The sequence below is a fragment of the Capsicum annuum genome, chromosome 2, assembly GCF_002878395.1.
Source record: "Capsicum annuum cultivar UCD-10X-F1 chromosome 2, UCD10Xv1.1, whole genome shotgun sequence".
In the NCBI taxonomy this organism is placed as follows: domain Eukaryota; kingdom Viridiplantae; phylum Streptophyta; class Magnoliopsida; order Solanales; family Solanaceae; genus Capsicum; species Capsicum annuum.
Window position 1 is genome coordinate 118,077,174 of NC_061112.1, and position 65,465 is coordinate 118,142,638.

General features: G+C 33.0%; 5 protein-coding genes across 5 annotated transcripts; 3 read left to right on the plus strand and 2 right to left on the minus strand.

The window, feature by feature from the left end:
- The first annotated feature begins 3,636 nt into the window (after nt 1-3,636).
- LOC107859086 (cullin-4) lies at nt 3,637-24,987 on the plus strand. The gene is made up of 17 exons (XM_016703980.2): nt 3,637-4,019; nt 7,694-7,809; nt 7,889-8,235; nt 15,137-15,317; nt 15,663-15,785; nt 17,055-17,342; nt 19,501-19,626; nt 19,790-19,891; nt 19,970-20,023; nt 20,555-20,661; nt 20,778-20,838; nt 20,936-21,067; nt 21,189-21,326; nt 21,969-22,049; nt 22,781-22,861; nt 23,288-23,368; nt 24,714-24,987. Exons 1-17 carry the CDS (start codon nt 3,752-3,754, stop codon nt 24,825-24,827), a joined length of 2,400 nt encoding a protein of 799 aa, XP_016559466.1. The 5' UTR covers nt 3,637-3,751; the 3' UTR covers nt 24,828-24,987.
- An 834-nt stretch (nt 24,988-25,821) lies between these two features.
- Nucleotides 25,822-26,541, minus strand: LOC107861125. The gene has a single exon (XM_016706505.2). The coding sequence runs from the start codon at nt 26,338-26,340 to the stop codon at nt 26,119-26,121; it is 222 nt and encodes a 73-aa protein (XP_016561991.1). The 5' UTR covers nt 26,341-26,541; the 3' UTR covers nt 25,822-26,118.
- An 18,276-nt stretch (nt 26,542-44,817) lies between these two features.
- Nucleotides 44,818-46,025, plus strand: LOC107861124. The gene has a single exon (XM_016706504.2). The coding sequence runs from the start codon at nt 44,858-44,860 to the stop codon at nt 45,737-45,739; it is 882 nt and encodes a 293-aa protein (XP_016561990.2). The 5' UTR covers nt 44,818-44,857; the 3' UTR covers nt 45,740-46,025.
- An 8,537-nt stretch (nt 46,026-54,562) lies between these two features.
- Nucleotides 54,563-57,630, plus strand: LOC107859085 (F-box protein At5g46170). The gene is made up of 2 exons (XM_016703979.2): nt 54,563-56,129; nt 57,163-57,630. Exon 1 carries the CDS (start codon nt 54,940-54,942, stop codon nt 56,080-56,082), a length of 1,143 nt encoding a protein of 380 aa, XP_016559465.1. The 5' UTR covers nt 54,563-54,939; the 3' UTR covers nt 56,083-56,129; nt 57,163-57,630.
- Nucleotides 57,631-58,273: 643 nt separating this feature from the next.
- On the minus strand, nt 58,274-59,562 carry LOC107859084 (pheophytinase, chloroplastic; the record flags this gene model as incomplete). Its single annotated transcript, XM_047406708.1, is given in 1 exon segment — nt 58,274-59,562. A coding segment is annotated over 1 exon segment (1,187 nt), but the record flags the coding sequence as incomplete, so codon positions are not given.
- Between the last annotated feature and the right edge of the window lie 5,903 nt (nt 59,563-65,465).

A 65,465-nucleotide genomic window follows, 5' to 3' on the forward strand; every position in this document is an offset into this window, starting at 1 on the left:
ATGGAGTGAATTACAATGAAACAAAACCTCTTTATTTATAGGGGAAAACTAACCTTGAGGTTTGTAACTTTTTATAAATAGACATACACAATATATATGGTAAAGTAGGTATTCACTACATATGGTAAAGTAGACATTCACTATATATGGTATATTTATAACACTCCCCCTTGAATGTCTAATTGATAGACAATGTGCCTTATTAAAACCTTACTAGAAAAAACCAGTGGAAAAGAAAATCTAGTGAAGGAAAAAGAGTACACATCTCTAACAATACGCATATAGGCTTCCTCATTAAAAACCTTATAAGGAAAACCTAGTGGGATAAAACCTCGTAAGAAAAAAAGAGTACAACTCGTATTAACTCCCCCTAATGAGATCATCCTTGAACCTTTGCATCTCGACCTTGTACACCATCTTCTTGAAAGTTGCAATTGAAGGAGACTTGATGAATAAAACAACCACATTATCACTTGAACGAATCCGTTGCATGTTAATATCACCATTATTTTGGAGCTCATGTATGTAGAAAAGTTTTGATGAAGTGTGCTTCATTCTATCTCCTTTTATGAACCCTCTATCAAGATGTGTTAAGCATGTTGCATTATTTTCGCATAAAATTGTGGGTACGGTGTCACATTTCACGCCACATTTTTCTCGAATGAGATGTCTCATGGATCTCAACCATACTCATTCTCGGCTTACTTCATGAATAGCTATTATCTCATCATGGTTCGATAAAGTGTCTATATAGACTGCTTTGTATATCTCTAAGATATGACAGTATCCCCACATGTGAACACATTGTATGTCTGAGACCGAGATTTATGCGGGTTAAATAAATACCCAGCATCAGCATAACCATTAAGATCGAGACTGCAATCTTTAGAATAAAACAAGTTCATGTGTTTGATCTCATTTCGATGTCTCCTAGTAGGAGTAGAAATATACCTTGCTAACATATTAACCGAAAAGGTTATAGGCCTTTTAGTATTTGCAAGGTACATGAGTGCACCAATTGCACTAAGATATGATACTTCATAACCAATCTAAATTGGTATATTTCTCATTTCAGCAAATAATCTTTTAGCTTTTGGAAACTCTCCAAGAATTTCAATAATTTTCAAGTTATAAGCTTATACAATATAAGAATTCTAAATAAGTTTCCCAGAAACTTTTATATGCTTCAAGCATTTTGAATCCTTAAAAGTTTTTCACATAAGTTTTGTCAAGTGACAATGTCCAATATTTCATGAGTGACATTTTCAAGTGTCTGGACTGCAAATCAAATAAGTTTTATGCTTACCAAAATGCATCCTTTCATGTCACTTGATAAATGTTTCTACATCAGCATGCTTAAATAAACGTAGAATTTAGATCCTCGTAATCTTTCACAATATTGTGCCAATATTGTGTCAAATATATTGATGATATATCATTTCGTATCGGTTCACAATAAGACATAATATTTTGAGATCTCATCACTTCATTATTTTCAGGCACATGAACCTTACATAAGGTTTCATGAAGTGTTATGTCGTGGGCTCTTCAAGAGTTCATTGCTTTCTTATTATGATTATTTACTCCTTATTTTTCAAGGACTATTTCATTTGAAACCGATTAGTCTACCACGCTTCACGCATGCATAGACTTTGTCCTTTAGGAACACAAAATAAGAGCACTTGCGCTTAATATGAGATGTTTTCGGCATTTGACTTGAATTATCTTTTGGTTGAGGATCTGGTGATAATTCCTAACATATTTCATAGCGCTTATAATCTCCCCCTTATGTTAGGAAAACTAACATAGATCCTCTACTTCTTTGAAGAATTCATCTTTGTGCATTATGGTATATTCATTAATCATATACCGCACATCAAAATTATTAAATGGAATAATTGGTTCCCGACCTTGAACCAATTCAGAGGAAAGAAATAATCATAATTTATTGGTCTAATGCATACAAGTGTTATTGTATGCAATATATCATATTTCAGACCAACACATGAAGCTTTGTTCTCATTAACGATGGTTTAACTATTTATCAAAGACATTCAATGCCAAACCATCATCATTAAGATAACTTTCTTGATTGCATAATTTAAAAATTATGCTCAATTTATATTGAACAAGTAACTTTATGAATGTCAAACGTAGGTTGACCATGAATATACATGTGATCATCTTATTGATGCATCTTTTCAACATATCACATTATAGGTGAATGGACCCTTATTCACCTTTTTTTGTTTTTTTTTTTTTCCAGATTTTGAAGGATCCAATCCCAAAATTAGTTGGTCCAACCAACTTATCATGAGAACAAGCAACATTAAAGTTCATGAAGAATTTTCTAATTCTTCAATATATGTTCAATACTCAGTATGCACATCTTCGGGATATCACAATCGTTCATGTCAACTTATGAACTTTTAATCTAGTAAACTCCAAATTTACCATGATATGTATTTTTGCTTTAGTAAATTTCAGATTTACTATTATGTGAATAAATTTTAGATTTACTACTTCAGAAGTAGATTTCAAAATTATTTAACCTCTTTCGGAGGTGAGTTGTGATACAATCACAATCAAGTGCACGTTTTCATTAATAAGTTTCTCATTCCCCAGGAATTGAATATAATCGTGCATTAAGCCTATCAATTATGATAACTTATAACCTTTTTTAAAATTTTGCTACTTCAGAAGCAAATCGAGACATACATATGATGTAGAGAATTCTTTTCTAATATATCCTATAATAATATAAGCGTGTGAAAATATCGTCACTTTTGATGATCATTATCATATTGTCCCCCCACGCGTATATTCATGCATTTAATCACTTGTCTTCTTTCAGACATATTATGCCCTGCTACCAAATACACCTCAAGAATGAAGTAAGTTGTCATATTTCAAACTTATCATATATTGCTACCACATTCACTTTATGGAATAGAGCATATTCAATGGGTCGAATTTCATGACTTTTCATTAAAAACACATTATTTTTCCTTAATAATCATAATTTCATCAATATGGTGCATTGAGATTCAAACTCAGCGTCTTACCCATATAAAGGCGTCTTAGACATAAATCGATGGGACTTAAACCCAACATATTATCATCCCTTTTGATATTATTATTCTTGAGGAATAAATTTAAAACATAAATGGTTCCAAACCAATTATTTTTCCTCAAATACAATAATAATTATATTATTAATAACAAAAGACAGATAACATAAGGAATGACTAAACTTAAAATTACCTTTAGATTTATAATCTCACCTATTTGGCAGAGACTCGTGCTGATAACGTATTATAAAATAAGAAAGAATAAAGAAGAGTAAGATAATAGAGAGAGTAATTCCTATTTCTCTTGAGGGATCTCTTGATGGGGTGAATTACAATGAAGCAAAACCCTTTTATTTATAGGGAAAAACTAACCTTGAGGTTTGTAATTTTTTCATAAATAGACATACACAATATATGATAAAGTAGATATTCACTATATATGATATATTTATAACATCAATAATATTTTTATCTATTCGATTCGATTTAATTTTTGCACACCCCTACCTCGTATCGAAGGAGCCCTGAATGTTAAATGGGCTAACGGGTTGCAAATCCAAGTCTAATGTCCCATTGAGAAGAAGAATAAGAGAAGAGAGGAAGAGGCCGACTAATATACTTTAGATAAATAATACAAGGCAAGTCGGCTTTCTTCTTCCACATTTCACTTTCTCTTCTTTATGTCTCAACAACCCAACAAGCGATCTTCTTCTTCTTCTTCTTCGCTCAGTACAACGACACCAACATCTCCACTTTCCCGTTCAATGAAGAAGGCCAAGTCTCATCCCCCCCCACCTTCTACTGATGACAACAACAACAACAGCAAATTCGAAGATTCAATGATCCAAGATTCCGGTGGTGGTGGTGGGGTTACTTCTAATTTGACTCGCAAGAAAGCTACACTTCCTCAGCCTAATAAGAAGCCGCTCGTCATTAAACTCGTGAAAGGTTTTTGCTCACTCTTTGTCTTACTTTTTTTTGGAAAAGATTTGAATTTGCATCACCCCAAAGGTTGAGATGTTAATATGGGTGCTAAATTGGGGGGATTTGAACCGGAATTTGAAAATTTGCCTCACTGTATTGCAGAATTTGAGTTGTTATGTGTGGGGTTTGTGTGGCTTGTCTTCATTTTCAAAATGTAGCATTTTAGGAGTTAGACATTTGAGCTGAAATTATGATCTTTAATCTGACTGCTCCATTGCTTAGCTGTATTTGTAATAGAGTTCGGATTCCTATTGGTTAGGGTGGAGTGGAATTTGTGGGTTAGAAGTGGAAATTTTGATCCTAATGGACTAAATATCATGGACAAGAAAGGTGAAAGGGCTTTGTGCCCGAGGATGAGGGTGATCACTATTTGTGCAAGGGGGGCACAAGGAATGTGAGAGTACTTAAATGTTGGGAGATTGACTTCGTGCTTTAAGGGAGCATGGATGATCAATGAGAAAAAAGGATTGTGAACGACTATAGTTTGTTAGGTTTTGGAGGTTTTATGTGTACTTATAACAAGGCTTGTTATGGAAAATTACATGGTCTTGCTGTAGTATTACAAACCCTTTGGATTTTTTTTTTTTTAAAAAAGATAACAAACGACTAGTAAATGCAATAAAAGGGTTTGAGGGAGAAACTCATACCTTGCAATGCAAGTTGTGGTTGAGGTGTGTTGCTCAAGGCTCAGTGGAGGCGAAGGTTGTGTGCTTTGTGTTGCTTATACGTCACTTTGGTGTAGGCACCAAAGTGGTGTAAAATGCATCCCTTCTTGTCCATGGGATCTTATATGAAAAGGACACATAAACAATAGCCATATCGGCAAATGATATACTTTTTTAATCAAATAAATTCCAAAATGATGTACTCCCTTCATGTAAAAAAGATTGAAAGCGTTCGGAGCATGAGAGTCTCCTTGATATGCTTGGCACATATATCTTGGGTGGAATTTTCTTGAAGAGGGAACACTAGGTCAAAGGAAATTTAAAATTAAAGATGAATTAACACAGAAATGTTAAAATGTTACACGGCTTTGTCTAAAATTTTAAATTGGTTGAGAAGAGACACGTTCATTTGATTGTTAGGTCAGCAACATGCCAACTCACGTGAATTCCTGATTTTTTCAGACGAAGTATGTGGACGCATTTGGTAAATGGTGGTGTTTAAATTCAAATCTAAGACATAAACTTTATGCGATATCAAACCATCTGAAATGTTTTGTCTAAAAGTTTGCTCTATTAGAGATGCAATACTTTTATTTATTTATTTTATTTCTGGAACAAGAAGAAAAGTAAAAAATGGCTACAGAGATCAACTATTTGATATTCAAATGAATGTAATAATATCCTAATTATTTCATCATTGTTCGATAATGAAGCATTCAATTTACTTGTCTATTTGGAATTTGTGTGAAAATGTAATTTAATTTACAAAGCAGGGTGAAAAAGATTCACATGATTTACGGGATTTCTACTGCTTCTAAATTTCCCTTGTGATTATCCTTTTATTTCATTTTTTTTTGTGAACTTGGTAACTTTGTATTATATCACAAACAGTACATGGGTTGTACTGAAACCTTTTTTTTTTTTTTTTGAAACTGGTAAGGTAGGGTTGTACTGAAACCTTTTGTACAATTGTACTACTAATTTTCTGCTACATGTCTAAATTGAGTCTAAAAATCAATTCTGGAGATAGTGTCATTAAAGTATAATTGTTTACACCAAAAACATAAGAGCAAAATGCCGTTCAGTTTAACCTTCTGTACCTAATTATTCTTTATGCTCTCAAAACACCTAGAGTTCCTCTCTTTCCACATTGCCCACCAAATAGCACCAGGGATAATTCTCCATCTACCTCTGCCCCTAGCATGTACACCTGCTTCCTCCCAGATCTTTAAAGCCTCTGAAACCTTCCTAGGGATGTCCAGGAGATGCCTTTGAGGCTTAGGAAGATTCTCCATAGCTGTTGACTGTATTTACAATGTAGAAATAGATGGTTAACAGATCCCAAAGTTTCTCCACATAGAAAACATCTAGAGCATAATGTTATACCCCTCTTCATGACATTGTCCTGTGTTAGAACTGCTTCCTTTGTCATCAACCAGCAAGGAAGACACTTCGTGGGGTATTCTGCTTTTCCGGACTTGCTTCCATGGCCAACTTGGGGACTGCTGGTTGGTTTGGTTATCTTTTTTTTGATGTCTGGACAACTCAAAACTAATTTCAACAGGTTCTAGCAATTATAGTATTTAGGATATGGTGACTTTATCTAAAAACTACTATAGAAACTTCTCCACCCCTGTCCGTAAGCCTCTGTACGTTAGTCACTTTATCAGATCTGTGATTTAATGATAATTGAGAAATTCTCGAGGGTCAGTAACTTATGTTTGATATCTTGAAGAAACCGGATTTTTGTGCGCCTGAAGTCTCTTTCTGTCTTTTCATTTATTTTTTTGAAAACCATTCTTTTATCAATTTGAAATAAGTACATTTCACTATCTGAAGACTTAGCTGGGTCTCCTAAAAGATAGGTCCCTTAAAGGGGTAGGTATTTGTTGCATTTGGATATCAGGCTTGGGTAAAGTTTTGTTTTCGCTAATTTATGATGGTTGAAGTCCTTGAATGCTACGAAAATTATTTAAGAGAGGGCTAGAGGTTTCAAAAAGAAAACTTGGAGCATAACTGTAGATAGTTCTGAAATATACAAAATATTCAAGTGTTGCATTACATGTTAGGAACCATGAATCGGGACTTCTCATTCCTGTTGGTAATTTCCTAAAGGTTCGTCTATGACTTGTTTAAGGTAATAACCATTAAGCTTCGGGTTCAAATCTCAGTGGAGGCAAAGATATTACTCTCTCCATTTCAATTTGTTTGTTTGATTTTGACTTGACACCGAGTTTGAGAAAGTAAAGAAGACTTTTGAATCTTGTGATCTTAAACTAAATATATGTAGAATGTACCAAAATGTCTTTTAAACTTGTCGTCTTAAACTATAAAGATATGTTGAATGTACCAAAATGTCCTTTAATCTTTTTTTAAAACCATAAAATGTCCTTTAATCTTGTAGTCTTAAACATGCTTTGCGGAAAGTTGAAATTGAAAGAGTTGCCAAAAAAGGAAAGAGACATTCCTTTCGAAGTGGACTAAAAAGGAAAGTAAAACAAACAAATTGAAATGGTGGAAAAAAGTAATTTCTTCTCTTTTGTCCCAGCCTTGGTGGACATAGTTATCCAGTACCTGTGTTGGTGGTAGGTAGCAAGGTGTACTTAAGGGGGCTTTGGACACCACTGTTATGAAAATAAAATAAAAATAACATTGTGGAAATATAAGATCCGATAGACCATTGTATCCCACATGCTTGTTTCTATTGATGCAAAGTCTAGAAGTGTTACTGTTCCAAAGATTTGATCTGGTGCTTATTTTAAAAAAAACGAAAAGAGAAGGATAGATCTGTAGACAAGTTTCTCCCTATATCACTTCATATCTTTATCTAGTGCTGTAGCAAGAAATTGTAATTATTACCATGCTCTTCAGGGCATAGAACTGCTCTGGGATAAATGAAAATACAGTGAAATTTAATGTATTCAAAGCAATATCTCATGTTTTCAACTTCTAGTCATTTTTTTCTTCTTGAAGCGAAACCTACGCTTCCAACAAATTTTGAAGAGAATACATGGGTAACTGTGAAGTCGGCTATCAGTGCAATATTCTTAAAGCAGCGCGATCCTTGTGACTTGGAAAAGCTTTATCAGGTGCATTTTGTAGCAATATTTACCTTCTAATTTAGTACCGTCGCCTCTATATGTTAATTATTGACTTTAATATGCTTAGGCTGTCAATGACCTGTGTCTGCACAAGATGGGTGGAAGTTTATACCAACGGATTGAAAAAGAGTGCGAGGCACACATATTTGCAGCACTGCAGTCCTTAGTTGGCCAAAGTGAAGATCTTGTTGTTTTTCTATCACTTGTCCAGAGGTGCTGGCAGGACTTCTGTGATCAGATGTTAATGATTCGTGGTATAGCATTGTATCTAGATAGAACATATGTGAAACAAACCCCAAATGTGCATTCGCTGTGGGATATGGGCTTGCAGCTTTTTCGTAAACATCTTTGTCTAGCTTCAGAAGTAGAGCACAAAACTGTCTTTGGGCTCCTTCAGATGATTGAGAGTGAAAGGTAACTTAAAACAGTTCTTGGTTGAATTTTATGATTGGTAGTTTTTCCTATTCTCAATTTACTTATACATGAGTGCTGCACTTGAGCCGAGGGTTTTTCAGAAACAGCCTCTCTACCTCTCCGAGGTAGTGGTAAGGGCTGCGTACACTTTACCTTCCCCAAACCTCATTTGTGGGATTTTACTGGGTATGTTGTTGTTATAATTTACTGATACGGAGTTTCAACTTTTGACAAATAAGCTTGTAAAGATAGGAGATGAGAAAATTGAGCAACTTGAGTAGTCCTTGAGCAATGTGCGTACATTAAATCTAAATCCAAAACATATTATTACAACCCTAGAAATCTTCCTAATAATAATTACATGCTTACATTGATTCTAAATCTTTCCATATTCAGAAGGAATACATTCCTGCCATAGTTACAGATGTTGGTTTTAGGCTTTGAAATTAGAGAAATAACAGAGAAAGACTTGGAGAGAAAATAATACTGCAATTGTATTGTCAAAGGGAATTATTTTATTAATAACTCAAAGACATATATTTATAGCTAAAGTTCTAACTAGATTTCAATTCAAATAAGGATAACTACTTTCTAATTCAAATAACAAAGGGACAATTTGTTCCTAAGTCTATGCCACATAGAATTCTAATAATTTAAAACTACTCCTATTTTATTTCTGAGACATATCTTCAACACTCCTCCTTGGATCAAAAATTGTCGATTGCAGTCTCGGTTGATTTTGACCTCTTGAATAAATCTGTCAATTCATCTTTGGTCTTGCAAGGCTTGTGTGCATTTTCCGTTGGATTAAATAAGAAACTTTTGCCTCTTATATCAACTTGTAAAATCGCATGATTAGTGGAATCAAAGATTCGACAATATTTATCTTCAAATAATAATTTAAATCCTTCTTTCATTAGCTGGCCAACACTTAACAAACTTTTATCAATATCGGGCACATAAAGGACATTTGAAATTATTTTTGTACCTGAAATTGTTTTGATTGCAACATTCCCTTTTGCTTCTACAGGAATATAGTCACCATTCCCAATTTTGATTTTCTTATTTTCTAAAGGCAGAAACTCTTTAAAAAGAGTTTTACCATACGTCATGTGGTTTGTACAACTACTGTCAATCATCTAAAAATCAGATTTCTTGGTTGAAGAATATGTTGCCACAAATAAGTGATCTTCTTCTTCTTCTTTGGTGACTTGAGCATCTTCTTCATATTTTTGAGATTTGTTTTTGCAAATCACAGCTTCATGCCCAAGTTGATTGCAAATCTTGCATTGTGCATCTAGTCTCTTCCAACATTTAAATAGAGGATGACTTATTTTGCCACAGTGCTGGCAAGATGGGTAATCTTTTCTTGAATTATCACCCTTGCTTCGAGTCTTATGGTGGGCTACCAAAGCTCCTTCAACCAGTGTTCAGAGATGCGACCGCATCATCGCATTATGCGCTGATGCGATGCGATGTGGACTCCCAGCGAGTCGCATCTTTGATGCGGTGCAAATCGCATTATGAATTTTTTTTTATTTTTGGGCAGTTTTTAAATTAAAAAAAGGGTTGGAAGTGAATTTTTTTATGGGCAATTTTTAAATTAAAAAAACGGGACAGAAGTATAAGAAAAGACCGATTAAAAATTTTAGGTTTTTTCTTACTTGCGTTCTCTCTTCTCCACTTCCCCACTGAAGCTGTGCTGCAACAACTCTTTCTCCATTGAAGTTGCGACCAAGTGGAGTTGATGAGCATCGTGATGGTTTAAGGGGTAGTACTTCAAGCTTTTATACGATAAGGGAAAATAAGTTGCTACTTCAACCGGAGATGAGTAAGATGAGGAAGTTGAAGATGATGAGCATTATGTTGATACTCAAGGAATAGAAGAATTGGACACTCTTAATGAACTAGAAGAGCTTTAGATTAAACCATTATTAATTTAGATTTGATTTTTCTTCTTTTTTTGGGGTTTGTTTTGCTTTATTGAACCTATTTGTTGGTGTTTCATTAGAACTTTTGTTTAAATATATTGTCTTTATTGTTGATTATATAGTTGTTGTGGTCTTTTCAGTTATAACTTACTATTTGAATGCTCTATAGGTATTTTTTTATTAAATTGCGCTTCACTTCAATGATGCACGCATCGCATAATGCGTGATGCAGAGCCTTGTCGCTTTTTCCGCATCACGCTTCCCTGAACACTGCCTTCAACCATACCATCCTTCCTCGTAAGTCTCCTTTGCTCTTGCGCCTGTAATGTATTTAACAATTCTGTCAAGGTAATCTTGGACTGGTCTTTTGTGTTTTCCAAGTAATTGATACTTCGTATCTTTCAGGCACAGTAACAAGAATTTTTTCAACAATTCTTGAATCTTTAAATTTTGTGCCAAACAATCTTACCTTGTTAATAATGCTAAGAAGTTGGTCTGAGTACTTTTTGATGGTCTCAGATTCCTTCATCTCTTGCAATTCGAATTCCCTTATTAGATTCAATACCTTCATGCCTCGTATTCTTTCATCTCCTGTATATTCTATTCTTCAGATAATCCCAACTTTCTTTTGCTGATTTAAAGATCATAATTCTCGTGAAAATTATTGGAAAAACACTAGCAAACAAAGTCGCTTTTGCTTTTGATTTTCTTTTCCTTTTGGCTTTTGATCTGGGCCACCGTGGGATTACCGGGCAACGGAAGAACATCAAAATCCTCCTCCACGTCCTCTCAAAGATCTAATGCCTCAAGATAGTCTCCATTCTTACTACTCAAAGATGGTAATTCTCACCATCAAAGATAGGAGGTGCTATTTGGGAAATATTGTTTTCATAATTCATCTCTCTCACAGATCCCTCAAGAAAATGACTCTAGATACCAATTGTTGGGTTTTAGCTTTGAAATTAAAGAAATAACAACGAAAGACTTGGAGAGAAAAGATACTGCAATTGTATTATCAAACGGAATTATTTTATTAATAACTCAAAGACATATATTTATAGTTAAATTTCTAACTAGATTTCAATTCAAATAAGGATACCTAATTTCTAATTCAAATAACAAATGGATGACTGATTCCTAAGTCTAAGCCACATAGAATTCTAATAATTTAAACCTATTCCTACTTTCAACTCTCATCCTTAAGTTGGATTCATACATTTTTTATGCTCTTAGCTTGCTGCAAGTGTGCTTACTTTTGGAGTCTCAGAGTGATTTTTGAAGGATATCTTCTTACTGACGATTTGAGTTGATAAAACTTGTAACAATGCATCATGATTCATTCTTCTGTCGAATGAGGGGAAATTTACTTCTGTATGCTTCATTCTTTCGTGGGAGATTGGATCTGAAGCCGTGTGTAGTGCAGCCTGATTATATAGATCAATTTCATCGGTTTATCTCGTGCTCAGATTAACTCTTTGAGGAGTAGCTTCAGGCATAATAAGTGCTTACATTTAGCTAAAACCGTTGCTCAAGTATTCTGCCTCTACACTTGGACTGGCCATTAATCTTGCCTTTGGATTTTCCAAGATATTAGATTTTCTTCAATTAAAACACTGTTTTGAAGTGGAGAGTCTATTAGGAGAAGATCCGTCTAGACCTGCATCAAAATGTGCGATAGTGCTTGCATGTCCCCTATCATTATGTAATAGATCTAGTCTAGACGAGTTTGTAGTATACCTTAAGAATTCAAATTGCTGCATTCTAATGATTGTTACAGGGAGCTTGGAGAAATTGGCTGACCACATTGACAAAAAATGAGATGTCGGTGTGATTGTAAGATAAATGAGTTTACCAGCAAGCCTTTGATATCTACCCGGGTCCTTCAAAAACTTTCCCAGGGCAAGCTTAACATTGGTTTCGCAGGAGTATCAATTTGTTCATATCCAATGTACTAGTTTCTTCCCCTTTTATTCAAGGCATACTTCCTTTCTGAAATAGCAATCCCACTACTAAATTTTACCAATTTGATCCCTAGGAGTAGTTCAGCTTACCAAATTCTTTTGTTTGAAAGAGACTGTCAAGATGTTGCTTAAGTTGGGTAACGTGATGATGATCATGACCCGTTAACAATTGTGACTAGGAGGTTATGGGTTCAAGCCATGGAAAGAGTCTCTGGCAGAAAGGCAAGGTAAGATTGCGTACAGTAAACCCTTGTGGTCCGGCCCTTCCCTGGACCTCGTGCATAGCTGGAGCTTTACTGCACCAGGCTGTCTTTTTAATGTTGTTAACATAAACAACCAAAATCCATTTTTTTTTTCTGTTAGAAGAATTGTATCTAAAGCATTGAATTATTACCTTCACTTCAGACTATGCCAAATAGTTGAATAACAATGGTAAACGGCCAAACCATTCCCTCAGTGGTTGTCTAAGGCCATGGAAAGATTCATTGTCAACATTTTAACCTAGACACCCCTGAGATATAGATAAAGAGACTAACGGATTCAATCTTGAACCATGGATTTGAGTGTATCCCATGACCACCAGATTAGCTTAAAGAAGATTACCTTGCCTTCAGATCCCATCTTGACAATAAACACCCAACGACATTCCTACTTTTGATTTGCTATGTGATGAAAAGTTATGTCACAGGGAGACATTATCATGAAGAGCTGTCGTTTTCTCAATTATAGCCGATGCCAGTTGATTAGATCGATTGTTGGCAAGATGGTTGGCCGGATATGACCTCACTCGCTAATTGGTGTTATGGCGGCCAAGTGCTCTGCTTAGTGCGTGTGATGTTCTAAAGCTTCTTTCAGTGATGGGACATTTATTATGTTGAGGTCGCTGTTGGATGGGATTCGAACGTGAGTGAGAGGTGATGGTCGTGAGTTGTGACTTGGCTAAAAGTTAACAATTGAAGAATCAACAGGTTTTAGATTTGTTGATTATTCTTTGGACTAAAAAAAAGAGAAAGTGTAGAGGATAGAGATAAGAGGAACTTCTGAGAACGAATGACTTGATTTCTTTCTCAAGCAATTAGGTATCTGTTAAGTATCCCACATCGAAAAAGGGATGGTAATTGGTCTCCTCATATGGACTTGGACAATCCTTCCCTCATGATCTAGCTTTTGAGGTTGAGTTAGGCCCAAGATTCATTTCGTTATCATGGTATCAGAGCTTCCACGATCTTAGTAAAGAATCAAAGAGTTGCCGTTGCCGGCAGACGGTTATAACCCATGTATGCCGCCCGTTCGGCCAATGATCATTTTAGTAAAAGCTAGGTCACCGCACTTCTTTTCCCTACTTTCTCATCTCTAATTTGTGTAGTACCGTGCATCTTTTCGGACTACTTTTTCATATCTGAGTGGCATAGCATCGTGCGTCTTTTTGGTGACTTCTTAGATTTGATTTGCGTAGTTCCATGCGTCTTTATGGTGATTCCTATTTGTGTAGGGTCGTGCCATCATTCCGACCCTACCCATATAATTTCTCTTTTTCAGTAGGGTTGTGTTGTCATTCTGACCCTACCCATATAATTTTTATTTTAGTAGGGTCGTGTCGTCATTCCGACTCTACCCATATAATTTCTATTCCTCAATAGGATCGAGCCATCATTCCGACCTACTCATATAATTCTCTTTCTCAGTAGGGTCGTATCATCATTCCGACCCTACCCATATAATTTTTTCTCAAATGGTGACCACTTTTCAGCCATCAAATCTAATAATCCGGCGCATGAGTATGCTCCGTCCAGTTCTTCGGCGACTATCTTGTTCAAGATCTACTCATCTCTTGATTTCAAGATGATCCTTATATTTTATAACAGTTTCAGACAATTTTTCAGTGACCCATTGGCTTTCCAACGATGTTTACTACTTTTCGGATCACTTTTTCAGTTTGTTCCATTTCAATTGAGGTCTCCCAGACGTCCAAAGCAGTACTTATCAGTTTTCTTGTAGATATCTTTACCAAGTCCCTCATTGATCCTCGTATTAGTTACATCCATAACAAGCTTGATATATGTCTTCTATGCACCAGCTTGAGGGGGAGTATTAGAATATGAGTAGGAACATGGATAGCATACAAAATCTTTCTTGGAAAGAAATTATAATGTAGTGTCCTATTAGGAAAAGGATTGGAATGTAGTATCCATAAATAAGGTCTCAATGTAATAAAAAAGATTACTTTATGATGTCAATACATTTAAATAGACATCACTTTGCCCTTTGTGATGAAATACATTACTTTATGAAAAAAAAAAAAAAGAAAACTTATTATTTAAAAGATCCCGATTTTGTGGGAGTATATTGGGTATGTTGTTGTTGTTGTAATTTTTTAAAAAACACTAAGCACTCTTTTAGTGGGTCCACAACAGATCATGTCAATACATTTAAATAGACAACTTTTCTTTATAAGAGCATCTTATTAAGGGAATGTGAAAATGTAAAATCTTAAAGAGTTTTAATATGTAAAGTGTACCAACTTTTTTGGTACATAAAGGAAAGAGAACCAATCAAATTGGGACAGACGAAATACCTTTTATTATTGCAACACTATTATGGACTTTGGTTCTTAACTCAGCCTAAAAGCTAGCTCAAGAGGTTAGGATTGCCCAAGACCATATAAAAAGATCAATTTCTCCTCATCCCACCGATGTGAGACTCAACACCATCCTCATGCTCAGGGCTGGACATCTGGAGCATGGGAAATTAATATGGAGGCCCAACATCGGTAAATCATGAGGTGGGATGAGCCTGGCTTTGATTCCATGCTTTGTATCTTGGATCTAACTCTACCCAACAGTTAGCTCAAGAGGTGAGGATTGCTCAAGATCATATAAAGAAATCGATTTTTCCTCATTCCACTGATGTGGGACTCAACAAATATTTTTATGCTTAATTAGAAAAATGAGGTCTTCAAGTTTCTTCCTTTTATTATTTTCTTTTTTCATTCTGGTGTAATTCTTCCAGATTAGGTGAGGCAGTTGATAGATCTCTCCTTAACCATCTTTTGAAGATGTTCACTGCCTTAGGAATTTACGCAGAGAGCTTTGAGAAACCATTTATTGAGCGCACTTCTGAGTTTTATGCTACTGAAGGTGTCAAATACATGCAGCAATCAGATGTTCCAGATTATTTGAAGCATGTAGAGGTGTGCTTTCTCTGCTTCCTTGTAGCCTATCTTTTTGAGCTATAAATGACACTTGACCTATTTTTTCTCTCTCATGTGAAGTATATTCCATTCATCCCAAAGAACTGAACTTACTGTTTTATATAGTCAATTGCGTTTTTGTCTGACCATGTTTTTGTTCACGTGGATCTTCAACATTTTATTTGTGGAATCAAACTGTAGTTGGTTAATTTAACCTTCATAAATCGACCAGGTTATCTTTTTCTCATATAGATGGCATATTGTATTATTTAAATATATTGTCATGCACTTGTGCTTTTATTTTGCTATGATCAAGTACCTGACTCGTCTTCTTTCTCCTTGCAGGTAAGGTTGCATGAAGAACATGAAAGGTGCTTACACTACCTGGATGCAAGTACAAGAAAACCACTAATAGCAACTGCAGAGAGGCAACTTTTAGAACGTCATATTTCTGCAATACTAGACAAGGTATTTATGCTGAGGTAACTGTAACAACTATAGAGTCCGGTAAGGGGATACGGACAAAGTATTCTTATGGAGGCCTGTAAAGAATATAATAGAAATATTAGATGAGTTTCAATAATGCATCAGCATCAAAGTGGACAATGTAGATAAAGTTCTTGGAAACATAGACTGTGTGATGATGAGCATTTGAACAACTCATCCCCGGTTATATTAAACGTGTCAATCCCAAAGACATGGAAGGTAGAGTAGGTGGGAAAGAAAATAAGAGGAGGATCACCATGGGATAAGGTTAAGAAGGAAGTTGCATGATTTAGAAGCTGTAGGATTCCAGTATTTCCTTACTTTACAGGCCAAAGATATCATGAACAATGTCAGAATACCTGGAAATGAGATGGATGGAAAAATGAGATGTTTTCAGTTAGGTCATTTTATTATAGTATATTGAAATCTTTTTATTGTAGAAGATTGATAAAAGGGGAGCCAACATTTTCCTATTGTTCAGTATGGATTCGTAGAGCACTGAAAAATGTGTTTTTTTCCTTGACTTGCCTGAGTGAATTAATCCTTATAACTGAGAATGTGAGAGGGAGAAGAAAACATTGTTGGCGTGCAACAGTAAGATCTGTCTTCATGTTACAAAGTCACGGGTTCAAGCTGTGGAAACAGTCTTTTATAGATATGCAAGGTAATGTTTTCTAGAATAGACTCAATGTGGTCCAGTCCTTCCCAGGTTTAGTTCATTGAGCTGCCCTCTTTTAGTGTGTAAGAATTTAGAAGAAGATGTGGACCACTTACTTCGGCATAGCAGGAGTCACACAACTCTACATGGCATCATGCTGAATGAATTTGATATACAATTGGACATGCCTGCTGCTGTGAAAGTGAAGTATAGCTATTTAGCTAGGGATTTAGAAGGAATTAAGGAGGAGGGTCTGAGAAGTAGTCCCTTTAGCACTCATGTGACAAATAGAGGGAAAGTAATAGGAGTGTTGTTGAAAGGATGGAAAACTCTTTTGCACGAATTAGGTGGACATTCTATCTCCTTTTTTGGGTGCAATCATGAGATTGTGGATAGCATATGCAAGTTGAGATCAAAGACACCCATTCTTTTGTTGAGATTCTTTACTTTGTGTACATCACTAGTATAGTAGGGAATTTTTCCACATATTAATACAGTTATTACTTTACAAGAAGAAACTTTTCTATTCCCTGTGTAGTCATGGGCTACTGCTGCAATCTGTATGCTTTTCTTAATTTTGTTTCTCATTCCAGGGTTTCATGATGCTGATGGATGGAAAACGTATTCAGGATCTTCGAAGAATGTATTTACTCTTCCCTAGGGTAGAGGCGCTTGAATCATTGAAGCAAGCTCTTAGCTCATACATCCGAAGAGCTGGGCAAAGCATTGTGCAAGACGATGAAAAAGATAAAGATATGGTATCTAGCCTGTTGGAATTCAAGGCATCCGTTGATACTATATGGGAAGAAAGTTTTTCTAAAAATGAAGCATTTGGCAACACTATCAAGGATGCGTTTGGACATCTCATAAATCTCTGTGAGGTACAGTTGTTCAGTTGGTAACACCTGTCTTGATATGTAGGTTTCCAACAACTAGCTTTATCCTTCACATATCTGTCTTTGTGATTATCTCAAGTATTCTGTATATTAGCACTGTTAATGTCACTTAGCCAGCTACTGCCAAAAGGAATTTAAGTACGCCTGTTATTTCAGTGAATGGCCAGTTATATTAATATCACATCCAATAGCCAGATACTGTCAAAAGGAATTTAAGTACTACTGTTATTTGAAGTGAATGACCAATTATATTAATACCACACCCAATACAAATGAATGGAATATCTTGCCGATCCATTTCAGGATGACTGAGTAGGTAATAAAGTTGTAATGAATTGGGTGTTTGCTCAATTTTATTTACTAGTGGAATACCTGTAAATACATCTCAATGTCTCTAAGATTTTGGCAGTATGTTGTGTTTTAATTTAAAAAAGAACTAATGAAAGAAGTAAAAGAATTAGTGCCTGTTTGGCGATGGACAGTTTTCACTTTTTTTTTTTTGGAAAACTGTCTGGACATAGAATTGTTGCAATTTTCCGGAATTTGAGAAACTCCAAAGTTGTTTTCACAATTTTCACTTCAAATCACTCACAAAAGTTCAACAAAGATTCCAATTTGTGTTCATATCCAAACACAACACCATTTTCCAAGTATCATTTTCAAATTGGAGACAAATGCTGCTTCTTTTCAAATATTACAATTTTTTTATATCCAAACAGCCACTTAGGCACTATGTTGTATCACCTCAGTGAAATGAGATCTCATTTACCCTTTTCTCCCTTTGGATTTGTTGCTGCTGCAGTTGTCCTGGGTAGTATGGGAATGGGGAGAATGTAGATCTAATGCATTATTTATGAGAATGCTTTATCTCATGTAAAAAGAGTTGCTAGTAACATTGAATTTTCCTTTCTCTCAGCTCTTCCTGTTTTACATGAAGTACATGTGCTATGAAACTGCTATTATCAGTGTGTGTTCCATCCCCTCATCTCTGTTCATGTGTTATCTGATCATGCTCAAGGGGTGCTAGAATAGGGTTCTTGTGTAATATACCTACTAGAAGTGGGTTCAGAAAAACCAAAGTTGTCGATAGTTTTGAGGAAAAAGCAAAGTTTTCTCCTCTTTATTCCTCTCTGTGCAAATCAATCAATCCATGCAAATAGGTGGACTGTTCCAGTTCCTGCGCGGCTGTATGTGACCTGCTGTACCAGGCATATCTTAATATGCCATCAACAGATTTTCATGCTCTTTTAACATATGGCATAAAAACTTGAAAATATCTGAACCTGCATCTTACAAATTATCTAGAGTTGTTGCTTTAGCCTGTACCCAAGGGTGTGGCGTAGTGGTTCAATGAAGTTGGGTTGAGCACCCAGAGGTCTCACGTTCAATTCCCAACAGAGAGAAACACACTAGGAGATTTCTTTCCATCTGTTCTAGCCTTGGTGGACAAAGTTACCTGTACCTGTTGATGCTGCGAGGTGGCAGGTATCCTGTGGAATTAGTCGGGGTGCGCGCAAGCTGGCCCTCACACCACTGTTATCATTAAAAAAATAGTTCTTGCTTTAGCCTATTGGACACGTCTACCATTCTAAGGTGATTCTTTACTTCTTTTCGTCAGTCTCTGAACCCTCGCTCCTAATCCCCCCACACCCACACACACCAAAAAAAAATGGAAGGGAACAAAATAGAATAATTATGGTCATGATGGTTCCTACGTTAAGACGAACGTATTGTCATAGAAACGTGTTCCAGTTGGATAGAGCATCTTATTTTAGGTAACATTGTTAAAGCCATGCTCATGTTATCCTAGTCCGGTAAGTTGGTTGTTCAACTTGCTTGCATCTGCCCGTTGAATTTTATTTTGTTAGATGAGATCTGCAATACTGAATTGTGGTAAACTGTAAGTATGTTAGATGTCTGGTCTATTTAATAGATCTGCCATTCTGAGTAATTTTAGCCTTGTCAAACTTCTTCCCTCACTTGTAAATATTGCCTTCCTGGGCCTTTTGTTTACTATGTGGTCTAGGGGCAGATTACTAGCGATGATTATTATTTGTTATTCAAAAATCCATTCTGGTACACGAAAGTGCAGTATTTACTCAATTAATTCACAAAACTCATTGGATTATTTTGCCATTTATAGAATCGGCCTGCTGAGCTAATTGCTAAATTTGTGGACGAGAAGCTTCGTGCTGGAAATAAGGGTACTTCGGAAGAGGAATTGGAGGGTACACTTGATAAAGTCTTGGTTCTGTTCAGGTTTATACAGGTACGAAGGATAAAATGAGCAGTAAGAATAGAGAATTTAAGGAACCTGTAGCCGGATTAGCCTGTTATGCTGAACATGATTTGCTACCTTCTGTATATCGCGTGTGTGAGGTATTGTACTTCCTGTATCACGTATGTGAGTTATTGCTTTCACCTTTGTTTAGGGTAAGGATGTATTTGAGGCATTCTACAAGAAAGATCTAGCAAAGAGATTATTGTTGGGGAAGAGTGCTTCAATCGATGCAGAGAAGTCCATGATCTCTAAGGTGATGTATCTTACGTGTAACTTCTGCTTTTTCTACTATTTATCTTGCTGTATGCTGAGTCTTTTCGTTATGGTACAGTTGAAGACTGAATGTGGTAGCCAATTCACTAACAAATTGGAAGGAATGTTCAAGGTATGAAGGATATATGTATCTCCCGTCATGTTTTTTTGAGGTTGAAATACTAGTGGATCAGGTGAAATAATTTCCTTTCCTGTTCCCTGCTCTGCAAAAAGTGGTTTTTCATTGAACATCAGATGAAAGTCCATTAATCTCTTCTCAACTGACAGATCTCCACTAAAATGTGAACATCTCATCTTGGCTTTAAATACCTCAGGACTCGGGTTCAGAATAACCTTCTTTTTTAACTGGAATAAAAATTGTTATAAAAGCGTGTTAAACGGAATAAGCTTTTCTCCAAATGTCCTTTATTCTAGCGCCTCTATGTACTAATGTAACTGGAAGGGTTAGACTGGTGACCCCATAGTTTACCAGAATTCACCTATCCTGTAGGTAGGCTCTAACTGATTTTGTTACACCCATTCTAATGGTCTAAAGTGTCCTTTGTTATTGGAGAATAAATTTTGTATATTTCTAGCTTTCATGTGGAGTTGCCAGTTTTCAATCATTGATTTTGTTGTTTTAATCTTCGAAACCATTATCCAGGATATTGAATTGTCAAAAGAGATAAATGAATCCTTTAAACAATCTTCTCAAGCCAGGAAAAAACTCCCAACAGGAATTGAGATGAGCGTTCATGTATTAACCACAGGGCAAGTTGCTTATCCTGCTAAGCATTTCAATACTTTCTCAATCTTGAAGAACCTTTCTCTTTCTTTGTTTTGCATTTTGATGAAATTAAAGCTCATTTATACTGGTGGACATGCAGGTACTGGCCAACATACCCACCCATGGATGTCCGGCTCCCCCACGAACTTAATATCTATCAGGTGTTGCGCCATTTTACTTTCCATAAAGGTCCTCTTTTACGCCTTTAGGATGTTCGTGTAAACTACGCATGCCCTTATATTTGGATCTGTACGTCAGGATATTTTCAAGGAATTCTACTTGAGCAAATACAGCGGTAGGCGGTTGATGTGGCAAAATTCTTTGGGGCACTGTGTTCTAAAAGCAGAGTTTCCCAAAGGTAAAAAGGAGCTGGCAGTGTCTCTGTTTCAGGTTTGTCTACTCTTTCACTGAATGTATCAGAGATACTTATCCTTTCTTCTAGCTAACCGTCACATATGCAGCAGATGTCTAAATTGTTTGCTGTTTTTTGTCCTATCTATTCTTTCTACAGACTGTTGTTCTAATGCTTTTCAATGATGCGGAAAAGCTTAGCTTTCAAGATATTAAGGAAGCAACTCGAATTGAGGATAAAGAGCTCAGGAGAACCTTACAATCTCTTGCATGCGGTAAAGTTCGTGTTCTCCAGAAGGTGGGTGGTCATTACTAGGTGGAGATTCTTGCCTACTCCATCACCCCAAATTGATTAGGCGAATTTAGTTTTAAAAGGCTGATTTCCCAGCTTTTGAAAATTGATTGGACTTCGACTGATTTGTGCATTGGAAACTAAACTTAGTCTCTCCATTTCAATGTGAATAACATGGTTGGGACCGCGAGACTCGAGCAGTCTGATATTTTACTTGAATTTAACATTGATACAGTTTAAAAAATAAGCTTTGTTGCTTTCAGCAAGTCCAGCGGAAGTACTTTAAACTGATGTTGTAGCAAGTAAAGGGTGGAATTAGTCAAGGTACGCGCAAGCCTGCCCGGACACCACCGTCACAAACAAAAAAGAAAAGAAGCTGTATTCAAATAAGTTGTTTTAACTCCTCAAATAGTAGTTGTGTCATGAAATAGGACATGGTGAATAGAAACTACATGAAGGGTATTAAAATAGAATAGACGGCAATATATTTTGAGTGTTTTGTATTATACAATTTTATTTTTTTTTTGGATTTTCTAGGAGAAGAATAAAGTGGTTACCCATTTTACAATATTGAGAATATATTAACTCTTATAATGAATGTCATTCTGGTTTCAACCTTTAGCTGCTGAGTTTTAAGTTATTTTACAGATTCCAAAAGGAAGAGATGTGGAAGACGACGATACCTTTGTGTTCAATGACCAATTTACTACTCCACTCTATCGGATAAAGGTACTTTTTGGCACTTCGAGAATATTAATGCTTCAATTTCTTAGAAAGAGGAGAAAAATGTGCGGCTGTTTCAGATGATTCTGGCATGTTTCTTAAGTTAAGGTGTGGTTGGTATTATGGGATTACAGTCAGACCTCTCTACAACATCACCTCGTTATAACGACATCTCATTATAACGACATCTCATATAACGGCCTGATTTTCTTTGGAATCTGCTTTTCATGTTATATTTTACCTCTGTATAACGGCATTCTACGTATAACAGCAATGGCGGTTATTCTAGTGGTACACTCTTTGTAAAATTACCTCTCTATAACAACATACTCAAATGTTATGTAACAATATTTTGTAAGAGATATATCATATGCAAAATAAAATACCAAAATATTATGGTAATCATCATTAATGTCCTGCGCACAGTAAATTTAATTTAAAGAAAAAAAATTATATTTAAATGGTGCACATAAGTTATTTCATAACTTCACGAGGAAAACTACTCATGTTTGCCTTTTCTACATTTATATTCTTTCTAATTTTTCGTACTTTTGTTTATAACAACTAAATGAGATCTGAACGTCGAACGTCAAATGTCAGTATATGTATATAACAATGCCTCTCTATAATAGCCATGAAATTTATGGACAAACGCTGCCTCTATAGAGAGGTTTGACTGTTTTGGATTGTTATTATGCCTAGACATATAAATACTAATCATTTATCCATTTGTACAGGTAAATGCCATTCAGATGAAGGAAACAGTAGAGGAGAACACAAACACCACAGAAAGAGTATTCCAGGACCGGCAATACCAGGTTTGCTTTCCTATCCCCCCACCATGTACTCTTGTATGTTGGGCTGAATTTACAAATAAAGAATCATCTGAAGACAGAGAACTTTCTATATCATTTTTACCTGATAAAAAGTCTTGTTTTCTCTTAATTGGAGTGCTTCACAACTTTGTGTATTAACTAATTTGTTAAGTTGTTGATTGCTATCTTCTTGCTTCTTTTTCTTTTCTTGCTCTAATTTTCTGTTGGTAGTCAATATTTCTGTTTCCTACAAGGCCATAGATAGTTGGGGAAAAAAGTTGGATTCCTTGCCTTGGCCTGGGCTAAAATAAGTGAAGGAAATGATATTTTCTATTAACATATAGGCTCTCGATATCGAAGGAAAATTTTTAGACTAATCATTCTTCTTTGCTGTTGACATAATCTAGTCATCTGTCTCCACTTTGGCAGGTTGATGCTGCTATCGTTAGGATAATGAAGACCAGAAAAGTGCTGAGTCATACCCTTTTGATAACTGAACTCTTTCAGCAGGTAAAGTCACTTCTTAACTTAATGTATCACAGATAATTTTTGAATCTTGTTTTGGGGAAATGGGTCTGGTGCAAGCTCTGAAGATGCATGAACTCCATACAAGAACCCTTTTGATTAAAACGTATCAGTTGTTCCTATGGGCGTCTTGCCTTCAATCCAAACAGGTGATTGCATTTAATACCAGTACAAATAGAACTGTCTCCAGTTTTATTGACAAACTTAACAATAAAGCTCTCAATGAATTTAAGAACAATTAAAGTTATTTTAGTGTTACTGAGGCAATACCTCTATCATGTTCTCAAAATCTTGTCGTGGTTTTTGAAGGAGAATAGTTTATCAACAAAGCATATTAGTAATATGATGTGGAGGAGAAAACCTTCCATTTGGGGCAGAAATGAAGAATAGTAAATATCATTAGAATTATTAGGCTGGGAGTGTATAACTTCTATTTAGGCTGGTGGATCCTACACCATGAAAAGGCTACTGCTCTTTGACTTGCAAAGTAGTAAATACTGTAGTTGCACTAGAGTAAACAAAGTACAACAAATTTCTTGAAAATGTATAACGCTTATACTGAGAGGAGAAACAAAGAGACCAAAACAGCTGATTGTTTTGCTCAAGTGCTGATTGTGTTTCTCTATCAGGATGTCTATTTAACCCTCCATTTTGTTTCAATTATTATGAATGTTAAAATCATAAACTCTGGCTCCAATATATTATAGTTGGCTTTTGTATACCAGCATTAAAGATTGGACAGAGAGAAAATAGTAGAACTGTTGTCAATTGGCCTCGGTGGTTGATGATAATGCGAAAACTCTAGACTGTTTGATTAAGATAGGAAACCCGATTCATGTACATTTAAAACAGCAATAGTACTACCATGAATGCCATACACACCTGTCGAGGGCCTTGAGGCTCTGCTAGTTAATATATTTCAAGTTCATGACTTTTGTAACTGAGCAAATCTTGTGGAACAAACTGCATTGCTTGCTACATTCTTTTATCGGAATGTTGGTATCTGTGGAGATCTAAGTTGCTCGGACTCTCCAAAAATGTTGCCGCACCCGTGTCGGATCCTTCAGAAATACACTTTAAGTGTATTTTGGCTCCTCGACAGTACTTTAAAAATAAGCTACTCATGCAATTACTGTAATATGTTACACAGATATCATTTGGTAATGTGAACTTTTTGTAAAAGCATTTTGATTAATCAAAAGTTCAACTAATGATGCTTTGACATTCAAAGTGTATATCGATGTATCATATACTTACCTGTTCTCAGAAAAAGTGCAAGTAGGTAGACCATGGTTATTTCCCCACTGACTCTTACACATTGGTGATGCAGCTTAAGTTCCCTATAAAACCAGCTGACTTGAAGAAAAGGATTGAAAGCCTCATTGAAAGGGAATATCTGGAACGAGACAGGAACAATCCTCAAGTTTACAACTATCTTGCCTAGAATGTTCACGGCATAAAATTTTCCTTGTAAAAAAGGACTTCCATTCTCAGATTCAGCTGTAAAGCTTACGTTCATTCCATATATAAATATACATGTACTCCTTTGAAGCACATGAACAAGTGCTTTTTTAATATTATTCTAACTACACCTCGAGGGAAAAGGATGCCTTTCAATAGAATGTTAAAAATGAATGTGCTTATTTGGCTTTGCCTTGTTGATAAAATTGTTGTCTGCATGTTCCAATCAGCAAGTAATGGAACTTTTCTGATTCTACTCTTTATCTTATTATCTTGGTATTATGCCTAATGTGTGTAAATTAACAGACCTTTAACTTCATCTCCAATATAGGCTCTCTGCGTATTTGACATTTTCAAGTAGCTTAGAGCTATAATGGGGACTTAAGTTCAAGTGAAGTCTTGTGGATAAAATATGTATCACAAGCACTAAGGGCTATAACTCAGTTGGTAAGCAGCTTGTACATGTCGATGTTTCTCAATTGATTTTGTTGAGAAAAAATCGATGTCTTTCTCCATAACTTTTGAGGGAATCATAACCTAACAAGCAGTTTGATCCAATTTGGACGCCCATGTAAGAGATGGCTAATAGACCCCATTTTTTATTCAAGATCTTGATAAGGTGAATAACAGCAGTTCTAAGTTTATGTGCAGAATACCACACGAAATTTAAAGAATCGAGAGAGTTCAGTATGGCTCTTAAATAAGAAGCCGCCATGGATCCTTCTCCATTTTCAGGGGTGATATTCCAACACCACGAACACAATGAAAGAACAATTCAACAAAACTGAAGAAAGTAAACTACACACATTCAAAGCTCTGACAGATCCAATAGGCATCTCACTGGAGAGAGTACCATTTCTCTCCAAATTTGAGCACAAACTCTAACTGAACTTACATATCTCATTATGATTTGTGCTTTTACAGAGCTTATTATCCTTACAGCCTTTCCTCAAAGTTAGTTATCTCAAACGGAGATATATCATCCAAACACATTACATTAGCTATAAATAATGTCAACAACCTGAAGAACAAACAACTTCAATGCCAATAGCCAAATTTCTCAACAAACTGCTGTCATTTTCCACTTATCATTGTACACACACACAAAAAAAAAAAAAAAAAAAAAGAACAGAACCAAAATGAAGCATTTTCCTCAACACAGATTACGACAAGGGAAAAAGGTCAACCCAAAAACACAAAACAAAACAAACACAAAACTAGAACTTTTTACAAAGAGGGGCAATCAGGCAAAGTAGAAAGAAAATAGGGAATGATCATACAATTTTGATGGGGATAAAAGAATCAGATTCTTGAGGTGGATTTGGATTTAAAGGGGTGCGAATGTTGTGTTGTTCATCAGGGTCATAGTCAGGATTGAGATTCTGATCAATAGCTTCTCTACCTTTTTCCAGACATGGTTTGCAGGCCATCTCAATAGTGATCCAACCAAGAATAACACCTGCTATTGCTATCAGTGCTGTTGTCAATGCCCCCATTGCTCTATGAAACCCCTCTACCTCTCTCTTCTCTGATATCTGAGATTTCGAGCAGTGGAGAAGAAGAGTTGACCTGTAAGAACTGCAGCTCACGCCAAGTATTTTATACTTCCCAGATCCAAAATGGCTCCTTTTTTCCTGTACTAGTTGAAAGTTTGTTTGGAACCCCCCCCCCCCCCCCTCTAAATGAAATTGGTGTAATTACTTATCGTCTTTAATTACCGACCTAATAATTACATAAACTGATAATTACAATGATACAGTGTATTACAAGTCTATGTATTATTTGATTGCACAAGTGTATTAAATTTTTAAAATAAAAAGTAATTATCAAAAACTAAAATAATTATATGAGACATATAAGGGCCTTTTATAAATGATATATATATATATATATATATATACATACATACATATTGTCTATATGTTCTTGTAAAATAATACTCCAATTGATTTATATTTTTCAAACTAGAAAATTTTAATTAAATTAATCATAAAAACTTAAAGTATATGAATTTTAAGAATATCATGAAATGCATGTTTTGACAAAAAAGACTAATATTATAAATATAATGTCATAAAATTAATAAAGCATTTGACAGAAAAATGATCTATCAATTTTAACTAAAAAATTTTGACTGATGGCGAATGTATAACTATCCTTTGCGATCAGCCTTACTTCAGAAGAATTGTTGTGTCACATTCCTAACCATAGGATTGCTCCACTAAAAAGTTCGGACATTCAGCCTTACGTCAGCAAGTCAACTCAATTTCCGCTAAAGAAGTAGGATAGTTTCAATAGCGAACTCATCATTGATTCCCTACTCTCCCTATCGGACTAGACAAGTTAGTCTCGGGGGAAGACACCTGGGTTCCAACCAGGGGTTTATTAAACATAAAAAGAAGAAATTACACCATATAATTACCAACAATTCACAGCTCACCATGTGAATTGTAGAATGTAATTGTACACTCATTTACATACTGATCAAGTAATTATCCAACCAATCAAATATGCAAGACAGTATAATTACAACAAATTCAATTAATAGGGTGACTTTCCAAACAAGCCCTTAGCTTATGGGACCAAGAAGTAATGATACCCCAACATTCATTTCAATTCTTCTTTTTTTCGAAAAAAAGAAAAATCTAAATCTTCATAAGTAATTCAAGTTTAATTTTCTAATTTTATCTTTAAGGAGATGACTTGCAATTGCACATGTATTTATAACTAGTTTTAAATTACAAACTTTTAAAAAAAATATTTTATAAACTCTGTATCTAAACAAACACGATTAGAAATTTGCTAATCTAGTGCCTCATATGACTCTCATTAAGTCACTCTTTTTAAGAGATTGAAAACTTAAATAGAAATATCCTCAGAGAAAACCTCCAAATTATAGGCACCAAAATTTTATTAAACAATATTCATAATAAATTTGGATTGAATCTTAAATCATTATTTTGGTTAATGATGTGGAATTGTTTATTTAAGTCGAAATTACACAACTTAAATAAAATTCAAATTACATTTCAATTGGTCCATTAAATTGAGTCTCTACAAGACAAATTAGATGGAAGCATCTCCAAACTTTCTATTTTATCTGTTAACTCTTAATTTAAGTACTATTCATTTAACCAAAAAAAAAAATGTGACCTATGTTCTTCAAGCCCAAAATACGCTAAAATTATTTCAAAATCAAAAGGGCAAAATTCAGAAATAGCATACTTAGCACCTTAATTATGAGATTCATAGCAACACTTTCATAATTACATAATATGACAAGTTGCATTTTGTATTTTTACAAACTGCTGCTATAAAAAATATAAATACAACTGTTTTACTACCCCATAATTAACTAAATTAAATATGAAAATATTACCTTTAATTAATTGTTAAGATTACAATCCCATTAAAACCTTATTAATCACGCATTTTCCGTTATTTGCTAACAACCCTATTCAAATTCAAAAAACAGTTTCAGAAACGTGTTCATTCAACAAAAATCAATTCAAATTAAGTTGAATCTTCAATTTCACTCAAATTGAACAATTCGATTCAAGTGTAGTTTTTTCTGTTCTAGATCAGTTTCAACAATAAGTTTCTTCTGATTCAACGATCAACACTACTTTCTTCTGAAAAAAATTTTGGAATTCAACTATCTGTTGAAAATTCATGCTTAAGTATTGCTGAAGGTATTCAATCGAATTTTTTTTATTATACTTATTATTCGAAACTTGTTTTTTATTTTGATCGTTTTTTCTATTGATTTAATTGTGCTGCTTTGTTGAAATTGTTCACTTCGTCGTAAAATCGTTTATGAATATTTTCTAAACAAATTGCAATTTAAAGTTTATGCAATATTAATTGAACTGCTATGACGAAAACTAATCGAATTCAGTTTTTCAAGCTGATCAAATTCTATTTTTCTATAGTTTTTGCTTGTCGGAATTTGAGAGTATATCTGTGTATATGCAAAGATGTTTTATTTATGTTTTAGTTGTAGTCGAATCTTAAAGTTCTGTATTTGTTCGTATTTAACGTTGAACACATACTTTTTCATTGTATTTAGCCTGAAGTAATTGATCGTTGGTTCTAAGTTTAGCGTGTCAAATATTTTATAAATGTATTTTTTATTGGTTTTGTTGGTTGATATGAACTGATAGAACAAAAAACTGATAGAATTTAATTTTTTTCAGCTGATGATTTTATTTTATTTTTAAAACTTTTGTTGTGTTTGTATTTAAAGTTTAACAAATATTGTATAAATATATTTTTTATTGTAGTTGTTGGTTGTGTAACTTAGTACGATTTTATAACTGAAAAATTGTGTTTGAATTCTTACTAAATATGATTATTGGCGAATTTTTGGTTAAATCAGTTAAAAATGGGAAGCATATTAGTTCTCGAGAAGCATTTTGGAAGGTGAACGTATGAAAAAAACTATGAAGAGTACATCACTGACGCTATACTGTTGAGTACAACAGGATCATTCAATGAGTTGCATGATGTTTTGGCATCACACTTAAATGTGGACTTAACCAGCAAATGTATTCTAGTGAAATATCAAATCACTAATAATGCAGGGCAAATACAAATACATAATGATATGAGTTTCAAGGTATTTATTTTGCAGAAAAAAGATATACAAGACATGAATTGTCTTCCTTTGTATGTAAGTATTTTGGAGAAAGTTGTAGGGAGTAGCTTTGCAAGTTCATCTGTATGCATTGTTGAAAGAAGAGGCGTCGTTAACAATATGCAAACAGTGGTAAATACATCTAACGAAAGAGCTTTGGTTGTTTCTGAAAATACAAATAGCCTTAAATGTATTTGAGATAGATACGGTTCAGGTGATTATATCAGACCACATCACAAACATATTGAGGAAGACCGGGTTTACTTGACGAAAAAGATTTTAAAGTCGATCATGAAGAATTATACAATTAGGGAGAAATTTCAAACGCGAAGTGAAATGTCAAGTAAGAAATGGTACGTACATTATATATTATTTTGTTAATGTTTAAAATGAGTTTAAATATGTATTTTGATAGTATTAAAATATCTTGGATGCAGTTATACATTGATTTACAAATCAAGGAACTGTGATTTTTTATGTCATCCATCTGGTATGGGAGATTCTGGTATGTTTAGAATAAGAGAATTCGTAACTCAACATACTTGTCCGGTGAAGGACAAGGCCTATCCAATGTCTCATGCTACTAGTATGTTGATAGGTGGTATTGTTAAACAAAAATTAAAAATCACAAACAAAAATACAGTGCGACTGAAATAAAAAATGACATAAAGGAAGATTTTGGTATGAATTTGACATGCACTTTATGTTGGAGGGCCAAGGAAAGAGAGTTAGAAGAGTTGAGGGGTAAGCCATCAGCATCTTACGAAAAATTATACTTATATGTGTTGAACAATACCTATGCTGAGTCACATATAAGAATGAAGAAGATGGATGAGAATGAGTTCTTATATGTATTTATAGCTCTCTGTGCATTCACTAAAGGATTTGATCATTGTAGACCTGTCGTAGTTGTTAATGGTAGTCATCTGAAAGGAATATATACTGAAACATTTGTAACTGCATGTACGATGATGGAGCAGGTTAGTATCATTTTTTTTTATATTTACATTGTACACCTGGCCATATGTTTATATGTATTTCTGCATGTAACTTTCTGATATATGCATATCTGTATAAAATTATATCTCCCAAGTTTCATGGATGAAAAAATGTATAAGTGATAATATATGTTTGTGATGTAGATTTACATGTTAGTATATGTAATTTATACTATGTATTTGGTAAAATGTACAACTTTTTGGATCTGTATTTTTAATAACTACATATGTAGTTACTATATGTATTTATATCAGAATGTCCAAAATATATTTATAAATACAGGTCATATATTTCCTTTGGCATATGGTGTGCTTGATCTTGAAAATGATGCATCTTGGACTTGATTCTTTGAGAATCTAAAGGAAGCACACGGGAAAAAAAAAACATGTGTGTTGTATCTGATCGGAATTCAAGCATCATAAAGGTTGTTGGTGATGTGTACAAAGATATTCCACATTATGCATGTATGTGGCATCTATGGGGGAATGTGAAAAAACTTTACAGAAAGTCCCATGATGCATTATTAGAGATCTTTTATACAATGGCCAAATCATATTCAAAGTCAGAATTTCACATGTTAATGGAAAAGGTTAAGGCAGTTGATATTAGGGCGAATAAATATTTGGAATTGATTGATTACGAAAAGTGGGTTAGGTCCTATGCAACAGTTCACCGAGGATTGACTTTGACTTCAAATATTGTGAAGTCAATAAATTGAGTACTTGTATCAGCTAGAGAACTGTCAATTTATGATTTTCTTGAGGAAGTTTGATTGTTGTTTGCAAAATGAAATTGCGAAAATAGGCAGGAGACTTCATATACATTCACAACACTCGTTGAAAAATTTAATGACATACTCAAAGAGAACGAGATTTTGTGTACTCATATGACGGTATGATCTTTTAGATTTGTGAAATTTATACTTATGAAACATAAGTCAAATAATTACTACCATTCAGTTCTAAATTAATGAAAGCATATACAGCATAAACAAAAAGAACATTAAAAAATATATTATGTATTTTGCTTATGTATTTCTTGTATTGAAAAATGTTAACACTGCATATGTATTTTGAAACTCAATAAAAATAATGTATTCTGCATATGTATTTTTACTACGAAATTCGAACACTGCATATACATTAATGTCTATAAAAATAGTAAAAAAAACATCTGCATTAACAAATAAAAATATTTTTATAATTTATTTGTATTAAATACATATGAAAATGTATACTTGTGTAGCAAAAATACATATGCTGTTGTGGTTACAAAATATCAGAGAATATGATTTGCATTTTTTTTGGAGCATGGCATTTAAATATTTTTTTTCTTTTTTTGATATCAGGTTGTACTAGCCACAAAATATATGTACACGGTGCACGATAAACAAAAGCACTTCGTCGTTTGTCTCAAGGAAAGAACGTGCTCATGTAATGCATTTCAACTCGATGAGATACTATGTGCACATACTTGTGCGGTGTTGGACAACAAAAATTTTCAGAAGGGGCTATATTGTTGTGATTTATATAAGTCAAAAACTGTGTTAAAGACATATGATGTTCCAATCTATCCTTTATCACACAAAGATGACTGGATAATTTTAGTTAGCATACTTGGTGAAATAGTACTGCCTCCGAAGTTCAAACGGCCTCCAAAAAGACCTGCAAAGAAGGATCAAGAAAAATCGAACCGGAACATGTTTGAAAAAAAGAAGAACATCAACTCATGCACTGGTTGTTGAGCTAAAGGTCATAATAGGCGATCTTGTAGGAAATATCACAAATGATACATTTGTTCTTCCGTATTATTTCTTAAAAAAAAATAATTGAATTTTTTATAGTAATGAACTAATTTTTTTGGGTTGATACAGTTATGCATCATTTGGTAACTGAACACAGTCAGATGTGAATACTGCATATGTATATGTTGTAAAATCTGACCTCTGCATATGTATTTTGAAGATATAGTTCATATGTATTTTTAACATATTACATGTATTTTAGATCAAACTTTAGTAACTTTGATTAACCTAACATGTATTTAGGTCGTAAATGAAAAAAGAATTAAATACATATGATATATTCTGCATATGTATATTTGAACTATAAAATCTTAACACTGTATCTGTAGTTTAAAGTTAAATACATATGATGTATAGCATATGTATTTTTATATCAAAATACGATAACTGCATATGTATTTTTAACCAAAATTTCATAGAAAAAAATAAAAATGCATAAAAAGGCTAAAATGAATCTTTAATTCAATTCAGTTTTTGAAAAACTGATTTACCTCAAATTTATTTTTATAGTGAATGAACACACATTTAAATACATATTAGCTATGATCCATATGTATTTTTTGTAATGATTAATCTTAACACAGTGTATATATATTTTTAGGATAAATACATTTGATGTATACTGTATATGTATTTTTTTTTTACTAAATCTCACAGTAAAAAAAATATATATATAAAATACTCAAATTAATCTTTAATTCAAATCAAAATTTGAAAATTTGTTTTACACCAAATGTATTTTGAAAGATTGATTTAGGTCAAATTTATTTTTATAATAAATGAACACTTATTAAAGTACGTATTAGCTATGCTTCATATGTATTTTTGAAATGCTTAATCTTAACACTACATATGTATTTTTAGGCTAAATATATTTGATGTATACTGAATATGTATTTTTAATCAATATGTGAGCACTACATATGTATTTTTTAACTAAATCTCACAGTAAAAAAATAAAATTGCATAAAATATTCAAATTAATCTTTAATTCAAATCAAAATATAAAAGTTTTATTTACATCAAATATATTTTGAAAGTAAATGAACACATAATAAAATATATATATATATGATTGTAACTGCATATGTATTATTTATGCAAAAATGTCAAAACTACATATGTATTTTGGAATTAATTCTCATTGCCACAAAATACAACTGAACAATAAAATAAAACACATCGTACAAAGTGATTGAAAACATATTCAAATTAAACGATTAAACTGAGTTCATTTCATTCAGTTCAAAATAAGCACTATTATAACTTACAATTAAAACCCCATCAAAACATAAAATTAGTTTGTAAAATTAGAATCTACATCCATACATCATTTTCACAACTATCCAAAGTAATAAATCCATCAACCATCATATATCAAAAACTTCAGTGACACTAGTTATTCTACTTTGCCTGGCAGGCCTCAAGGGTGCTTCGAAGTCACTATGAACATTTACTTCTTATTTTCAGATGCCATAGTCCCATAACAGTGCAGCATATCTTATACGAAGTGCGTGGGATTGAACTCAATCGAAAAAACTTTGTGACCATAAGAAAGGCACTCTGCATATGTAATAATATACAGACCACAGTCCCTACAAAAATAAAAAAATAAAATGATTAATAAGTAAAATATATTTTGTATAAATTTACAATTTTGATATATGCATATTAAAATACTTACAAGCTTTCACTTGGTTGTTGAGGCAAATTATCTTCAAATAACATATCAAACAGATCTGAGGAGTCTTTATCTTTGTATCTAGGATGATTTTAAAGATCAATTCCTTTCTTATCGTAGAAATCATAAGCTTGGAGACACAAAGGGATAATCTCAGCTAATTTTTCAATCTCAGAAAGAACAGCCGGATAAAAATCAGATGATTCATATGAATCATATAAGAATATGCACCTCTCTGAAAAGGATAAAACTGCGAGCACCCAATAATGTTTTTCCTTTATATTGACTGGAATATAAATGTCTTCCACTGTATGTCATGACACAGCAGCATGCATACGGAATCCATTGATATATTCACTAAGATGGGCCTCGTGTCCTCCCGCCATAAGATTTGGATCATCCACAGAATAAACATTATGAACAGACCTAATTATATTCATAAAGTTGCAATCTACTGTGTTGTATTTGTAAGACCTATTGAGGTCGTATTTCGACTTCTTTCTCAAGTAATAGAAGCAAGCATCAATTTGCTGTAGTAATTAACACCACAAATCTTAGAACATTCAAATAATTTGTATACTAAAATAGAATGTGTATGTAATATAAAATACATATGCATTTTATATTTTAATGTCTAAGATTTGCGTATAATTTCATTTGTAAACTACACTTATATACAGACAATGCTAGAGAAATAAATATTCAACAATATGTGATTTAATATAAATTCATATGTATATTAATAAGTTATATGTGTATTTTTAACACAACATTTGTAAAATAATAGAAACAATGTAAAAATACATGTGTACCTGCATATGTATTTGCAGATAACATAATATGTATTTTAAGTAGTGTTACAACTATAAAAGAGAAAGTTTTAAAATAATATACTAACCAAGTCTGTCCATGACTGATCAAGAAACCCCATAGTGTAGAATCAGTTTTTATCTTCAACAGTCTCAACTCCAAAATCCATCATTGGAATGGCTGATTTGTCTTTTTTGTAATGATCCATATTTTCCTTCCTATTTTTTTTATCAGTACATGTTAAATCATGAAAGCATAATGAAAATAAAAAAAATAAGATGAAACAGTTCAAAAGAAATACCTTTTCGCATGACCTTTTAGAAGGTCGACAGAAATTCAATCCATGAACTTCTTGACAGTTTTTGTATCCATTATCCCATCAATCAGGTGATAAATAAATAAATTTTTCTGAGAAAATATACGTATGTGCCCTGCTAAGCTCCCTATATAGTTATAGAATACTAAAATGTAATTAATAAAAATATATTTGCCTAACATATTACATTAAAAAATATATATAACTTAGTGTACTTACCGGGTGCTGAACCAAACTTACTCGTGTACGGTGACTCCTTGAATTTGGATGGTCGCCTAATCCTTAACTTTTGAACGGGATTTTGAAGTTCACGATTAGCAGAGGGATGAACAATGATGCTTTTACTATTGTAGATATTCAAACTAGGAAAGAACTAATCAGGGATTGTGTTTTGTGAATCAGGCCAAACTGATTCATCTCTTTGTTCATCAGGAGGTGTCGTAATTTGCTCCTCTGTATCAAGATCAATATCTCCGTGCAACTCTGATTTTGAACTCATTCTAACATTCTCTTTGTTTGTCTTCAAAAAACGAAAAAAAGATTAGTTTGTTCTGTTCAAAATAACCCACATAACCTCAAAAATATGTTCATTATACATACTTGACAATGATCTTCAACAACAGACTCAGACTTTTTATCATTCAAATATTCATCAGTAAGTTCTTCTTCCCGGGTTGCCAATTGATGTGTGGTGATGCTTTCTCTCCGGTAGTCATTTAGACTTGATAATGTCTCATCTAGGATTATAAACTGCGAATCAGAAAAATTTGTTTCATCCATTTTCTCATCACTGATCTGCAAAAAAACATAAAAGAAAAAAGATAATTATTCTTTGGATTGTTAGGATTGTTACATCACATAAACTCAAAGTTCAATTTATCATACATACTACACAATCATGTTGAACAAGCTTCTCAGAATGTATATAATCCAAATTTATACTTCGGACAAGCTCATCAGGGATTAAATGTTAATAATCAATTTCAATGTTTGTTTTATTTGGATGCAAATCAGTGCACCCCTTGCAAACAAGTAAAAAAAAATTAAAACAACATAAAACAAACTAAAACAACATCAAACAAAAATCTACTTGTAAATGTTTATATATATATATATAAAATAACATATAACTGCTTAAATACAAAATTACACATGTGCACTCAAATGAATAAATGTATGTTAGTTATTATTTATCTTTTACCATCCTGATTTTCACCCAAAATCAGATCAACATTCTAACTGAATCATTGTGGTGATGTTTCGGCACCAGCATAATTCTTATGTTAGAGTTCAAAATCTTTATCTTCATATTGTTGTTACAAATACAAGTTCAATAAACTATTAAAAATTGAGTTCACTGAATATGTATATACAAACCCACTAAAAATACATATTGCTATAAACATCATTCTCAAAATACATACTAATATGCAAAATTAAAAACAAACTATTTTACAGATTATAATATTTGCAATCAACCTAACAATACATATTCTTAAAAATAGAATAATCAAAAATACATATGTATTTTTAAATACACTGCATATGTATTTTTAAATACACTGCATATGTATTTTTGAATACTCTACATATGTAGTTTAACTAAATCTAACAGAAAAAAAAAATAGAAAATGCATAAACTACAAAAATGAATCTTTTATTCTATTCAAAATTTGAAAGATTGATTTATCTCAATTGTATTTTGAAAGTAAATGAACACAGATTATGAAGTTTAACACATGATTTTTTTCAAGTAAAATTTCAACTAACACTATATATATATACATACATACATATATATATATATATATATATATATATATTAACATAAAGAGCAAAACAATTATAAGGAAACTACATTTAAAAGTGCTTGTAAATATATATTTGAAAGTTTAACATTTACCTTTGTACCGTTAAATATATTATCTAAAGTCTGTACAACTTTAGAACTGAAGTGTTGTTCAGATCTGTCTAAACCAACATCTTCAACATTTGGTTGTTGAGCTTCTTTATCTACAAACTGTTCCTACAAAATATATGTAGAATGATATAATGAGTTATTTGACAAATGTGTTGTATTTGTATAATTCAATCCACTAAGAATACATATTCAAATCAGATAAATTTTTTAAAGAATATTGTAATGATAAAAAATTTACCTTGCTTTGTTCAATTGCTTTGAGCATCAGTTTGAACTTTTTTTTCACTAATCTACGAATTCCTTTAAACTTTTGCCGAACCTGTTTTCATACAAAATCATTAAACAAATTTTTTTTAATGTAAAATAAGTATTTGACAAAAAAACTTACCTCATCGCGGAATGCATCAAAAATTTTCTTAGAAATGAAGGCTTCTTTCTTTACAGGACTCTTTGGCTTTGACACGGCTTCTTTCTCTACAGGACTCTCTAGCTTTGACTGTTCCAGAGGAAAAATAACCCTAGTTATTTGCTTCACCTTTTTTTTTTAAGGAGTTGCCATGTTTGAATTGGCTTGAAGACTGGTGTCTTGACTCTAGCAACCTTTGCAGCACAAGGAAGTGATGTCCTCTTTTTATTATGCTCGTCAATAATATTGTGTGTCTTTTTTTTTAACGATTTCGTTGGGATTGATGAATCAACCTTTTGTTTCTTTTTGACATGTACATTGATCTATTTTGGTGGTGGGTCCTGAAAGTCATCATCCGAATCAGCTAAACGTTCATCTTCAAGTACATCCTTCTCTGGTATTTGAAACTTTGTCAATCCTCTTTGAGTTGGCTCTATGTTTTTAAGTACAACCTAAGAAATATAGATAAACGATGTTAAAGTATCTGTTAAACAATGGTAAATCAAATATATATATATGAAGACTATAAAATGCATATTAATGCATATGTATTTATTAACAACAAACCTTGCCATCATCATTAAACATAACATCCATCAAATACTCAAAAGGTGGTCGAGGTACATTTGTCTTCCAATTTAATAATTGAAAAATTCGATTATCAACCTTCGATGCAATCTTTTGTGGGATATTTAAACAACACTCGTAAAGCCACACTTGAATAGCCAGTGGCATTTTCTGTATCAAATAAAATTTTCCACCTGCTGTCAACCTGTTGTTCAAACTTCTCGTTAGATCCTCAAATGATAAAGTACCCCATGAAAAATCTTTGTATCTTCCACTATCGATCAAATCAAAATGAAGTCGGGGTATAACTACAGTATCAACATTGGATAAAATAAAAGAATGCAGGAAATACAAAATTGCAAACTTCTCAGCATCCTCATCATTCTCCCCTAAATTTTTTTCGTGAATGTTAGAAATAGTTGCCTTTTCTGTATAAATTTTGCACCATTGAAATACTTCTCAACAATCCTGTTTGGCACATTCTTGTCAAAAACAAAGTCGAATCTATTAGATACACAATTCAATTCAGTAACGATAGCAAATTTTCTAGGAGTAAAATTAAGAGAGGTGCCATTAGTCCAAATGACTATCGCAGAAGAAGAACTATCCTTTATCTCGAGCGACATAACACATTTGCACATTTGTGCCTGAACTACACAGTGCTTCTTCTACATGAAATAACCAAAAATTGTACTATTGCAAAACTTTTTGTACTATTCCTTGTTTAATATGGCCCGTATACTTTCATCAATATCATTATCACTATACGAGCACATATAAGGTGCAAATTTTGAAAGTTTTCTAACAATGAATATTTCGTCATGCAACACCTATACAAAGTCAAAATACAACTTCTTAAACTGTAAATACAATTCAATAACACAATCACCTATGTATTTAACCAAACTATTACCTATAACATTCATATGCATTTTGATCAAATAAAAAATACAGATTCATCACTAAAACAAAATACATGTGATATCTGATATGTATGCATAAAAATACAAATGTTAAAAACATATCAGCTCACTGCAATCCATAAATACATATCAGCAGAAAATAAAGTACATATTAAAATTAGACCTTATTAAACTGTAAAGAACAACAAAACACAATCAAATCAGCAAAAAAAATACATATAACATGCATATGTATTTTGATCAGAACAAAAATACAAAAAATACATATCAACTGTATTAAAAAAATATATAGCCAAATACATCTTCATAAGCAGTTCATATAACAATATATTTTTCATACATGCAACTTATCAAATTTAAACTATCATCTTCACAAAAAAACTTGCTAGAATCCCTAAAAAGAAATATCAGCAGAACATAAATACATATTAATTACTTGAAAAAAATACATATCATACCCAACTTTGATAACATCTTTACTTAGAACGGAAAATACTTAACAGTAAATAGTAAAAAAAAATATTTACAACAAAAAAATACCTCTTCCTCACTGTCTTCTTCAGATTCATCAGTAGAAGAGTTCTGAACATCGTCATCAACCTCAATTTCTTTAGCTTTCCTTTTCTTCTTGTTTTTTTTTTTATCTTTTGGGAAGTTTTCTACAACGGTTTTTTTTTTTTCAAAATTTCAATCAACTTCACCGGATCGCTGCGAAACTTGGACCTAATCTCCTTCGAACTCACAGATTTCTTCGACTGTATAGGATTTGAAACAACTTTAACTACATCTTCTTGAGTTAACCCAATACTTCAAGATAGTGCATAATCAGACACCAAATTAATATTCCGTATACCACTATTTATTCGTGATTTTGGTGTGTGTTCAGTCATTAAAGCATAACAAACCTTAAAATCGGATTTTAAGATGTGTTACAGTAGAAAAAAAAAACCGTTAACATGCAATAACTGAATTAAATAGTTACCTGAAATAGAGGAAGATAATCCTTATCAGATCGTGCTAAAATCGTTCGAAGGGAAAAACTTTGAAGCACGATTTGAGTGTTAATGGCATAAAACAAGGGAAAATATATTTTAAAATAAGAAAAAAGAAAGAAGAAAAGCATGAAAGGGGAAATTTTTTGCACGGTAACTTTTTAAGCTGCAAAAGTAGGGAACCGCATTAAAATATTGCTACAGATGCTAAAAAATGTAATTTGATATAAGTGTTGCTATTTTTTGTAATTTAATATTTAGATTTGCTAGTCTATGTAGTTTTTCCAAATCAAAATACTCAAATTCTAACTCACACACACCTATATCCCGTTTGAAAGGATGGAGAGATGAGCATAGCATCCCAGGCCTAGGAGACCAACAACATCTACATAAGTCTTCTCCAAAGGTCTTCAACTAAAAGGAGAGTTTGAGGGACCTCTTTCCTCAATAACAATTCAAAGCTAGTGTTGTCCAAAGTTTATTTTGAAGATTCAATACATCACTAGGATAAAATTCACCTTTCATTCAAGAAACATACTACATTGACCCTCAAGTCAAAGCAAACAACACAGACATTATTAGGATCAAAAAATATAACCATAGTTGTACTCACAAAATATCAATAAAATGTTTTTTTCTCATATTTGTGTTGTGATTACAACTATATATTTATTTATCTTCTAGCAAAATTTGTCACGAACAAGACGATAATCGGCGTGACAACAACTATATTTGTCAATATATATGCTACTGCATGCTTATCAAAATTATCATAGATTACTAATACATGATGCAGTTGATAATTATGAAAATATTTCATTAATACACCCTAAATATAGGGCAGAAGATTATAAAGCAACAGTATCCGAATTTAGTCGTTTCATTCATCAATGGAATAAGTTGAAAAAAATCTTTATAAATGCTTGAACTTATACCCTTGTCATTCAAATCACAAGTCGATATAGTCTGAGTGTTGAAATGCCACGCCATAATAAGATTATTACAACTTATGGCATTAATAAGATTATTACAAGTTAAAAAAAAATTATGCTACAATAATCTCCTGTGATTAAATCATAACATACATATCATGAATTGAAGCTTGGAGCAGAATGGTAGAAGATTCATTAGACTATGTGTTATATTATATATCCTAGCCAAATGCATCACAAACGGAGGAAAATAAAAAGTTACGAAACCTTTTTGGAAAATATGTAAGGTGTTACAAAATTATGTACTCTCATAGATCATGTAGTTTTCACATACATAAATTTTGATTATAGATATTAAATTAATCTAATCTAATATAACTACATAAATTTTGATTATAAATATTAAATTAATCTAATCTAATAGAACTTTAAAAATTAGTCAAATTAATTGACATAGGAATTCTTGCTTTTGCAAATCTATAAAGTTTTATGCTTTAACATACACGATACTTCACCGCACCCATAATTCATGCCTATGTTCTTGTGATAAGTTTCACCTCGCTAATTATCTTTGACTAAACTCCTAATTATTTGTCTTTATTTCTTTGGATTTTCCTATAAATTATTATTCAATTCAATTATGTTACTAACCTATTTTGCTGAATCTTGATTAAGAACTAAATAATTACTGGTTAATATGATCACGCAACAACGTAAAAATTAAATTAATTAATAGAACAAATAAAAAGTAGACAAATGACACAACTATCTCCCCTCATTTTCACATCCTCATCATCTATTCTTCCTCCCATATTAAGCGATTAGTCATAAAAAAATTCCGTGCCCTGTGTTTAACCATTTAAGGATGTGTTTGATATATAGGAAAATAAGTTTTTAAATTTCTGGTGCTCCGATACTCGTTAAATTCGACGCATATTAGGTATAATTATATATAAAAAAAATATAAAAATTGATATAAGCTTCAAAAAAGCACCCAGAAAATCAAAAAGATGACTGGGTGTAGAGGCGGATCTAGGATTTAATATGTAATAATATAACAACAGCCCCAACAAGGATCGATCCCATGGTCATGGGAATAAGCAATTCAAGGGTCAATTCAATGACATCAAGCCAACCTTCTTTTTATTTATGGGTTCCCATCTATCATATTTTATTTACTTATTCTATTTTTTAATATATTAACTAGATCTACGGTAGCGGATGAGGTAACACTGTAGATCCGCCCTCGGCTGGGTGCTTTGATTTTCAGGCAAAATCTTAAAATTTTGAGCGTTAATACGTATTTGAACCTCACGAGCACCCACAACTACTAAATCATGTCACTCGGGTTGGGTGGGGGGAGGGGTGTTGTAACATCATCAAAATCAAAACCTAAAATTTAGGACAGTAAAATTGACATGTTTTTCACAAGTAAAGACGTGGCATGACTTGGCTGCCACGTAAGGATAAATTAGCTGCTGATTGGGGCCATGAAGGGAATTAGAAACGTACATTTGTAAGGCAGGGAGTTTAAAAAATTAATGCAATGTTTGGGGGAAAAGGGTCCACAAAACACAATGATATGAATAAGTTGAAGATGGTTTTAGGTAGAGAGGGGATTTACTAAACTTTTGTTTTGGATTTATGATATCAGTTGTGAAAACTACATCCATCTATAGCTATTGGATCAACTTTGCCATGATTATTTAATCAATCAAATTTATCAAGAATCATCCATATATGTTCAAGAAATATATGTAATTTTTTAAAAGATAGAGCAATACAATGGGAAGTACTATAGTCAAATTTTGTTATAATAGTCATTATTTGACCAAATAAATATTGGCTTGATTCTTATTTCTTCTTCAATTATATTTTCTTATTTTTCCAACAGTCACTATAATGAGATCTGATTATACCACGTAGAACATTTGGTATCATGCATTCATTTGGCTTTGCGAGATGGTTTATGCAATAATAATAATAATAATAATAATAATAATAATAATAATAATAATAATAATTTTACGGAAATAAGAACGACATTTGTTGATAAGGCTTCCAAGGTATGAGGTGTTTTTTAATTAATTACTACCTCCGTTTCATTTTAGTTGACCCTTTTTCTAAAAATATTTGTTTCAATTTAGTTGTCCCTTTGATAAAATCAAGAGAATTTTATTATATTCTTTCAATACTACCCTTAATATTAAATGACTAAACAAATTGTATTTAGTCAAATTTATATTTTCAAAGCATAATTAATAAGGTTAATTTTATAAAATAAATCTCTAATTAATATTTTCTTAATGGGTGTGTCAAGTCAATAGGGCAACTAATATGAAACGGACAGGGTAATTAATTAGTGTGACAAACTCAATCATATGTGTGTGGTCATCATCTCTCTTTTTCATGATGAATCTTTTTCTTCTGTTTTTTTGGGGGAGTAACATTAAAGAAGATTTGATGAGCAGCAATTCTATTGAAAACTGATAGTAGTACTAAAACACTTTCTTTAGTCCGTTAAAAATAAATGTCATTTTTCTATAATTATGTACTAAAAATGATTTAGATTAGTATAATTTTTACAAAAATTCTTCCTCGAATTTTGTGTTAAAATCAAACCGTGCTCCCCCCATGCATAAATTGACCCCTCTCATCCTAAGTCCTAAGAACAAAACAAAAAAAAATCAATTTTTTTCTTAAAATGTTGTCCATATTTAACTCAAAACTATAATCTACATTGCTCTTCTATTCAGACGTTACCTAGCTTCAAGCCTTCAACTAATCATTTGAACTAGCAAAAGCTATTAGTATACTATACATGCAGATCATGAGTTCACTAGATCATGCATTTGATGGGATAACCGGCCCGTAACATTAATGCAATGTTCATCCACTTAAATTATTTGAAAGATTAACTGAATTTATATAAAGCCAAATTCAGAATTAATTCACTCAGATAATGAATTTTACTAAAATTTCCCCTTGTTTATACCTTTTATAGAAATCCTTTTTCTTCTTAATTGCTCCATGCATGAAGTCGTTTTTTTGTGTGGACAGAAATTATAGAACGCAGAAAAATGATGTAAATTACGAAAAAAAAAATGACCTATTCGTCATGAAGAATTAATGCCTGATCACACGAAAATTATTTTTCATGAAAAAAATCTTTTATTAGTAGGTGGGAAATGACTTTAATTTTCTCATTTATGGACGAAAATCATTTGCTACGATTATCTTTAAACTTCATATAACTTGGTTCGACTAACATTCTCACACATTATAGTACTCCCTCCGTCCCATTTTATTTATGTGTCATCATTTGCTTTTTAGTCATTTCCAAAAAGAATATCATGTTTCCTTATGTGGTAAATATTTGGGCCACTTAATTTAAAAAAAAAAAAAGATAGCAACACATTTTTGGATAAATGACAATTTGGTAAATATTATCAAATCTTTCCTTATTTCTTAAACTCCGTGCCCGGTCAAATGACAACATATAAAATGGGATGAAGGGAGTAGTAACTAATATTTATTACTCGAAAATTTCATCACAATACTTCCCAATTTATTGATATTAACACTATTTGATTAGTTTTTTAAGGAAATTATTTTTACTCACCAACCAAACCATTTTCTATAAGACTGACGTCATCATCAGTAACAAACACATCCTGCATAGGACTAAAGTTATCGAACCAGCTAGCTATATATCGATGTCACAAGAAATTTGATTGACTTGTCTAAGTATATGATTGGATATACAGTATATATCACACGTACGTATATATTGAGAAGTTGAGTCTGGGATATTAATGGAAATCTTTTAATCACGAAGGGTTAATATGTAACCATAATAGTATCTCAATTATTATCAACCTTAAAATAGTAGTATCTAGATTAATCATGACTTACCTGTCCCTTTCTCTTGTATATATATTTTCCACTATAAATTTCATCTCCTCACTCAGAAACCTCACTTGAACAAATTCTAACAAGCCACTCCACTCCACCAATCTCAAAAATATGGCCATGCCTCAACCAAATATAATAGAAAACCCCATAAAACTTGGCAAATTCAGGAATAATATTAATAATATTTCTCAAAAAAGAAATACTACAAGATTATCTTTGTGGGCCTTTGTTTTTTCAATTATCATGTATATTTCTGTCTTTTATATGTTCAACCTCTCCCCATATACTCTTGTTAGCACCACCAACTTTTGGTTCTTCATCTCCAACACCCTCATTCTCATTATTGCTGCTGATTTTAATTTTGGCTCCTCTTCAAGTGATCAAGAATATTTATTTCAAGAATACATGAAAAATTGTCAAGAAAAAAGTACTATTACTACTAGTACTTCAACATTCAATTATTCTCCATATAATGCTATTGATAAAATGGAAATTATTATTCCTCATGAAGAGGTCGTTATGATCACAAAAGAAGAAGAAGATATAAAAGATGTGGTTCTTGTAGAAAATGACAAACAAGAGGAAGAAATAATCAATACTATTAATGAGGAAAATGAAATTTATCAAGAAGATAAGAAGGAAAAGAGTGGTGAAGTCGAATGCACGTTGAGTAAAAAAGTACAGGCCGATGCATTAAAGTTTCCACTATGTGCACGATCCGAAGAAGTAAAATGCACTCGGAGTAAGTCAGACTTAAAAGCAATAATAATGGTGGAAACAAATGAGAATAATGATGAGAAGAAGATAAATAATGGGATAATTCAAAGATCAAAATCTGAGAGATATGATTTTGTAGCAAATAATGGAGATGAAGAAATTAATGATGAATTCTCAGAGATGTCAGTGGAGGAATTGAATAGAAGAGTGGAGGAGTTTATTCAAAGATTTAATAGACAAATTAGACTTCAAGCTGCTTCAAGAAAGAATCTATAAGTTGTCTTCCTGTATGTAAGAAAAAAAAAAACTCGGTTCATTAAACCTCCCACTATTTGTGCGGTTTAATTTGAGGTCACAGTCCACAAAGGTCTATTGTGTGTATATACATATATATATATATATACATATATGCAATATTGCCCTGTGTTTTGCATGGAATTGTTTCCACGACTTGAGTTATCTTCCTATATGTATGTTTTGTTTTGGTTGTCTTGTGTTCCATTTTGTTTTTCTTAATTAATAATGTGTATGTAAAGGCTTTAGACATAAAAAGTTTTTCCTGTACTTATGGAGGATGCATGTGTTCCTAGGTCGTAGGTTTATCGATCTGATCACAGTGGCGGATCTACCCACCCCTTTCGCGAAAAATTATGTTATATATACATGATTAAAATTATATTTTATGTATATATATTAGATATTGAACCCCTTCAGTTTCATTTGTTCACTTATGAATTCTTTTAGTAAATATCCTGACTCCGCCACCCTCTGATCATCCCAATATTTAGGACACGTACGGAGCATAGTATATAAATGTAAACTCACTAAAAGTTCCAAATATTAGATCCCTTATAATTTAAAATATACGACGAATTCCCTAGCTGTATAGTATGCCTTTTTTTTTTTGTTTATGTGTTCCATTTTGTTTTATTTAATAATGACTACGTAAAGCCTATGCCATCATAAAAATAATATTGAATGGATCATACGTGGCGCGAATCTAAATTAGTTGGGATCCAAGCAATGCGAACCTCGAATAGGAAACAAAAAAAATATATTGAATAGAGTATACAAGTAATACTAATATTAGTTATATTAAAATTGCAATCAAACATTTTATTAAATTTATATATTCAGTTACCGACAGGTTAAGGATACTGATTTATTTTTCCCAATAAACACCATATGTTAATTTAACGTAGTAAATAAAATTGTTCCTCCAAGTTTGAGTTGGTAAATTACAACATATTCATGATATAATGATAATATGGATCAAACTGTAGATAGGTCAACCTATGTATATAAAGGAAAAAAATGACAGAATTATTTAGCTATCATATGCGTATTAAGCATGAACGATCGACGAAGTACTCAACATATATATATATATGCATGCGAACATCGAATATTTTATCCTTATTGATATATGTACTTATAGTTTGGTTTTTTAAAAAAGAAAAGGAGGTCAATTAATAAGTGATATATTATCTGCAATTCGCAATTTCAATCTGGACATGCAATTAATTTTTTCTTATTCTATTTACTATAACGATGCCTTGTGTGGCGTTACTTTAGTAACGTGGCAATGAAAAACACTATATATAGTTGAGATCCAAGTGTAACGTAACGTGGCCATTAAAAAAGATAGCTAAATTGTTGCAATTAATATTGTTGAGCTGCAAATGCAACGTGGAACAGAGGGGAAGTATAATATCATGTCGAGCAATAATTATTTGAACAACGAGAAGAATAGTGGGCCAGCACAAGTTATTTTTCCACCAAGCTTCATATAGATTTTGTTTGAAAAAATTTAGAAATAATAATTATAGAGCATTAATTATAATTTTTATATTAATAGTTTTATAATTATAAAAAATAGTAAATTATATTTTATATTTAATTAAATTATTGCTATACAAATATATATATAATAAGATTTACTTCTCTTGTTTTACTTAAACTAGTTGAGTTAAATAAGGTATAATTATCATATCTAATTAAATTTTCATAAATTACTCTTATTTAAATTATTAGATTCCTTTTCCAAATCAAACTCAAATATGAAAGATTATTATTTCCATGATCTTCAAAATATCATTCTCTTATATCTCTAATTATTTTTTCTTATTTGTTTTTTCATTTTCTTATCTTTTTTTAATTTCTTTTTCTTTTTCATTTTTTCTTTCCACTTTATTTTCTCTCTTCTACTCCTCTTCCATTTTTTTTTCTTTTTTTGTTTTTTTTCTTTTCCTATATTTTTTTTCGTTTTCTTCTTTTTCTTTTTTAATTTTTTCCCGCTTTTATTTTTACACTTCTATTTCTAGTTTCTATTTCTCTTTTCTTTTTTGAATTTTTATTTTTCATTTTTTTTTTTACTCTTCTATCTCTATTTTTTATTTTTAAAGGACAAATATCTATATCATATATACATATTCAAAAAATATACAAAATAAATAGACAGACAGATCTGCATATATATTTATGGTAAAAAAAGCATACATATATATTTGCATATGTATTTACAGAAATACATATGTGACTCACATGTATATATAAAGATATAGGACACAAAACCTCTATAACAAAAATGACAATTATATACATATACATATAGGTAATAAAAAAATACATATACATATCTTAAAATAGTAAAAGAAAATAAATAAGTACATATGTTACCCTCTAAAATGACATAGTATGTACAATTCATAGACAAATTCAACACCGTATAGCTCTGTATATATATTTACAGAATACACACCTGATCCATATGTATATTCTTATTTTATATGAGTCACCTTTGTATTTCGCAAATACATATGAAGATATATAGTATAGTTATATTTGTTATTGTTTAATATGAATATAATATGTATTTTGTAAATACATATGTATGTTTTGTATTGTAAATACATATCCAGATCTGTATAGCTATGTATCTTGTATGTTTTTTGAACATGTGCATATGATATACATAGTTGTCTTTTCAAAAATAAAAGTTAGAGATAGAAGAGTAAAAAAAGAAAAAAAAATGAAAAAAAGAGAAGTGAAAAGGCAAAAAACGGAAGAAAGAGAAATAGAAGTGTAAAAATAAAAGAAAAAAAACAAAAGAAAAAAGAAAAAATAAGAAGAAAATGAAAATAGAAAAATAAAAAAAAGATATGAGAAAGAAAAAAAAAAGAAAAAAAAAAAGAAAAAGAAGAAAAAAAATAAAGTGGAAAGAAAAAAATCAAAAAGAAAAAAAAATTAAAATAAAAAAATAAAATGATAAAAATAAGATGAAAAAAACTAACAAGAAAAAAAAGGTAGAGATATAAGAGAGTGAAAAACATGTTTTATTTTAAAATCTTGAAGATCATGGAGATAATTATCTTCAAATATGAAAAAAAAATTAAAAAAAAATAGAAGAGAGAAAATAGAGTGGAAATAAAAAAATAAAAATAAAAATAAAATAAAATAAAATGATAAAAAAATAAGATGAAAAAAAGGGTAAAAGATATGGTTATATTTGAGGGAGGTGAAATAGTAGAGTGAAAATAGGAAAATGTAAAGTGGTGAGAGTAAAACATACACTTGCCTAGTTAATGAGTAAAATAATGTTACTCTTGCTATAAACTGTAATTTTACAAAAGTATTGCTATTTATTGTAATTATAGTCTTAAGTATGTTACTTTCTGTAATTTTTTCATTTTTAAACAACAAATTATCCCAAATATTCTTTTTAGATTATTAATTACAAGTTCTAGCATAACTTTTCATTAATTACTAGACTTAAGAAATAATTACAAGTTATAGCAACTTTTGAGAAAAACATATTTTAATTAAATTTTTGAAAATCAATTTTGTAATATTTATTATTTGTATTATTTCCTTATATTTAGCATTTAACATTTATCACTGTTAATTAAAAATTTTAGATAATTATGGTAAGTTAAGGTATTAATATTTTTTTTTAATAATTAAATATCCAAGTTTGTCCACAATTTAAGGAGTTATATATGGTAACTATATTTTTTAAATTTAAGATCTGATTTTATACTTTTTTATTAACTTGAATAATTAACTTGATTATACACTTTTTTATATTTTTCAGTCTTTAATTATCAATAGAAGTCTTATCTCTTTACCTTTTTTAATTACCAATATAAGTCTTTATCTCTTTAATTTTCATTCATTAAATTTCTTCTAAATAGTGACTCTTCTTGATCACTAACTAATAGGAGCAAAAATATTTTAGTTCATAATGTAATTATTGATGCTTTTCATCTCATTTATCCTTCACTTTTTGACCCTTTTCCTTATCAACTACTCGTAGTATATTCAAATTGGAGCAACCTTGAAATTGGAAAATATTAGCATAAGAAAACACATAAAATTTAGCCACCTTTGAAGAACATAAATAATTTGAATATTTATGTAACCAATTGTGTTATAGATGAGTTGATCCCCAATCCAGCATATACTTGTAAATTTATAAACGACAAATCACATGCATGATTCTATTATCCTATAAATATATTTTCTCTGTTTCAATTTATTTATCTTAATTTTTTAATATATTTTTTAAAAGATATATCTTTTCTGTTTAATATATTTTTTAATTTATTTATCTTATTTTTTTAATATATTTTACATATATACCTTGTAAAAAAAAACTTGTTCTTACACTCATCTAGAACTTCAAATTCGTGTTTGGATCGTTGCTAACATCTGAAAGATGGTTAGCTAGAGCACATTCATTGTTTTGCCTGTAATGTCTATCTACTCGGGGAAGATGAATGAACAAGAAGACATTCATTTTTAAGATATATTAGCCAAACAAGGATGTCTTTTATTGAGTTTTTTTTCGTGTGAGAACTTTTGTAGATGTATTGATTAGTCTGCAAGATTGTTGTACCAGCAGTTTATAGGTCGGGGGATGTTTTCAATTAGTGTAATGATGTTAATTGCCAATTAGTGTGATGATGTTAACTAAGTTTTGATTAACACATTTTTCTAGGATATCCCACTTTTAATATGTTGAAATCAATTTATATACTCATTTCATACTTAAGTAATATTTTTATTTTGAGTTCTCAATGTATTAAATTGATATCGATGAAGTTTCGCATATATCACATTTATATTGAATGAGTTTTATGAATGTGACAATCGATGACAAAAATTATGTTTTATGTTACATAACCTTTTTAGTGTATGTAATAGATATTATATGAAAAACTATCAACGTAAATGTTGAAAATAAATTAATTGATAGTTATTTGATGTCAAACAATTTTTCGTTGCAATAAAAAAAATAATCAGTATTAATCAAGATTGATATTTTTGTTTGCTTTCTGGCAAGATGAAGAACATTACTATGTTAAATATCAAAACTAAACTTTGTTCATACCAACAATCTTATACAAAGAGTATTGAGCACCAATAAAAATCAAGATTCAATATTCATGTCAAATGTTACTAACTGCAGAATCGAAAAATGTATAATTTGATGTAGTTGATATCAAATTTAATACTATCTGATGCGACTTAGTTCATATCAACTTCATTCAACGATGTACAATACGAAACAAACATTAAAGTAGCATAACATTATATGAATACTACATAAATATAAAAAATAAACTTTGTTCATACCCACAATCTTATAAAAAACAAACAGTAATAATCGAGCACCAAAAAGTTAATTCAAATTATTAACTATATTAGAAAAACAAACAGTAAATAGAAAAAATGATTCAATATCAATTTTATACCAATTTAATAAAGAAAAAATCAAATATTTACAAATTTGTATGTATTGCTATAGTCCATGAATACAACTTTGTTACTACCACATTATGTACATGCTTACTAGAAAGAAAAAAAAATCGAGGATAGTAGACATGATCACTAAGTGAGAAAATAACATATAAATGACCAATCATTCGACAACAAGTATTAAGAATTCATTGATATGCATGTTGATATGTGAATTTATCAGAAGAAGCTACTTAAATGGTGTACAAGAATTTGATGAACTAAAAGTCTGTATGTTTTTTCTGTAAGATGAAAGCTATCCCAAAAAACATAATCAGAATTATCGGAACACATCGATGTGCATAACTCTACAACTTCTATTTTCCTTGTCCCACAGCATGTGTTTTCTGCAACTTTAAATCCTACACGGTCATATAAAGAAAGAAACAGAGATTTTATCAATATTCAGAAAAAAGGCAGTCATATTTGTACCGTATTTCTAAGGGCTGTTGATGACATCAAGTGAAAGATTATATATATCTACATACACCAATCTTGAATTAGGTACTTTGTTTTCCAGAGAACTTAAGTCATCTGCCAACTTGTTGTTGAACAATTGTGCTGCTTGGTTCAAATAATCAACACGTTCCCTTTCTTCTCCTCCTCTCAGTGTTCTTTGTGATGGCATGCATCCGATTGGTGGTATGCCAAGAATATCAATCCGACGTGCTCCTAGCCCGTATAAATCCTTCAGAATTGTGGAAACTCTTAATGCAAGCATTAAAATAGGAGGAAAAACAACGGTTAGAGAGATTTGGAGGTGGATAAATATCAGTAATTAAGGTTAATTATCTTTAAGGATGATAAATTGTATATTAATTCTTAATTTTCCTTTTTCATTAATTATTTTTTTGTATTTTCAACAAAATAAAAAAAATCTTTTTTATATATATTTTTTTAAATGAAAGTTGCTATGACTTGAAAACTTACAAGTTTTGCTATAACTTGTAATACCTAATCTAATAAGTTTATATAGTTAATTTTCCCCTTTTTAAATAAAGTTTATTTATGATTGAGAAAGGAAGTTGCGTATGAAATGTTGTTAAATAATTTCTAAATTATGATATAAATGCATGATAATTCTAGAGACTTTGTTTCAATAGTGAAATAATAGCTTATATTGGGCTTTCTTGTCCTTGAAATTGGATTAGTATGCACTTGTGTATTTGGGCTTTCTTGTCCTTGAAATAATAGCTTATATTGGGCCTTAGAGAGAACAATCCTTTCACGTGAGGGAAGGGCCACTTTACAATCAAACCCACATGCTGATATAGAAATATTTCCAAAATCAGGTTAGGATTTGCAAATAATCATATCGAGGAATCGATCTCTCACCAATAAGGTAACCGTTTAGATAGCTAACCAACTGAGCTATTAAAAAAGTTCATGTAAATCAATTCTTTGACGAAAAATGAAGTGGACATGACATAACATCTACATAGGCAGAAGTTCAAACAAGTGCTTATAATTATAGGAAAGCAATACGAACAAATAATTGTAGCAAAACAGTTGCACTACATAAGAAAATACTATAGTAAAACACTTGTAACAAATGTAAGATAGCAACAAACACTTACGAAGGAGAACATATATACAACTTCCAAAGAACAGGGGAAAAAGAAGAAAAGAGAAAAAAAAAACATACACAAAGAAATACTTTAAAGTTCAATCACTACCGGGCCTACATGTTTCTATGTTTAACCATCCAATATTAATGTTCACCAAATTCGCATTGAGTATTTAGGTCTGGGAGGCTGAGACAGAGGCGGACCCACGTTAGTCAACGGTGTACGTGCATTCGGTAACTTTTTAAAAAAATTATATATATATGTATAGATATCCTACTAAAGAGTTAATATATATATTGTGCACCCTCAATAACAAAAAATGTTTGGGTGCACTGGTTCTGAACTTATATGCTAGCATCCTTTATTTTTCATTTACAACGTTTAATTGCCACCAGCTCTATTTCCCAAATTCCTCCAAAAGCCAAACTCCCTGGAAAGTGGAAAGTAGAATTTTTGTTAACTTTGGATACATCTCTTCCTTTTGTTTTTTTATTCTTTTATTTAACTTTGGATAATGTTAAATCATAAATGCTTTTAATATTTATTTGTTGCTTGAAAGTTAGTGTGTAAAATTTATTTGTATTTTTTTTCTTGCTTCTATTTAAGTTTATGGACTTTGATTAAAAATAATTAATTAATTTTATTTATATTCTCGATGAATTTTTTATTTTGTAGGAATTTGTTATTGATTCTTGTGAATTGAAAATTTGAAATGGATAGATATTATTCTCCTCAATCAAGTTGTAGTTTTAAGGACAATTCTCATCGCCTTAGCAAAAGCAAAAAATGGCAAAAAAAACTTCAAGGTCCATTATATTTAAGCACAAATTACAAATAAAGCGTGAGATTTGAAAAAATAAGTATAAAGGAGAAAAAATATAAACATATGTCTAGTTCAAGATTAATAATATAAGCATGAATGATAAATATATGAACACAGAAATTATTATTTTTTTATTAAGTGAAATATTAATTGTTTAATGTTCGTATCTCCAGAAAGTCTTATTGAAAGTATATCTTATAAATTAGAACCTAAACTGCACATTAAACAAGGCGAGCGATTAACACAAATTTGAGTTTTTATTCAGAACTTATGCGCGCCTTTGACAATACTGGTGCACCCCCAGACTTCAAATTTTGAGTTCGCCTCTGTGCTGAGATCCTTGGATAAGCTTTGCTTAAAGGTATAAGGAGGGTTGAACTAAGAAGTAGTCACCTCGGAACCACAATCTTGTATAAAGGGCAGAAATCATCAAATCATCTCATCTTATAATTTCATATTAATATAGTGTCTATATCACCAAAAATCGCATTGAACAACCCTACTACGTACATAGATGGAGAGAGATATCTTTGGATTGGATTGTTAAAGGGATAAAGAGATCCCTGCGAAGAAGCTTATTAACTATCGTAATTCGAATCTTAAATCTCTTATAAAGAGTAAAGAAATTTCAATCAAATAATCACATTGTTTCATGGTAATACATGGCCTACCTCACCAAAATTCACGTTGGGTAGGCCTATGTACTTGAAGCCATAGAGAGGTTCCTAATAAGAAGTTGCCGACTTTGAGTAAGGGGCCTATGAATCTCACCAATGTGGATCACTTTGCTTATATATAATGGTAAAAATAGGACCTACCATCACCAAAAACTCACCATACAACACAGAGATTGGCAAGTCTTTTATGAGATGTTAAATGTAGCTAAACCCCACTTACAGACAACAAGTGACCCACATACTTCCATCTCCAAATCTCTCACAAATCACAATATACCCACTGCTCAGCGGGTAATGGGTCATTTTGTATGTTCCTATTCCGAATTAAGTTTGAGACTAAAATTTGATCGTTGATATAAATTTTGTTACGTTAAAGTTTGGTCGATGATATTATTTCTCTCAACTTTGAGATAAGATAAATTAGTCGAGATAACTTTGTCCGCAAACCAAACATGATACGAGCGGTATATATAGATAGAGAAGGTTAAAAAGATCAGCCACAACCCAAAGTAGTCATTGTACTGAAATTTGTCTTGTCCATTAGATCCATAAAACCCCTCTACCAAAAATCCATCTTCTTTCCTTTTTCTTTCTTCCTTTCATTAGCCGATGGGTTTATTGAGGTCAGATCTGAATGGAAGAATGATCTACCCAGAACCCATTGACCACTTCGACCGTTTACCGGACTCCCTTCTTCTCTTCATCTTCAACAACATCGGCGATGTCAAAGCTTTGGGTCGTTGTTCTCTCGTTTCTAGAAGGTTCCATACCTTAGTTCCTCAAGTTGACAACGTTGTTGTTCGCGTCGATTGCGTTATCTCCGATGATGATTCAACTTCTTCTTCTACCTCTTCTGGTTGTTCTTCCGATAAGTCCCGACACCCCATCTCTTCCCTTTTTCGTCTAGTCTTCTCTGGTTTGCTTAAACCGTTTCAGTCTATTACTCAATTCATCTCCATTTCATCTAAACGTGGTGCTTCTTCTTCATCGGCTGTTCTTGATGATGGTGATGATTTTGATAAGAGCGTTGTTACCCACCATTCGCCTACTCAAGTGCTGAAGAATTTTAACGAGATTAAGCTGCTTAGAGTCGAATTGCCGAGTGGTGAGCTGGGGATAGATGATGGGGTGTTGTTGAAATGGAGAGCGGAGTTTGGGTCAACGCTTGATAATTGTATTATACTTGGTGCTGCCTCTGTGATTGAACCTGTAGGTAGTAGTAGCAGTGGTTGTAGTGTTGAGAACGCTGATGGAAATGGAGAAAACGATAATGGGAGTATACCCGATTCGTTTTACACGAATGGGGGATTGAAGCTGCGTGTGGTGTGGACGATTAGTTCGTTAATTGCTGCTTCTGCAAGGCATTATCTGCTGCAGCCGATAGTCGCGGAGCACAAAACTCTGGATAGTTTGGTTTTGACTGATGCTGATGGGCAAGGAGTTCTGTGTATGAACAGAGAGCAATTGGAGGAGCTGAGGGTGAAGCCTCTGTCAGCTTCTTCGGCATCCAAAAGGACATTGGTTCCGGCACTGAACATGCGGTTGTGGTATGCCCCGCATTTAGAATTGCCTGATGGAACAGTGCTCAAAGGGGCTACCTTGGTGGCAATTAGGCCGAGTGAGCAGCCCAAGAAAGAGGTACTTGGCGCGGATGGGAATTGGGTGGAAGCTGCGTTCGAGGAGCCTTATGGGACAGCTGCTAGGATGTTGGTGAAAAGGAGGACTTATTGTTTGGAAATGAACTCATTTTGATTATAGAATTAATGCTGGTTGGATTGATTCATGGATGCATTTCTGAGGTAGCTCCTTATCCTTATGTATTTTGCCAAAACTTGAATTGCATAATGTGTAGATCTCTGTCATATCTCTATATGGATGAATAATTTGACTTGGATATAATGCTATGGGGTTAACAATTTGTATTGTGTGTAAGCCTTTGATTCGTGAGTTGTCCGTTGGGACCAAGGATTCTTGAGTCTGTTTGATCGCAATGTTGTTGGCCAAGATATTTTGTCACTTCTGTGGGTTTATGCCAACAATTTTTTTTTCCTATTACCAGAAGTTGTTTATATGTAACACTGATTTGTAGAGCTTCCTAACATGTCTTTTTATTTGAATTCTCCGTCCGAGTAAATTATAATAGCGCATAAGTTTCAGCTGGAAGTATTACATTCTTAATTTGGTCTGGTATCTCTTCGATTGAACCTTATTATGTGCAAATGCAAGGAGAAAATTTCTTGAATGACTTTTAAGGTTTATATCTGTCCTTGTTTGAGAGCTGTTTTTCTTTCCTAGTCTTCTTGTTTGCACTTATTTATGTGTATCTCTTCGATTGAACCTTATTACGTGCAAATGCAAGGAGAAAACTTCTTGAATGACTTTTAAGGTTTAAATCCGTCTTTGTTTGAGTGCTGTTTTTCTTTCCTAGTCTCCTTGTTTGTGTTTATTTATATGTTTTTAGAGGATGCATAAGAGAAAGTATGTTTCTGTTTGACAAGGAGAAAGAACTGGAATTGCATATTTCAGTGCATTGAAACCCTGTAACTGGGAGGCAGTACTTGTATTTTAAGCTCTTATATACGTTAGTCTTTTTCTTCCATTGCTTAGGTTCATTATCTATTCTAGTATAACTGTTTCTCAAGATAAAGGTGGCAATGAGTGGGTTCTATCACTTGATTATCCAATGATGGAATATGCCGGTTCATGATTTTGAATCTGTTAGATCATTCAATAACAATACTCGTTTTGGCTGGTCATGATTTTGTTAAGATTGTATGTATATATCAACAATTCTAATTTCATATGCATATATGTTGATTTTCTATTTTTCAGGGAACACTCCGGACACTGAGGAAGTTGGATTTGCTCATACTTGAAAGCAGAGAAAAGCTAAGAGCACAATTTTGTTATGAGCTAGCTTGCCTGAATTAACGAAGTCTTGTTTCTGGAGATGAAGTACCAGTTAGCAATTGATGAACTTTGGATCAGCCAGTGTCGCTTTGAAAGAATTGATGATAGGCATCTGGAAGATGTTACGAGAGTTTTTTGCCTTTGACTTTGTTGCACACTCCTTTTATAGTTTTCTCTCTGTGAATATTGTAGTTATATTCATGATCTTATTTGATGTCATGTACCTCAAGGTTCATGAGTAATGAATTGTGCGTTCTTTATTAGTTGATTTACTTGTGAAATTGCAGCTGGTTATAGGTAAATCAGTGAATAAACCTTGTAATGGTTTTCAATTTTTAGCTGTTGGCAGCTTCTAATAATTGATCTGATTGCCAGGGTGGATTCAGCTGATATTTGCCAGATATAAATAATATCTAAGAGATTCCAATATGTATGTGCACACTCTGCTCGACCCTTCAAAGTCTTAACACTTTGTACGACTATACTGATTTTTTTTTTTGTTGTTTAATTTGTGGTGATGGTTTGCTTGTGCACGCACCTTGAATATTTCACCTGGATGTTACCTTCCACCAAGGCTTATGCACTTATGAAGAAACTTACTCGAAACTATATAGAAAACTTTATGTGGTAGGGTCTCCTTAAATATAGATAAGGTGGTAGGTCTCAATTCTGATGTCAATTACACCATACAGTCCCTAGCAGGGAATTGGCCATATCAAATTAATGAGCCAATGTGTTGAATACCATTTTAACTATCCCATGTGCAGTGTGGAAGTCAACAGAGTTTCTAGTTAAATATCACAAAGAGTTTTCGATTTATTCATCATGTATTTCCTTAAAATGACCATATCATAACATGTGTTACTGCGTCCTCTCTCTGCCCACCCAAACACTTCTGGAAATGTGGAGAATTTTAATCACGCCTCAACATATGGAGATAGAACTTAGAAGTAATTCAGGTTGCGTTTATGGTATAAACGTCCATCCCTTTGTGCCAAGGTGAATTCCGTAATTAAACTTGCTCCAACAAATATGTCCTTTGTAACATGATTTACAAATCAATATTCTCTATACAACGGAAGAAGTATAACATACATTTTTGTTTGATCTCATTCAAGTAGAAGGACTAGGATAATCATGTGACAACATTCTCTGTCACTGGCAAATGGTTTAGCCATGGGAGCAGCTTTTCATGGACAAGATCAGGTCTGTCATCATGAGGGCAATGTCCCACACCTTCCAAAAGAAATAGACTCACATTGGGTTTTTGGGAAGGCAAGGATGAGAAGTATCTACCAACAGGGCCATCAATTGGTGTAAATGGATCTTGATCACCCCATAACACAAGGATAGGCAATGTAACTTTTGGGATCAACTGCACTGGATTCGGCCCTGGTGGACCTGTCACAATGGACACAAAAGCGTCAAGTGCGCCTTCAGCATCTGCTGGTGTCCTAATAATGTCCACCAGATCTTCATCCACAGACTCTTTATTCCCATAGACAGACAACAAGATATTCTTTAGATTTTCTCTCTGTTTTACCCGATTAAAGATTGCAGACGCGATTGGTTTTTGGTTCAATAAGAAATCAACAAGCCAGAGTAAGGGCAACAGCAACTTAATCCTCCAATCGTCAACAATTGCCTTGTTATTCATGCCTCCAGCGCAGTTCAACAAAACAAGCCCTTGAATGGATGTTTGAGAAGGATCCGCAGCAGCTATTACACAAGCAAGACTTCCGACAGAGTTCCCTACCAATACGGTTGGTCTTTGAATAGTTTCATTCACGAAATCCAATATTAACTGAGCCCAAGTTTCCATGTTATATGCAAATCCTTCTGGCTTGTCAGAAGCACCAAAACCAAGGAGGTCAATAGCATAAACTGCGTAATCTTGAGCAAGAATAGCAATGTTCTTCCTCCAATGGGCAACAGAGGCACCAAAACCATGAACTAAGAGTAGAGAAGGGCGAGAAGTGTTGTTGTTGCGCGCTTGATAACTCAAGTAGTTTATGTTGGAACCTCTCCACACCCAAGTTTTACACATTGTCTTAATCTCATTCACCTCAAGTGGTAACGGTTCTTCCTCCTTTGAAATAATGGCAGAGGTAGAGGATGCAGAGCATTTGATACTGCTAATAGTGATACAGCTAGGTTTGCTATGACTACTTTGAAGACCAATGTTAAAATTGATGATGGTGTTACATTGTTTCTTTAAGTTCCTGGAGGCAGCAAATGGTGATGATGGTAGAAATACAAGGGGAGAAGCATGAACAGCGACAACCATTGCTTTCCCTAACACTGGTCTTCTAAAGATTCTGCAAGGAAGATAAACAAGAGAAGTGTCTAGTGGGGGTAAAAAGACATAATATTGAACAAAGGATGGTAATGTATGAGGTGAAACTCTTACTCCACAGTCCACAGGCATAAGATACCCTATAACATATAAGAATTATAAAAGACACAAAAGAGCCAGAGTTCTCATCAGTTACAATTTCGGTAAGAACACCAAATTCAAGGACCATCCGATCTAAGAACAAGGCAGTGTGGTGATAAGAAAAATCTCCCTTTCCAATGAGATTCACAAACATTTCCGGTAAGACACGTTAAGTAATCAGAGAAAAAGCACAAAAAGAAAAGGTTTTGCATTCATCGCTATGCAGCAAGACTGCATCAGCTACAATTTTTGAAACATGTCATCAACAACAAAAAAAAGATCATCTACATCCAGTGATTTCACCAAACAAAAAACAAGTGAAATCGCTGGATGTTTAACATGACAAGTCTAGTCAAGAAAAGCCAGTTGAAAGGATGTTCCAAGTTGTTTGAGACAACTGAAGCCAAGCTTACAGTGTAATAAGAGCAGAACATGGTCTCTCAGGATTTTTCTATAAGAATGATTATGTCATACTTAGTACAACAGACGAATTAAAATATCCAAACTACCTTAGAGGTGTGATTCCTTTTATGTTTAATTGAATAACCAAAATACTCCAACCAGTCATGCATCGTTAAACTCCTATCTTGCTTGTCTTTTTGGTTGCTGTTATCTTTCAGAGCCTTGGAGTAACCGGAAAAGTTGCTGCCATGTGACCAGGAAGTCACAGGTTTAAGCCTTAAAAACAGCCTAGCCTCTGACATAAATGCAAGGTAAGGCTGCGTACAATACACCCTTGTGGTGGGGCCCTTCCCCGGACCCTGCACATAACGGGAGCTTTAGTGCACCGGGCTTCCCTTTTATTCAGACATGATCTACTGTTGTTACTCTCCAACAATGCCTACATCTTTCACTTTCCAAGATTAACTCTTTTGACTTCAGCACTTTAAAACAACTAAAATTGGCCAAATTTCTTGCTTTTAGAATTTAAATCAATCAAGAGAGGCATAACCATAGATGAGTGGTTGTGAAGGACACTTATTGGATGTGCGAACCAATGTCCCACATTTGTTGCTAAAGGGATTGGGAAACTACATATATGGTGTAGGATCTCTTAATAGTGTGAGACCTTTTGAGGGAAAACCGTGTGGCTTGGCTCAAAGCAGACAATATCACACTATGTAAGAATGTTTTTGGGTTGGCTAAGCCCAACAACACGTATTAAGGTAGAAGGTTAATTGATAGTAGAGAGTTGTCTCATGTATCCTTTGTTGTTTTTCGATGTTTTCGGGTACACAAAATCTGTATTTTCGCAATACTACTTCAACATAAGTTCAAGAATAAATCAAGAACACTTATGAAGTTGTCCAACACCTTCAACACGAGATCAAAATGATCTTTCAAAGAAGTATGTTTTCAGTTTCTTAAAGAAAAATAGATGAAGCACGAAAAAGACAAGTCCTCCGAATTCACGGAGTGTCCTTAAGGAAATAATTATCCTCAAATACCCGAGGTTGCGGAATTTTCCTCCCAGGATAAAATGGTTTCACAACCAGAATGTAGCGGTACCTCAAACTTTCTGATTTTCTTCGAACTCACTCAACAGGAGATGATCACACAGAGTTTTTAGAAGCAAGAAAATATTTTTCTTATGTAGAAATTTTTTATCCTAAACCTGTGGAAAAAATGCAGGTTTATATAGCCATAAAGTGCCCCTTCCGAAAGGTGGCAATGGTTCATCCGAAAAGGTGTATTCTTTGGAAGAGTCATATCTGTTCATTCGAAACATTGTGTCTTTTTCTGAACAGACACAATTATCCGAACAATCGCTCCTTTTCCAAAACAATGTGTCTTTTCCTCAACGGTTGTGTCCCTCTATTTTCCATTCACATCAATTGAACCCAACAATCCTCCACATTAATGGGGAATGACTATTTTTTGTAAAATTTTACGGACAAGTATGTGATCATCAAGCAAAGATTGATTGCATCTGGATAAGTAGGTTTTCCTTTGAACTTTCCGTAGTGAACATGCATCGGATGCACTCGATCAATCGGTAGATTTGATATCTTTGAACCGTTGAGTTTTAATGTACACCTAGACAACACATGTCACATAACCAGCCTTTTACCATTTATGGTTCTCACAGTTTTGTTCGTTTCAGCCATGAACACGTCCCGGTCTCATGAGAGCTTAGAGAATAGGCCTTTACTAACATTCTCCTTGAAGCGGCTTCAACTTCGCCCTCACATAGGTGATTTCTAAACGTTCAATCTCATAGATTAAACTATTTGGTCAAATCTGTCAAATTTAGATAATCATTAAAAGACTTCACACCATAAGTCTTATCCTCGTTTACTAAACATTGTCTACATCATGAGAATAGGTTGGGTATTTGACAATGTTGAACCTGTCACACACAACTTTGTTTGATCTCCTTGAACCTAGCTCTTGGGATCTCCAGTCTGCTAGGTAGAGTTACCGTCATGCTGACTTGTCCTAAACCTTAAAGCCATTCCCATAATGTCCTCTCAACTCCTTCTCTAGATAGACCTTTTGTAAGTGGATCCGACATATTATCCTTTTGACTTCAAACAGTCAACGGTGGTAATTCCACTAGAGAGAAGTTATCTAACGATATTATATCTCCGTCTTATGTGACGAGATTTACCGTTGTACATCATACTCCCTGCTCTACCTATTGTCGCTTGGCTATCACAGTATATACATACTGGTGCCACTGGTTTGGGCCAATAAGGAATATCTTTCAAGAAATTTCGAAGCCATTATGCTTCTTCACCGGCTTTATTCAATGCGATAAATTCAAATTCCATTGTGGAGCGAGCAATACATGTCTGTTTGGATGATTTTCAAGAGACCATTCCTCCACCGATAGTAAATACATATCCACTCGTGGATTTTACTTCGTTTGATCCGGTGATCCAATTTACATCACTATATCCTTCAAGTACCGCGGGATATTTATTATAATGCAAAGCATCGTCTTGAGTGTATTTAAGATACCCCAAAACTCTTTTCATTGCCATCCAATAAGTTTTGTTGGGATTACTCGTATACAGACTCAACTTACTAATAGCGCATGCTATGTCTAGTCGTGTACAATTCATTATATACATTACATCCCAATACTCTTGCGTACTCCAACTGTAAGTCACTTTCACCCTCATTCTTTTGAAGTGCGAAGCTCACGTCCAATGGAGTCTTGGCAATACCAAATTTCAAATACTTGAATTTGTCAAGTACCTTTTCTATGTAATGAGACCGTGACAATGCCAACCCTTGTGGAGTTCTATGGATTCTTATTCCCAAGATCACATCCGCAACTCCAAGGTCTTTCATATCAAACTAGCTCTCAAGCATTTGTTTCGTAGCATTTATGTCCGAAATGTCTCTACTGATGATCAACATATCATCCACATACAAACAAATAATGACTTGGTGATTTTGAGTGTCTTTAACGTAAACGCATTTATCACATTCATTAATCTTGAACCCGTTTGCCAACATGGTTTGGTCAAACTTCGCATGTCATTGTTTAGGTGTTTGTTTTAGTCCATAAAGTGAGTCAACAAGTTTACATACCTTATTTTCTTTTCCTAAAACCACAAAACCCTCAGGCTGTTCCATGTAAATTTCTTCCTCTAATTCTCCATTTAGGAATGCTATTTTCACATTCATTTGATGGATTTCAAGACCATATACAACCGCCAAGTCAATTAACATCCGAATTGATGTTATCCTCGTTACTGGCGAGTATGTATCAAAGTAATCAAGGTCTTCCTTTTGTTTAAAGCCTTTTACAACAAGTTTTGCCTTGATTTGTCAATAGTACCATCAGTTTTCATTTTCCTTTGGAAGATCCATTTAGAACCTAAAGGTTTATTTATTGGAGGAAGGTCAACCAACTCCCACGTATGGTTGCTTAAGATTGAATCAATCTTACTATTGACTTCCTCTTTCCAAAAGGATGAGCCTGACGACGACATCGCTTCTTTAAATGTTTAAGGCTCATTTTCTAAGAGAAATGTTACAAAATTCGATCCAAACGAAGTTGACGTTCTTTGACGTGTACTACGTCTTGGATTCTCATTATTATGTACATCCTCACTTGGTTCATCTCGAGGTTGTTTAGACCCCCCACTAAACTGTTCATGGCTAGTTTTATACAAATAAATGTGTTTAAAGAATTCAGCATTATCTGATTCAATTACCGTATTTTCATTAATATCCGGATGTTCGGATTTATGAACCAAAAACCGACATGCTTTACTACTTTTAGCATATCCTATGAACACGCAGTCCACCGTCTTAGGTCCTATCCTTACTCTTTTAGGCATGGGAACTTGGACCTTCGCTAGACACCCCACACTTTGAAATATTTCAAGTTGGGTTTCCTTCCTTTCCATTTTTCATATGGAATTGATTGTGTCTTACTATGGGGAATTCTATTGAGTATTCGATTGGCTGTAAGAATGGCCTTCCCTCACAAGTTTTGCGGTAAACCTGAACCTCTAAGTAAGGCATTCATCATTTCCTTCAAAGTTCGATTTTTTCTTTCTGCAATTCCATTGGATTGAGGTGAATATGAGGCTGTAGTTTGATGGACAATTCCATTCTCTACACATATTTGCGCAAAGGGAGATTCATATTCTCCGCATTTATCACTTCTTATCGTTTTGATCTTTTTCTCTAACTGATTTTCAACTTCAGTTTTATATTTCCTAAATGCATCTATTGTTTTATCCTTACTATTTAGCAAATAGACATAATAATATCTAATGCAATCACCAATAAAAGTTATAAAATACTTTTTCCCACCACGAGATGGTGTTGACTTCATATAACAAATGTCTGTGTGGATTAAGTCTAAGGGATTTGAATTCCTTTCAACGAACTTATACGGATGCTTAGCATGCTTTGATTCCACACACATTTGACATTTTGATTTATTGCACTCAAAGTTTGACAAAACTTTTAAGTTAGTTTTTTTTTCTTTTGCAAGGTTTTGTAGTTGACATGTCCTAAATGACTATGCCACAAATCGTTTGACTCTAGCAAGTAAAAAGAAGCCTCAACTTTCTTCATTTCAACAACTATTACATAAAGTTTGAAAAGGCCCTCATTAAGGTAGCCCTTTCCTACATATGTTTCATTCTTGCTTATTAAAACTTTCTCCAAAACAAACACACACTTAAACCCATTTTTAATGAGAAGTATTGTCGACACTAAGTTTTTCCTAATAATATGAACATGGAGAACATTGTTGAGAGTCAACACCTTGCCGGAAATCACTTTTTGTAATACCCCGAGAATCCCAACCAATGGTAGAACCATGATTCAAGCTCATGAGAAATAAATTATAGTGCTTTGGTATTTTTATGATCAAGTATGATGTATATTAATACCTCAAATACGTCCTAGCTATTGGACGAATCAAAACATTCCTTACCAATTGAATTCTTGAGAAGGGCATTGCCATAGTCAACTTCAAACGAGCATATCTCCCATTATACAGAGAATTTTTGAGCTCATGACCCACCAACAGATAGATAATTGAATTATGTTTCCAACGATATCAATTTCGCCAAAATCCGGCATCGGAGTAAAAAGTTATGTCCGTTTTACTGAGAGCTGCCCGAGCTGTCCAGGAGTGAGGGACAAAATGACGGACCGTCACTTTGGCCGTCACAACTGAACCAGTGAGGCCGTTTTCTGGACCAAAAATGACGGTTGGAGTGACGGTTAGTCATCAGAGTGACGGTCCGTCACTCAGACCGTCTGTTTTGTCCGAAACAGTGTTGAAATGCCGTTTTAAAGGGGGTTTTTT

What these genes read in the sequence shown, in the direction of transcription:
- LOC107859086 (XM_016703980.2), top strand. Translation starts at nt 3,752, where the DNA reads ATGTCTCAACAACCCAACAAGCGATCTTCTTCTTCTTCTTCTTCGCTC. An exon ending in ATCTCATAAATCTCTGTGAG is followed by an intron (nt 17,343 to 19,500) that starts GTACAGTTGTTC and finishes TGCCATTTATAG; the next exon opens with AATCGGCCTGCTGAGCTAAT. An exon ending in TCCAGGACCGGCAATACCAG is followed by an intron (nt 22,862 to 23,287) that starts GTTTGCTTTCCT and finishes CCACTTTGGCAG; the next exon opens with GTTGATGCTGCTATCGTTAG.
- LOC107861125 (XM_016706505.2), bottom strand. Translation starts at nt 26,340, where the DNA reads ATGGGGGCATTGACAACAGCACTGATAGCAATAGCAGGTGTTATTCTT.
- LOC107861124 (XM_016706504.2), top strand. Translation starts at nt 44,858, where the DNA reads ATGGCCATGCCTCAACCAAATATAATAGAAAACCCCATAAAACTTGGC.
- LOC107859085 (XM_016703979.2), top strand. Translation starts at nt 54,940, where the DNA reads ATGGGTTTATTGAGGTCAGATCTGAATGGAAGAATGATCTACCCAGAA.